This window comes from Rhineura floridana, chromosome 1, assembly GCF_030035675.1.
Source record: "Rhineura floridana isolate rRhiFlo1 chromosome 1, rRhiFlo1.hap2, whole genome shotgun sequence".
Lineage (NCBI taxonomy): Eukaryota > Metazoa > Chordata > Lepidosauria > Squamata > Rhineuridae > Rhineura > Rhineura floridana.
Window position 1 is genome coordinate 318384698 of NC_084480.1, and position 71455 is coordinate 318456152.

General features: G+C 45.0%; 2 protein-coding genes and 1 non-coding gene across 4 annotated transcripts; 1 reads left to right on the top strand and 2 right to left on the bottom strand.

Annotated features, from left to right (window-relative positions):
* Positions 1–5006: 5006 nt before the first annotated feature.
* LOC133376284 (ly6/PLAUR domain-containing protein 2-like) lies at positions 5007–38435 on the bottom strand. Of its 2 annotated transcripts, XM_061608112.1 has the most exons (4): positions 38381–38435; positions 35882–35983; positions 7679–7798; positions 5007–6332 (listed from the first exon to the last, which is right to left on the bottom strand). In XM_061608112.1, exons 1-4 carry the CDS (start codon positions 38430–38432, stop codon positions 6121–6123), a joined length of 486 nt encoding a protein of 161 aa, XP_061464096.1. In that variant the 5' UTR covers positions 38433–38435; the 3' UTR covers positions 5007–6120. The 2 variants fall into 2 exon arrangements, with proteins under 2 accessions (XP_061464096.1, XP_061464085.1); XM_061608101.1 differs by lacking the exons at positions 35882–35983; positions 38381–38435 and adding an exon at positions 19552–19761.
* Positions 29803–29921, top strand: LOC133375939 (5S ribosomal RNA). Its single transcript, XR_009760350.1, has one exon. It is a non-coding gene; the product is annotated as a 5S ribosomal RNA (ribosomal RNA).
* A 12051-nt stretch (positions 38436–50486) lies between the features above and the next one.
* On the bottom strand, positions 50487–63703 carry LOC133375456 (lymphocyte antigen 6E-like). Its single transcript, XM_061607064.1, has 3 exons — positions 63474–63703; positions 53631–53750; positions 50487–51359 (listed from the first exon to the last, which is right to left on the bottom strand). Exons 1-3 carry the CDS (start codon positions 63523–63525, stop codon positions 51151–51153), a joined length of 381 nt encoding a protein of 126 aa, XP_061463048.1. The 5' UTR covers positions 63526–63703; the 3' UTR covers positions 50487–51150.
* Positions 63704–71455: the final 7752 nt, after the last annotated feature.

Below are 71455 nucleotides of genomic sequence, written 5' to 3' on the forward strand. Positions count from 1 at the left end.
ATTCAGCATTTACGTGAACATTTCTCCTAATATACAGATTTTGTATGCAGTGCTGCCCAGTTTTCCCTATCATAATACGTTTTTGGCTGATGTGCACATTTTTACAAGCAATTTCTCCTGATATAATGCATTGTGGTATAATAATAATAGTATATTTGTATGCTGCCTTTCCATAACACTTTATGCACAAGGCAGCTCACAACATGAACAGGGAAAAAAAATTACACAGCTCACTGTAAGAAATAAATTCAAATGGTCAATAAGTTAACAAAAACATCATAAAAACATACAATAAAATGATGCATCCTTACAATTCCTGATAAAATCCAACAATACAGAAGCATAATCCCAATAACAGCAAACCAAAAAACCGACCATCAGAAATTAAAACTTTTACCCGAACAGAAGCCCCTCAACAACACCCCACAGTCAAGGTGGTCTCGGGCATCCTCAGGTAATGATACCTTTTACAGCTGCAGTCAGTCAAGGCTCCACCCTTCCAGGCCAGGTGGAAAGAGGCCAGCAAGCAGGGAGAGGGTCTTACGGCCAAGATGGCATGTTGTTTTCACAAATGCATTCATTTTCATGCACACCTTTCCCTAATATATGCATTTTTGTAACCCTTTGGCTGGAAATCTGCATCACAAAATTCAGACACATGCAAATTTCAAAGGACGGCAGTGTTTCGGTTTGATTGTTTTGGAAAGAGCAAATTTGATAGATTTGGCTTTCAGTGCAAACTGAATTGAATTTCTCACCTGTCCGTAAGTGTAGCAGTTTATGGCAGCAAGAGTGCCTCTAGACTGTCATTTGCAGAAGGGATTCAAGCACTTACCGGAAATTTAGGTTTGTGCAGGTGAAGTGGATTTGGGAAGTGTGGAATGAATTGATGATTAACTGGAAGATGTATAAAGCGCTAGCAAATCAGAATAAATGTTCATCGTCATATAACCTCCCCACAATGCCAAACAAATCAGAACGAATGCTCATTAAAGACTAGTCATATGGTCCACGTATGGATGCTCAATAAACAGGTCATCTGGCAGAGTCTTAATATACACATTGCATTTCCTCCAGATCTAGATCCATGTCAAAATGATGGCATCGAGTAGATCCATGCTCTCTATTGCCACGTTGCTGAGCCTTCTCCTGGCCCAGCAATTTCTTCTTGCTTGATCCCTTGCATGTGGAAGGTCTAACAAGGAAGCTTCTGTACAGTCACAGATGGTTGCTGTCATCATCTGAGTTCTTCTGGCAGGTGGGACAGTCAGATGAAGCAATGCAAACAACAGGTTGTTCCACAAAAGAATACAATCTGCCAATGCTCTTTCATGATGCTTAATCCTTCGTTTATTCAAGGTGAGTTGAATGCAGATATTTCTGTCATTAGATATCAAAGGAAGAGATGCCCCCTTCCAAAAGGATGGTTATTCAAAAAGGCTCAGCAGAGGGGGTGAGAATGGCAGCTTACTGCAGTATTAACCACAACATGCAAAAGCAGCCAAACACAAAGTGGGGTCCTTTCAGGGCTGAACCACAGTTTATGGGGAATTGACCTCGAGAGGCCTCCTTTGGGTTGGCTCAAGATACCCAAATGTTTCAGAGATCTGGCATCTCATGGGAGCAAACACAGGAAACTATTATACTGAGTCAAACCACTGGTTCATCTAGCTCAGTCTACACTGAATGGCAGTAGTTTCAGGCAGGAAACATCCCCAGCCCTACCTGGAGATGCTGGGGACTGAACCTGGGACCTTCTGCATGCAAGGCAGATATTCCATCACTGAGTTACAGGCCTTCCCCACATCCTTTGGAGCAAGGCCTGGCTTCAAACTAAACCTCTAGAAACAGAGTTTCACGTGGATCTAGCAGCCTGTCAAACTTCTAGGATTTTCCCCTCTGTGTGTATGTGTTTTCCCCCCTTTGAAATAGTCCCCCAAATGAAAATAAAATTGTCCATTTGAACAGAATTCCCTTAGGATAAGCATTTATTTTGCCCTGATTCCAGCCAGTGGATTCTATAGTCAAGTGTACTGTTTTCATAAAGTCCCATATTCTGAATGGACTTGCTTGTGTTATGCTGGGAGGAGGGATCCTGAAGACCTACCAAACTGTATTCTACAATATGTTCCATTGCCATCTGTCCAAAATCTCCTGAAGGGAACAGTTAGGCCCCTTCTTCGACAGATGCAGGTCTGACCATCTCATGAATGGGAACGACATTCACCTTAAGCTGCATTTGGGTTGTCTCTGGCTATGCACCTTCTGTCAGCTTGCTTGCTTTCAGCTGACCCAGGATCGAGCCAGAGTGGACTGAGGCAGCCCCGGATCACCCCGGGTCAGATCAGTGACCTGGGGCTGTTAAAAAGGGGGTGCAGTTGGATGGAAAGGGAGAAAGAAACATAGGCAGCCTGCCTGTATCTCCATCACTCTCCCCACCCCAACAATAAACAGGATTTAACCCCCTAATTAAACATTGCAAGGCCCTCAGTTCAGATCAGGATCTGGATTCAGGTTGGGTTGGCCCTGAATGGTCCCGGGTTGGATCAGGGCCACTCTGAAGTACGGGATCAGGGCCCAAATCAGATTGGGAGGGGCTGTGCACAGCCTTGGTACAAACGTTTCCTTCCTGAATTTCTGTAGCGACTGGATGAAATGGACAATGTGTGTGCCAAATTTCTGGGCTTAGAGAAATACCCAAACAATTCCAATACACTTTTCTGTGAGCAGGGCTAGCCCAAGACACTTAATTGCCATTGGCAAAGGACAAGATAGAGCCCTCCCATTCCTTGCACAGAAGCCAATCTCAGATGGACAGCCGAGTCTGACTTCAAAGCTGCTAGCTATGGCTGAGGATGGCAGCCTAGCTTGGAAGGTGCACAGAACTCGGTGTGGAAAGTGCATACAGGGGAGCGGTGAAGGAGAGCTTAGAATAGTCAGGGAGCGGCTGCCACTGCCCCTCCGCCACAGCCCACAGCATCTGCCGCCTGAGGCAGCTGCCTCACTGTGCCTAATGGTAGGGCCAGCCCTATCCATGAGTTGAGTGGGGCCTAAACATACATACTTATGTGTGTGTGTGTGTATATCTATGTATATGTGTGTGTGTGTGTGTGTATATATATAAAACACACACCAAACCTCAGCTTTCTCAGCAGTCTTGGAAGTACCTGGAATGTTCTAGGAGGCAATGCTGATGCAGAATACTGTGCATTAGGGATGGAAGGATCTGTCAGTTTCAGTTCTGTCCATTTCTCATTTTTCCAATCTTAAATTCGGTTCTCCACATTTCTGCAGCAACTTGCAAACTTGTTTTTGAACAAAAAAATAATCCTCATGAGAATTCTTCAGCATTTCAGCGTGACTCTCCTAATAAACACATTTTTGTATGCAGTTCTGATGAATGTGCACGTTTTTGCAAGCAATTTCTCCTAATATGATGCATTTTCTATGTCATTGGTTGGAGAACAGCACTGACAAATTTGGGTAAGTGCCAAGTTTGAAGAAAGGCTGTGTTTCAATTCTCATACTGTTTCGGAATGTGCCAATTTGATTTAATCGGCTTTAAATGAGAACTGAATCTGATTTCTCCCCCATTCCTCCTGTGAATAACCCAGTTTTGTTTTCTTACTGCAAACTTTGGGGATTCTCCAAGGGCAGGGCTGTGGCTTTAACAGTGATCAGAGCACTGGCACATGACAATCTTTTGTACTGAAAAGGTACATTGACAGAACACATCAGTATCATGACTTGAGGAGTTCATCTCAGCGGATTTCTTAAAGGTAATTTCAAAGTAATTTTACTATCACAAGATAATAATCTGAAGCAATCACCCATTGAAAACCACCCAAGACAGACACTTTCCCAATGTTACAGGGTGTGGCAGCGTTTGTTCAATATGTTGCCTGCAAAACACAGAGATTAAGCATTCCCTGGCAGTGATCTTTTGCAGACACCATGGGCATGCAGCTTTAGATGTGCTATAAATGAAAATAAAGACTGGAGACTGGGCTGGAAAAAGACCTTTCTAAACTTGGGTGCTGGGAGAACAGAATGCCAGACCAGATTCGATTTGGTGAGCTTCATTGGGACAAAAAGTCCTACCCTTCACATGTAAACTGATGACATCTGAAGCCACTCTGTAAAGAGTACTTGACGCCAAAGCAAAAAACTCACCGTGCAGTGTCCAAGCCATAAAGTTGTGAATGTCATGAAAAACCATGAATCTTTGGCACCTCCAGTCTGTAAGCATTTTGCAGGATGGATTAAACCGCACAGCAGAAATTTAGGTTTCTGCAATTAAAGTGGATTAAGCACTCAGGTTCAACAAATCCATGTATTTTAAATTGTATTTGTTTTTAGTTACTGTAAACCGCCCAGAGAGCTTCGGCTATGGGGCGGTATACAAGTATAATAAATAAATAAATAAATCCACCTTTTTTAAAAAAAAACAACCTGACTTTTGTGGTTAGGAAGGCAATGGGGAAATGCCCTAAAAAGTGGGGAGGTTGCTGCTTCATAGGGTCGCCATAAATCATAATCGACTTGAAGACACTTAACAACAAAACAACTGCTTGATGTAAGCAAATCAGGATGAATGCCCATTGTGGTATAACCTCCCTGGAAATAAATGAAAACAAATGCTCAATAAAGACCAGAAATTATTTAACCTCAGAATGTGCTTTGTGCAATCATTATCAGACTGAATGCTCAATAAGCAGGTACTGTTGGAGGAGCCCTTGGTACATACACATACAAGAGAATCACAGCCCTATTCTATTCAACATTTGCCCGAACCATGTAAGCTAAAAGTGGGTAGGGAGTAGAGGTGCACACACAATGCCCACCCCCAATGTCTGCATCTGGCAGCTCAGTTTGGGACATTCCCACATTGAGAGGGAAGGTCTGAAGGGAGATTCTAGGTGTGCTCAGGTGAATGTGACAGAGAATTTTGTGGTCCGTTGGACCGGGGGTCCTAAAGGAAAGCGAAGATACAAGCTTGCAGCAAAGGTAGGCCTTTATTGGTCACGAGCGTACGCACGGTCAGTCTCCCTTTGAGCTTGGTGGAGCGCTGCAACATGGCACTGTTCGCCTGGGGTTTATATATTTTCCAGGACAAAGACATTAGCATTTCCCAATCATGGAGTTACACATAAGCATTACATAGAGGTTACACTGTCTACATTATTTTCTAGCCAATCAGGTAATGTTAAGCAATTCTAATACCAGCACATTTCTGCTATGAGCTAATACATTCCAGTACGAATTCCTCTCATAGCTTTGGGGAGGACAGAGACTTTCAGTACCAATGTTCTGTTCCCCTTATCTTATCTTCTTGAGCCAGGCTGTACCTAGCATACGATGCATACCAGTTACCATGGACACATTCGTGTCACAGGCAGAAGTGTCAGTACCAAGGAGAGGATCACTTCTGCTGTTCCTTTATAAAATTATGATCCTTATAATTTCTAAAAGAATATATTTTGCCTACCTTATGTATATAAAAATTCCCCATTAAATGCACTTAGAATCCACCTCATGACTGGGAACCCTGATCAGGCGTGCTTAAAAGGAGATCTTCAAGACGAACCCACAGACTAAATGAGATAGTCAGTGAAAATGAGCGGAGCTCAAATGAAGCAAAGAACAAATGGGTGCCACCAAAATATCAAAAGGATCAGGTTTCTGATTCTCTTTGAAGCTCTGAGCAGAATGAGGTCACATCCACACAATGCATTTAAAGCACATTTGATGCACATTTTAGAGCACATGCCTTCCCCCAAAGAATCCAGGGAACTGGAGTTTGTTAAAAGTGTTGGGAATTGTAGCTCTGGGAAGGCTAAACTACAGTTCCTAGGATTGTTTGGGGAAAGCCAGGCACTTTGTGCATTAAACATGTTTTAAATGTATGGTGTGGACATGTCCAAGGCAGTGGTTTTCAGCACAAGTATTTTTGGCCCTGGTTTCTTTGCTTGAGGAAAACAGGAGTCTGTAATGATAGCAGAAGATGCACTTTTCAACACTTCTTTCTAGGAAGGAAGGGAGTCCCAGCTGAGAGAGCTAGGCCAACTGGGACTTGATCGAGTGGGCTTTCCCACCCCCCTCAAGATCTGCCTTCTGAAATCACAGTCCAGTCCTGAGGAGGATGAAGAAGGAAGCTGCCGAAGCTGCCACTGTGATGTAACTGATCTGCATACTGGCTGCACCATCGATGTTGCAGAGATCAGTGTTGCAGCAGGTAACTGGGCGTGTCAAGCCAATCCCGTCCACATCAGATGGAATGCAACTTGAGGAGCAAGACCGTGTGACAGTTGCATCGCCCAGGAAAGGAAACACTGCAAAAATAACCAGCAAGATAGGTCAGCCCTTGCTGACTGCCCACCCCCTAAAATCAACCACAGTATTGGGGGGTTTCCTTTGTGTCTCCTTGTGTACCACCTTAACACCATTTGAAATTTATCTGCAACTGGGCAAAGGGAGCTGTGGCTTGCTACCCAACACTGAGTAAGGGAATAGCATAATTCAGCACCTTAAAGTCATATACTCGGGGAAAGGCCTGGAGGTCAAAACCAAGTCTGCAACCAAAGATCTTGCACAGGTCAGCTTCTGTAGATCAAACTGCATCATCCCAAATGCTACCTGAATTTTTTGCGCTGAGATGTAGTTTTGGTGGACGGGACATTTCAGTGGAGGAATACAGGGAAGAAAGGGTTTTGCAAACTCCCCAGCAAAAAGGGCCACAGCTCAGTGACACAGCGCATGCTTTGCATGCAGAACATTTCTCGTTCAATCCCTGGCATCTCCACTGAAAAGGATCAGGTAGCCAGGAGATGCTTTGTTCTGTCTGACTTAGACACTGTCTCTGTCTCCCTCCCCCAAATAATTCATTTTTCCCCCAGTCAGGAGCCAACTGTTTGCATCCATGCCATCGACTATGTGAGAACATCCACACAACTTGCAAAGCACAGGTTGGCAATTTGAGCTCATGGCGACTTCACTTCTGGGGAAGAGATGCAGCCAAGAGGAAAGGCGTCTGCTTTGTATGCAGAAGGTCTCAGCTTCAGTTCCTGGTATCTCCAGGTAGGGCTTGTTCCCTGCCTGAAATCCTGGACGGTCTCTGCCAGTCAGTGTACTGAGCAAGATAAGACCAATGGTCTGACTTAGTATAAGGCAGCTTCCTGTGTTCCTATGTGTTCCACCCACCCACTCCCCCTGTTAAAAAAAGATGTTCCTTACAAACATTCTATTCATTCAGGGGAGGTCAAGGGCTGCTGCATAGGCCCTGAGTTACACAAAGTGGAACTTCTCTGTCTGTTTCTTTCCTTCCCAGAAAGAGCTTGTGGGCTTCCCCCAGGCACCTGGCTGGCCACTGTGAGAACAGGATGCTGGACTAGATGGGCCACTGGCCTGATCCAGCAGGCTGTTCTTATGTTCTTATGTTCTAAGAGAAAGCCGGCAAACCCCTGGCCCAGGTGGACAACAGCAAAAAGGTTGTCCCTTTGAAGAACATGAGAAGAGGCCTGCAGGATATCAGATCAACGGCCCATCTAGTCCAGCATCCTACACTTTCAGTAGCCAATCAGATGCCCACAAGCAGGACCTGAGCACAACAGCCTGCTTCCCCACTTGTGAACCCCAGCAACTGCCTGAGTGTGGAGGGAGAACACAGCCAATATCTCACCTTCTTCGCGGGAGTACATTGTCGTCTTGCACACGGTCTCATTCTGCGTGCAATTGGCCACCTTCATGCATTTTTCAGCAGTTGTGGGCTGCTCGCAAGAGTAACACTGCAAAGCTTGGGCTGCAAGAGAGAGAGGGAGGGAGGGAGAGGAAGAAGCCTTCATCAACACAGGCTACCTGTAGGAGTCCATTGGAGCCAAGGGCGCTGTAACGAAACCATTTCTTGGGAACTGTTAGTAAATGTGTTGCTGGTTTGAAGGAGTTAATGCAATGTTAACCAGGTAGGAGGGAGGGGTGAGTGAGAGTCTTAAGGAAAGTTTGAATAAAAGACAATTGGTTTTGACAGCTAGGAGCTTTTTTGTTGTTGGAATTTGGAGTGGAAGGAGGGGGTTGTGTTATGGGAATGAGCTGGGTGGGAAAAGGTGGATTACATAGTTAAAGGGGTAGGATAGGTACGGAAGATAGCGACTATACGTCAACATACTATTGTCTTGAGCCAGGCAGACAGGAGAGGGATAGTAGAAGGCGAGTCAGATGATGAGGGCTTGGACTGGGAGCCTGGGGTGGGGGCTGACAGCAGGGTGGACTCTCAGGGCGCCCCAGCCCCTCCTCTGAGAGCTCAGCCCCCACCACTCCCAACCTCCCTGTACAATCACCACCTGGCTCATCGGACGCTCTCCATTTGGACACGCCCCCGCCACCCACCTCTGAGGCACAGCCTGGCATGTCAGACATTCCCCAGCCAAGCGCTGCCCAGTTTCCCACGCCCAAATTGACTGTTGGAAGCCCTGCCTCCATTGGAGGGGGAGCTTGAGATCAAACCACCAGTCAGAGCTGAGGCAGAGCATTCGTGCGCACATGCAATCCAAGCCTACTTAAGTAGACTCAGGAGAGGGACCCCGTTGCTCAGCCAACATCTTAGAGTCACAAAGTCATGCTAGTCAGAACTAGAGCAGAGTTGATTTCTTAGAAAGAGTAGCTAGGCTAATGAGGCGAACTGCTCTGGATGCGCTGAGTCTGAATCCCTCGACTTCGGGCAGGACAACTATACAACACCTTGTATTTTAATAAAGTTATTTAGTGCATTGAAAATCCTGCATGCCTCCCTGGTCATGTGTGCTACCATATCAGGGTCCTATCCTACATCCTATTGTGCTAATGGGGCACACCAGTGGTCGCCTTTTGGGTGGGACAAAAGGTGGGAGGGCTGCAGCTTGTGGGGCAGAGAGCATATCTGACCCAGGCTGAGGCAAGCGTCCCACTGGGTGGTGTCAGGAGAAATAATCCTTGCGTGTTTTGGGTGGCGGATATCGCCGCTTTCATTTCTAGAGTAGGTTCCAGCTGGGAGGGGGCGGGTGTAAAAGCCACCACTTCTGAAATAGCCGGAGGCGTATTGTGCTGTGAAGACGCCTAATAGACCACGAGCTACAGGGAGCCCCAGCTGACGAAGCGTCAAGGCTCCAGCTGACAAAGCGGCAAGGCGAGTTAAGCAGCAGAGCGAAAAGAGGGTCAGTAGCTCCCGTTTATTCCATTATTTAATTGAAGTAAAACAGCTCAGAGAAATAAGCAATAAGGGCAGCCTAAGGTCACCCTGAGCTAGGAGCCAAATCCTGAAAGAACCTATATCTTAGGAGACAGATCCTAGGAGAAGAAAGCGTATAGAAAGCTAGTGTTCAACACCACCCTAGCAGGAAAGCTTCAGGGGACACCGTAAATAAGGCTAAATTCCAGTCAGAGAGAAGGGGGAAAAGGAAACTCCACCGACACATACAGGGAGAGAGTCAGCTCAGTCCTTGCTAAAAAGGGCAGCTTCAGCCTTCCTGAAACACAACCACAAGCTCTGTTTCCCTAGGTTAAAGAAAGGTCAGGCTGTTCTAGGTGGCAAAACAACAAACACAAAAGATTTGCCTGGAAGGCGCAGCCCCTTGCTTAGATTAAAAGCAGCCAAAAGCTTAAACAGCCCCGCCCCTCGCTCAGGAAGGAAGCCTGAGAGAATACTAAAGAGTTAAGCCCCAGCTGATAGCCATCAGCCTCAAGTAACACATCATTGGCTGGCAGCAGTAGCTGGGAGGAACCAGCCACACATATAAAGTCAGAGCACCCTAGCGAGGGAGCCTGCTCCACGAGCTAGAGGAAGCCCCAGCTGACGAAGCATCAAGGCCCCAGCTGACGAAGCATCAAGGCAAGTTAAGCAGCAGAGCGAAAAGAGGGTAAGTAGCTCCCATTTATTCCATTATTTAATTGAAGTAAAACAGCTCAGAGCAATAACTAATAAGGGCAGCCCAAGGTCACCCTGAGCTAGGAGCCAAATCCTGAAAGAACCTATATCTTAGGAGACAGATCCTAGGAGAAGGAAGCGTATAGAAAGCTAGTTTTCAACACCACCCTAGCAGGAAAGCTTCAGGGGACACTGTAAACAAGGCTAAATTCCAGTCGGAGAGAAGGGGGAAAAGGAAACTCCACCGATACATACAGGGAGAGAGTCAGCTCAGTCCTTGCTAAAAAGGGCAGCTTCAGCCTTCCTGAAACACAACCAAAAGCTCTGTTTCCCTAGGTTAAAGAAAGGTCAGGCTGTTCTAGGTGGGAAAACAACAAACACAAAAGACTTGCCTGGAAGGCGCAGCCCCTTGCTGAGATTAAAAGCAGCCAAAAGCTTAAACAGCCCCGCCCCTCGCTCAGGAAGGAAGCCAGAGAGAATACTAAAGAGTTAAGCCCCAGCTGATAGCCATCAGCCTCAAGTAACACATCATTGGCTGGCAGCAGTAGCTGGGAGGAACCAGCCACACATATAAAGTCAGAGCACCCTAGCGAGGGAGCCTGCTCCACGAGCTAGAGGAAGCCCCAGCTGATGAAGCATCAAGGCCCCAGCTGACGAAGCATCAAGGCAAGTTAAGCAGCAGAGCGAAAAGAGGGTAAGTAGCTCCCATTTATTCCATTATTTAATTGAAGTAAAACAGCTCAGAGCAATAACTAATAAGGGCAGCCCAAGGTCACCCTGAGCTAGGAGCCAAATCCTGAAAGAACCTATATCTTCGGAGACAGATCCTAGGAGAAGGAAGCGTATAGAAAGCTAGTTTTCAACACCACCCTAGCAGGAAAGCTTCAGGGGACACTGTAAACAAGGCTAAATTCCAGTCGGAGAGAAGGGGGAAAAGGAAACTCCACCGATACATACAGGGAGAGAGTCAGCTCAGTCCTTGCTAAAAAGGGCAGCTTCAGCCTTCCTGAAACACAACCAAATGCTCTGTTTCCCTAGGTTAAAGAAAGGTCAGGCTGTTCTAGGTGGGAAAACAACAAACACAAAAGACTTGCCTGGAAGGCGCAGCCCCTTGCTGAGATTAAAAGCAGCCAAAAGCTTAAACAGCCCCACCCCTCGCTCAGGAAGGAAGCCAGAGAGAATACTAAAGAGTTAAGCCCCAGCTGATAGCCATCAGCCTCAAGTAACACATCATTGGCTGGCAGCAGTAGCTGGGAGGAACCACCCACACATATGAGGTCAGAGCACCCTAGCGAGGGAGCCTGCTCCACGAGCTAGAGGGAGCCCCACCTGACAAAGTGTCAAGGCGAGTTAAGCAGCAGAGCGAGTTCGGCAGCAGGGCGAGGAGGCCAGGGCCCCCCACTCTGCCTGTCTGTTCCCTGACCTCAACTAAACCGCAGTCTCCAACCCATTGACGTAATAAACCTTAAACAAAACTATGCAGGTAAGAAGCCAGCAGGGGTGTGGGGGCTTTCCAGTGTTTTGCACCGCCTGCAGCATGTACGACTATCTGCCTGTTGGACAGAAGTCGTGGGTGTGCTCTCGGTGCAATGAGCTCCTGGCTCTCCGGGAGCGACTTCATTTCCTTGAGGCCAAGGTGGCGGACCTGGAAAAGCTGAGAGAGGCAGAGAGGTATGTGGAGGAGGCCTTCAGGGACGTTATAGCTGTGTCCCACTCCAACGATGATAGCTCTCCTGCTATCATGGACAACGATGGTCTCGGGGAAGGAGAGTATCCAGCTGAGGAAGAGGGAAACGATCCCTTAGAAGGGACCCATTCCTTGGGGGATGAGCAGCTATCCTCTCGTGCCGAGGATATATCTCCAGGGGGTGGAGGGATCCTTGTAGTGGGTGATTCGATCATTAGGAACATAGACAGTGGGGTGTGTGATGGGCGTGTAGACCGCAAGGTGTTTTGCCTGCCTGGTGCGAAGGTTGCGGATATCGCCCGTCGTTTAGATAGTTTGGTAGACAGTGCTGGGAAGGAGTCAGTGGTTGTGGTGCACGTTGGCACCAACGACATGGGGAAATGCAGCCGTGAGGTCCTGGAAGCAAAATTTAGGTTGCTAGGTAGGATGCTGAAAGCCAGGACCTCCAAGGTGGCTTTCTCTGAAATGCTACCGGTTCCACGCGCAGGACCAGCCAGACAGGACCAGCTTCGCAGTCTCAATGCGTGGATGAGACGATGGTGTCGGGTGGAAGGGTTTGGATTTGTTAGGCACTGGGGAACATTTTGGGACAAGCCGGGCCTGTACAAAAGGGATGGGCTCCACTTGAACCAGAATGGAACCAGACTGCTGGCACTTAAAATTAAAAAGGTGGCAGAGCAGCTTTTAAACTGACTGAGGGGGGAAACCCGACAGGAGCTGAGAAAGGTCCGGTTCGGAATAAACCTCCCCCCTGGGATAAAAACCAAAGAAATGATGAAATTTTAAAAGGGGTAGGCCTAGAAGTAGGCATTGTGAGAGCAGGGGCACAGGATATAAATTCAGAAGAGCAAAATTACCACAGGCCTAACCACAAGTGCCAAAGACACTTGAAGAGAGACACTGCTTACAAGTGCCTGTACGCTAATGCTAGGAGCCTGCGAACCAAGATGGGAGAACTGGAGTGCTTGGTCTTAGAGGAGAGCATTGATATAGTGAGCATAACGGAGACCTGGTGGAATGGAGAAAACCAGTGGGATACAGTTATCCCTGGATATAAACTATATCGGAAGGACAGGGAAGGACGTATTGGTGGCGGAGTCGCTCTATACGTGAAAGAAGGCATTGAATCCAGCAAGCTCGAAACCCCAAAAGAGGCAGACTCCTCCACAGAATCGTTGTGGGTGGTGATACCGTGCCCCAGGAGGGACTTAATACTGGGAACGATCTATCGTCCCCCTGATCAAAATGCTCAGGGAGACCTTGAGATGAGATATGAAATTGAGGAAGCATCCAAACTAGGAAATGTGGTAGTAATGGGTGGCTTCAACTACCCGGACATAGACTGGTTGCATATGTGTTCCAGTCATGACAAAGAAGCAAAGTTTCTAGATATTCTAAATGACTATTCCCTAGACCAGTTGGTCATGGAACCGACCAGAGGGACAGCAACCCTGGACTTAATCCTCAGTGGGGACCGGGACCTGGTGCAAGATGTAAGTGTTGTTGAACTGATTGGGAGCAGTGACCACAGTGCTATTAAATTAAACATACATGTAACTGGCCAATTGCCAAGAAAATCCAACATGGTCACATTTGACTTCAAAAGAGGAAACTTCACAAAAATGAGGGGATTGGTAAAAAGAAAGCTGAAAAACAAAGTCCAGAGGGTCACATCACTCGAAAATGCTTGGAAGTTGTTTAAAAACACTATATTAGAAGCTCAACTGGAGTGCATACCGCAGACCAGAAAAGGTACCGCCAGGGCCAAGAAGATGCCAGCATGGTTAACGAGCAAAGTCAAGGAAGCTCTTAGAGGCAAAAAGTCTTCCTTCAAAAAATGGAAGTCTTGTCCAAATGAAGAAAATAAAAAAGAACACAAACTCTGGCAAAAGAAATGCAAGAAGACAATAAGGGATGCTAAAAAAGAATTTGAGGAGCACGTTGCTAAGAACATAAAAACCAACAACAAAAAATTCTATAAATACATTCAAAGCAGGAGACCATCTAGGGAGACTATTGGACCCTTGGATGATAAGGGAGTCAAAGGTGTGCTAAAGAACGATAAGGAGATTGCAGAGAAGCTAAATGAATTCTTTGCATCTGTCTTCACAGTGGAAGATATAGGGCAGATCCCTGAACCTGAACTAACATTTGCAGGAAGGGATTCTGAGGAACTGAGACAAATAGTGGTAACGAGAGAGGAAGTTCTAAGCTTAATGGACAATATAAAAACTGACAATTCACCGGGCCCGGATGGCATCCACCCGAGAGTTCTCAAAGAACTCAAAGGTGAAATTGCTGATCTGCTAACTAAAATATGTAACTTGTCCATTGGGTCCTCCTCCGTGCCTGAGGACTGGAAAGTGGCAAATGTAACGCCAATCTTCAAAAAGGGATCCAGAGGGGATCCTGGAAATTACAGGCCAGTTAGCTTAACTTCTGTCCCTGGAAAACTGGTAGAAAGTATTATTAAAGCTAGATTAACTAAGCACATAGAAGAACAAGCCTTGCTGAAGCAGAGCCAGCATGGCTTCTGCAAGGGAAAGTCCTGTCTCAGTAACCTATTAGAATTCTTTGAGAGTGTCAACAAGCATATAGATAGAGGTGATCCAGTGGACATAGTGTACTTAGACTTTCAAAAAGCGTTTGACAAGGTACCTCACCAAAGGCTTCTGAGGAAGCTTAGCAGTCATGGAATAAGAGGAGAGGTCCTCTTGTGGATAAGAAATTGGTTAAGAAGCAGAAAGCAGAGAGTAGGAATAAACGGACAGTTCTCCCAATGGAGGGCTGTAGAAAGTGGAGTCCCTCAAGGATCGGTATTGGGACCTGTACTTTTCAACTTGTTCATTAATGACCTAGAACTAGGAGTGAGCAGTGAAGTGGCCAAGTTTGCAGATGACACTAAATTGTTCAGGGTTGTTAAAACAAAAAGGGATTGCGAAGAGCTCCAAAAAGACCTCTCCAAACTGAGTGAATGGGCAGAAAAATGGCAAATGCAATTCAATATAAACAAGTGTAAAATTATGCATATTGGAGCAAAAAATCTTAATTTCACATATACGCTCATGGGGTCTGAACTGGCGGTGACCGACCAGGAGAGAGACCTCGGGGTTGTAGTGGACAGCACGATGAAAATGTCGACCCAGTGTGCGGCAGCTGTGAAAAAGGCAAATTCCATGCTAGCGATAATTAGGAAAGGTATTGAAAATAAAACAGCTGATATCATAATGCCGTTGTATAAATCTATGGTGCGGCCGCGTTTGGAATACTGTGTACAGTTCTGGTCGCCTCATCTCAAAAAGGATATTATAGAGTTGGAAAAGGTTCCGAAGAGGGCAACCAGAATGATCAAGGGGATGGAGCGACTCCCTTACGAGGAAAGGTTGCAGCATTTGGGGCTTTTTAGTTTAGAGAAAAGGCGGGTCAGAGGAGACATGATAGAAGTGTATAAAATTATGCATGGCATTGAGAAAGTGGATAGAGAAAAGTTCTTCTCCCTCTCTCATAATACTAGAACTCGTGGACATTCAAAGAAGCTGAATGTTGGAAGATTCAGGACAGACAAAAGGAAGTACTTCTTTACTCAGCGCATAGTTAAACTATGGAATTTGCTCCCACAAGATGCAGTAATGGCCACCAGCTTGGATGGCTTTAAAAGAAGATTAGACAAATTCATGGAGGACAGGGCTATCAATGGCTACTAGCCATGATGGCTGTGCTCTGCCACCCTAGTCAGAGGCAGCATGCTTCTGAAAACCAGTTGCCGGAAGCCTCAGGAGGGGAGAGTGTTCTTGCACTCGGGTCCTGCTTGCGGGCTTCCCCCAGGCACCTGGTTGGCCACTGTGAGAACAGGATGCTGGACTAGATGGGCCACTGGCCTGATCCAGCAGGCTCTTCTTATGTTCTTATGTTCTTATGATATTAAAACAAAACATCTTTAAAAACATCTTTTTAAAAAAAGCTTTAAAAACATTTCCAACACAGATGCAGACTGCGATAAGGTCTCTACTTAAAAGGCTTGCTGAACGAGGAAGGTCTATAGTTGGAGCCAAAAAGATAGCAGAGATATACATTTAATAATAATAATAATACAAATTTAGGATAGGCTATCAATGTTTTTAAGATATTTTAAAACATCTTAAATCTTTAAAAACAAAACATGTTTTGTCCTTGAGATGCTTTATAGATTTTGTAATGTTTTTTAATGTTTTCTGAGAGGAAGAGTGGGATGATGATGATGATGATGAAGAGGAGGAGGAGGAGGAGGAGAAGAAGAAGCCATCTTAGGGGGAAAAGTCCCATTGGAGCCAATGGGAATCTCTATTTCAGGCTATGAGGCAGAGATGACACGACAGTCAACATATAATGTTGCCCTTTCAGAAAGACAAGAAGGAACATTGGGATTCTGGGTGTTGTTGTTGTTAGAATTAGAATTTATATCCCACCCTTCCTCCCAAAGGAGCCCAGGGCAGCAAAAAAAAATGTGTACAAATTTATATGCATTTTCTACAAGTTAATCCCTAGGAATGTAAGAACCGGCCTTATCCAGAGTAAGGCTATTAAGGGTCCAACTAACTTGGCATTGTCAACAGTCAGGGGTTGGGAACCTGTTGCCCACCAGATGTTGGACTACCAGCATCTCTGATCCTTGCGCTTATTGGCTGCAACTGATGGCAGTTGGAGTCCAACAACCTCTGAAGGACCCCAGTTGTTGCCCAGCCCTGGTCAACACCGACCAGCAGTGGCTCTCCAGGGTTTCAGAGAAAATATCTCCTGGGATATTGTTATCATGGAGAAATGTGTGATCTGATTGCAAGTTGCATTTGGAACCACAAGGAAGTTTTGGAGTGTCGGATCGGGCGTTGGCTGCAAAAATCAGACCAAATCAATCCCTCCCCCATTTCTACCCTCAACGCTCCATAAAGTTATGCAGATTAAACTTATTTTTCCTGGGGTCAAGTCCTGTTTGGATAGCATTAGAAGCAAACATTCTTTGAACGTTTCTAAACATCCAAAGGTAATGTGAGGTCCTGAGACCAGGTGTTCATTCTTTGTTGAGGATTTCCAGCTGACCATCAGAGTTCACAGCCATATATAACCCAACACTTCTTTGTAAATTTATATAACAGCTGATAAAAGCAGGAAATGTGTGTGCCGCCAAGCTACTTAATTTGCAGTTTGTTTGGACAGGATTTTATTACTCAGATGGTCTGCATTGTTGTTCTGTAAGCTGCCTTGAGCATAGGATGTGAGAGGATGTAAAAGTAAACTCCCATCCCAATAATGTCAAGGCAAAGGCCACACAATTCTTATATGAAATGCAGCATATACAGTTTAGCAGAGTGCAAAGTTTAGCTGGAAGGAGCCTGGCTCAAATGTTCTACTGTAGGGTTGTAATTGTCGTTGTGAATGTAATGTGTTGTAAGCCATTTCTAATAATGTATTTTATATTGTTGTGACCCGCCCTGGGACTTTCCTGTGAAGGGCAGGTAATAATATTTATTTATTTATTTATTTCCCACCTTTCCTCCCAGCAGCTCAAGGTAGCGTACACGATTCTCTCCTCTCCATTTAATCCTCACAACAACCTTGTGAGGTAGGTTAGGCTGAAAGGCAGCGACTGGCCTAAGGTCACTCAGTGAGCTTCATCACTGAGTGGAGATTTCAACCCTGGTCTCCCAGATCATAGTCCAACACCCTAACCATTACATTACACTGCCATTATTATTATTATTATTATTATTATTATTATTATTATTATTATTATTATTATTATTATTATTATTATTATTATTATTATTATTAAATAATAATAATAACAACAACAACAACAACAACACTACCGCTCTGGCTTCCTATCCTACTCTGGAATCTGAATAAGATTCCATAAATGCCCTACATAAATGTTTCCAGGGGTGCAGTCACCCAGGCTCACAGGGGGTCATAGACTCCTTACTTTTTTTGGAACAGGGTCCCAGACAGGTCTCTATGTCCAAGCCAGTCATCACGAAAGGGGAGCATGTTAGCCATTGAAAAGAGTCCTTGTCCTTTCATGCTGACTGGAGCCAATCAGAGTAAAAGGCGGAGAATCAGCCACTTAGAAGACTCTTCTCAGTAGCTAACACACAGCCTCCCCTTTCATGTTGGTTGCCTCCCTGAGACATCTGTTGTAGTGGAGTGTGGACCTGAAAGATGGATGAATCTGTCAGTTTGAATTCTCTAGATTTCTCATTTTTTCAATCGTAAATTCAGTTCTCCATGTTTATGCAGAAATTTGCAATTTTTTTTAAAAAAATCCTCATGAAAATTCACCAACATTTTAGGAACATAGGAAGCTGCCTTGTACTGAGTCAGACGATTGCTCCATCTAGTTCAGTATTGTCTACACTGACCGGCAGTGGCTCTCCAGGGTTCCAGGCAGAGACTCTTTCCCAGCCCCACGTGGCGATGCCGGGGATTGAACCTGGGTCCTTCAGCATGCAAGGTAAAGGCTCTGCCACTGAGCTACAGCCCTTCTGCAAACTGCTCCTAAACATATTTTGTACGCACTACTAATATGCACATTTTTTCCAAACAATTTCTCCTAATATAATGCATCTGTGTATGTTATTTTCATGAATATATGCATTTTTGTACATACTTTTTGGTTGGATAAGTGTATCTCAAAATTTAAAAAAAGGCAGATTTCAAAGGATGGCTGTGTTTTGATTTGCATAATGGTTCCAGAAGTGTGAATTAAGGAGTTTCTCATAAAAAGGCAAACAAAATTAAAATTATCTTCCATCCATATTGAGAGATAAGCAATTTGAGTGATACGTAGGTAAAATCAGCTTTAACACACAAATATCAATGCTGTTTGACTACTCAGCCTACTAAAACTACCTCAGTTGGGTAGATGCCATCTCCGTTCAGAGCAGTGTCAGCGAGATGCAGCCTTCCCCCTGTGATAAGGGAGAGGGCCTTCTCAGTGGTGGCCTCCAAATTATGGAATGATCTTCCTGACAAGATACTCCTGGTGCCAACACTGTTATCTTTTCAGCGCCAGGTCAAGACTTTCCTCTTCTCCCAGGCATTTTAGCATGTGTTTTTAAATGGCTTTTAAAAATGTGTTTTTTAAATTTGTATATCTGTTTTTAATGTTTTAATTGTTGTAAACTGCCCAGAGAGCTTCGGCTATGGGGTGGTATATAAATGCAATAAATAATAAAATAATAATAAGACTAAAGGTTCCCTGACCCAACTGCAAGTGTCATGGTGCGGCACCCAAATTTGCAACAGCAAACTTGTCTGCATCCTCTTGTGATCCAGCTGCTGCACAGGATGTCAGAGAGGGGAGATGGCCATACAGTCTGTGGCAAAATGCAGCGAGCTGTGAATAAAACCTTCCATCAAGCCACAGGTCTTACCTACTTGCTCCTGTTTATAACCTCTGCGGGCTCTTCCAGACTGTTGGTGATTTTCAGGAGGGATTCAATCACATACCGGCAAATCAAGCTTGTGCAATGAACATTTATTTGGAGCTCTTCCATAACAAACACACTCCCACCCCACCCCACCCCCACCCCAAAATCTGACTTTTTGCGATTAAAGAAAGTGATGGGGAAAGTGTGGATAACATTTGCTTGATTCAAACTCATCTAACCTCCCCACAAACAAATCAGAATGGATGCTCAATAAATTGCCCCAGTTCCATCTAAACTCCCTGCAAACTATGTGCAAACAAATCAGGAGGAATGCTCAGTAAACAGGTCATCTGGAAGTGAGCTGCCTTTTCCTTTTTAGGACTTTCTTTGCAAACATGTGGACTAGGAACTTGCTATTTAAAAGACAATAAATGCAGCACTTCTCCTGGAACTGATGAAAGCATTAGGTACTGCATTAACTGCCATGCATAAACCAGTGCCCCAAATTAATTTATCTCCCAATCAAAACGTTAAAAAAGGATCTATGTAAATAAAAAAGGCCTTACCAAACTCAGCATACCAAGCAGCCGCCAGCAATGCAGAAAGGAACACCTTCATCCTGCCTCTTCAGCAGTTCCTCACCGCCTGAGCATTCCAGTTTGCTGGTCAACAGCCCAGCTAATAAATAATCTGGGTTCTCTGCCTTTTTTGCTATATCAGAGGTGGGTTGGGTTTTTTTCCACCCATCATGTCCCTCCTCTCTGAAACAATCTCAAGCTGAAAAAACAAGTTTGCTTTCAATCTTGAGAGGATTAGATTACCAAGAAAAAAGAAAAATAGGCACACCTGACAGTTTTATTCCCCCCCCCAACACACCCACCCAAGCATTTCTTGGGATTTCCAAAGGGAAATGAATCCGTTCTCTCTCTCTCTCCTTCACTGGACCATAGCAGTCTTCATGTGCAAAATGTGGCTGCTCCCAGGTCTGCCAGGACAACAATGCAAATACTGTCTAATCCCAAAGGCCTCTCTGGGTTCCTGCTCTGCCTTGCAGCCTTGCTTTCTTTACCCCTCTGTGATCCACAGCAACATTTTTTTAAAGCTTTGAGAATCCAGTGGAAGTGGCCTTATTGATTACTTCGGTGTGTTGAATTGGTGGTCTGTCATCTGAGCTGAGCTGGTTGTAGCTCAGGGGCAGAGCATAAAGTACAATGCAGACAACACTGAGTTAGATAGGATAACAATCTAACTTAATATAAGGCACCTGCCTGTGTTTCTAAAATGCTTACTAGTTTGGAGGAGTTTTGTTAATGTTCCCAGCAGTGCAAAAACAAAACAGAAACCACCCATTTTTCCATGTTGGTGTTGGGTATTTTTGTAAAAACAAAAAAAAGTGAACTCGTTTGTTTAAATTGCCCTCACTTCTCATCACTTTCACTTGCCATCATTTGCTTATAGCAGTCACTATGTGGCCAAAATCTGACTGCATATGTCAACCCACATGCTTTATTTTTTGCGGCCCATGATGATATAATGAGAAAGGCAGCATCATGATGTCATGCAGTTCACTAGTAGCTTTCTGATTGGGTGGGATCACCCATGTGACTAATTCAGGAAAAAGGAGGCAGCAGCAGTTAGGGAAAACTATGGTGTTGCCACAATAAAAATGCTGAGTAGTTGTGCAATTGGTTGTTCCCCTGGGAAGTTTTATTCCTGCCCAAATGGCTGGTTTCAAGCTAAAAATCAAAACTCCCAAAAATATTCAGTATAGTCTTTGTTATGACTTACCTCAGCATGAAGAACCTCCCAAAGTGTTCTGAACCAAGGTGGACTGAGAATCCTGTTTTGAAGGGCAATAACACAGTACATACTTTGCATGCTGAAGCCTCAATCCTCAGCACCTCTGGCTGAAGGATCTCCGGTAACAGGGCTTGGAAAGACCTTTGCTTAGACCCTGGGGAGCTGCTACCAGCCAGAGTCACATCATCTCAGGTTGTGTAGACATTCTTGCTTACTCTGCACTCGGTGAGTTCACACCACTGGTTTGGGAAGCAGTATACAGGTGGCATTAGCCACAATCCACACCTATCCTGTATCTCTCCTGTCATTTTTGATGAAATGTTGCATTGTGACAGACTTTTCCCCAAACCAGCTTGGATCCGAATTGAGAAAAGAACGGCCATGTTGCGTTTTAAGCCACTAATGTGTACACAGCCTCACTCCGGATGGAACACGTTCAAACTGGTTTCATATGAACACATTTGAGGCGTAGTGTCATATTAAAAGGGTAAACTAGCAGTGCCCAACTGTTTTTTCATGCTTGCCAAAATTGTGGCGAATGTGTTAACATTTTCTCCACATGACCCAAAAACCCTCCTGTTTTTGAGGGAATCATAGAATCATAGAGTTGGAAGGGGCCTATAAGCCCATCATGTCCAACCCCCTGCTCAAAGCAGGAATCCGAATTAAAGCATACAGGTAGAAAAATAGACAATAATGTTTTGAATTATTTATTGATAGATAGAACTAGTGCAAAATCTGACATATCTTTTCATTAAGTAGCGCACAGAAATCGGGCATAAAATGAGTTAGACTACAGTCCAATATCTGCAACCTACATTTTTGATTTCACCATTTTTACGACAGAAAACAATGATTTGCAGAGCCATGTTGAACCAAAAACTGAAAACAGTTTTGGAATCATTGTATTTCGAACCACAGCCTCATCTTGATATAAAATACGAGTCCATAGCATAACAATAGAGTCATCTTTCAAATGTTGAGTGCTGTGAAGTAAAATCACATCCGTCTTGAAAAGGAGCATCTCCAAAGAAAGAAGTCTCATAAGGTCTTCAGATAGTTGGGAGCCATAAATGTCAAAGCACATGTTGCAGTTAGATGACCCAAGGACAAAGCTGTGATCATTAAGGGCAGGTGGTGGGCACTATTTTGAACTGGTATATGTACTGTATAAAAGAATTGTAATTAAAACTTATTTTTAAAAAATAGGTGGTAAAAGTAAAGCGCCAATTTGCCAAAGATCAATAGTCGTTTTGACCACCAAGGGGTTAAACACTTTTGTGAGCATCACAAGGGCGAAAATCAACAAATATCTACTGCTCTGATTGAGACAGCCTAAATCTCCCATTCCTTTACTGAAAATTTCCAAAGATTTGGTATTTCTTGTTTTGCAGCCATCCCAGGCAGCTTTCTCCTGCACTGCCGTTATGCTCTCAGAACATTTGGCCTAGAGCTGTAATCCTTTGCACACTTACTTGGGAATAGGATTGCACAGTAAATCTGCTTTGCTGGAGCTTGGGCCATATATACCTTCCTGGCCTTTGTCAATGGATCAGCCAAACCATTTTTAAAGAGGCGATTGGAAAAGATCAGAGGAAGCTGTGCAGAGCAGACAAATGGCTCCCCAGAGTTTCAAGCTAATTGATCATTTATCACATATTTGGGGCTCTGCTTCTTTTTCTGTTCCTTCAGGCTGTGCTTTTTGGCTGTTTTTATCATTGCTTTTATTGAAACTGTTGCTTATCTTTTTCCGCTGCCTTGAGTAACAACGGAGAATTAGTTAATTCTGGAAGGGATGGGGACTTTGCAGGTCTCCATCAGCTCCCATCAGCTCCAGCCAGCATGGCCACAGGTTGGGGGATGATGGTAGTCATAGCCTAAGGACATCTGGTGCGCCACTGGTTCCCCTGCCCTGCCCTAGGCAGAAAAGGAGATGATGCATCATCAAGTGTTATAGAGGGGCTACTTTGGCTGAGCAGATCTGGGTTCAAATCCTTGTTACTGGTGGCTACAAAACTCAGTTGCTCAGTGACACTGAGCCAGTCAGTATCTTTCAGCCCTAATCAACCTCATGTGGCTACTGAGAGGTTAAAAGAATGCTGCTGCCTTGAGGAAAGGTGGGGTTGGATTAGGGATGTGTGAATCTGTCAGTTTTGGTTTCTAATCTTAAATTCAGTTCTCCATGTTTCCAATCAGTTTGCAATTTTTTTAAAAAGTCATCATGAAAACTCATCAGCATTGTAGTGCAAATTTCTCTTAATAAAAATACTTTTGTATAACAACAACAACAACAAAACATTTATTTATAACACCCCTTCCACCAAAGGGCAGCACACCAAACATATACAATTAAAGTAACAACAATGCATAAATTAGCACAACTCCTAATATCGGTTGTCATCGTAAAAGGCATCTAATGCCATCACGAAAACCAGATCACGTATTCTTCTGCAAACCCCCACATCAAGCTCTCTCAACCACAATCAATTAGCCCATTCAGCAAATAAAAAAGGAAAGTTTTCAAACCCTTCCGAAAATGGGTAAAATCCTCCTCCGGCCAAAGCGCCACAGCAAGGCCACTCCACAGACACAGAACAAAATCCTGAAAGGTTCGCAACCTTAACAGGGCGGTTCGCTGGCCCTGGCCCACAGATCTTGTATGCTTGGTTGGAACATACCACGCCAGCCGGGATGCCAGATAACAGGGAAGATTGGAACGCATGCAGTTTTGACTAGCATACACTTATTTGCAAGCAAGTTCATGTAATATAATGCTTTTATGTATACTGTTTTGCTAATATTTATTTTTATGCACATTTTCCCATAATATATGCCTTTTTGCAAACATTGCTTAGTTGGAGAACCTTTCTGGAAATTCAGGCAAGTGCACATTTTGAAGGATGGCTGTGTTGCAGTTCTGGCATTGTTATGGAAAGTGCAAATGTGATAGTTTCAACTTTTAATGCAAATTGAATTGAATTTCTCTCTCATCTCTCCTGTGAACAGACCTTTCCACAAAGGGTGGAAGGCAAATTCACCAACAGAGAACTCTAGAAGGCCCGCAGAAATCGCTGTCATCTTCTTTTAGCACAGGTATGAACTGACATGTGCAGTTGGGTATTTTTTTTCATATCAAATTGCCTAGAACAATACAAGCTGGGCAGTTTCATGCAAGCTAACTGAAACTGGCTGAACTGTGAACTCTTCTAACCCCCCCCCTTCGGCCTGTGTGTGGTGCTGAACACTTGTGCGTTTTCTGCCCCTTTGATTGGCAGGAACTTTGCTCCTCTCTTGTGATTAAAAATAAAAAGCCAGGTGGGGCAGGGTTGGGTAAACACTTGAAGCTTCTAGCAATGGTCTTGGCCTGAACAGCACCTCCACCTGCTCCCAGATATTTTTTGTTTAAAGTATATGCACTGCCCATCAGCTGCATGCGAAGTCATCTGCAGGTCAGACCTGTCCTTAATACACTAAGAAACTGCAATGATTGTCAAGAACTCTACCTTAAAGGTATTATATAAAATATGTGTCAGTTACTTTGAGGCTTACACCAGGAGCTTCGGAGGTAGGGTTGAACCCAAGCAGGGGGCAAATGTTATGAACATTTTCATCGGCATGTGCTGGTGCTCCTTCACTTTCAAGATAAAGGTGTGAAAGTGCAGACTTGTTCAGGACGCACTGCTCTGAACAGGCTTCAACGGACCTCAGTTATGTCATCAGTATATTGTGATTCCTGATTGTCTACGAAATATTGGCATCACTTGGCTTCATTTGCCTGCAGTGACATCATCAGCGCATAGTGATATCTGATGGGCTAGTCACAATGTCATCACAATCACTATGGGATTCCTGATAGGCTGGGATTACTCTGGGGAGGATACAGATGCCTCATCTGGAAAAAAAAAACTATGTTGCTGAAGCAGCAGGAGATGGGAGAAATAAACGACAGAGGAGGAAGAGCTACCGCATTCAGGTCTCAGAATTCTCTTCAGGTGGTGAATAGAGGTGCATGGCACCAGCCTATGTGATTGGCTGGCAATATGGAGCTTCTGGATTGGCCTGGGCTTGTTGTAAAAATACTAGGAACCTGTTTTTCTGCCTTTGCCTATTCAACAGAGTGGGGCATTCTGTTTGCTGCCATACAAGATCCCAGCTCAGGCTATTGACTTCAGAAACCCTGAACAGGAGGAGAGTTAATCTGCCAGGCCTGAGTCTGGGTGCAACACCCATGGCCCACCCTGGCGCTGACAATATTGGTTGTAACTTGGGTAGGTTAGCCTGGATGATCTCACAGGATCTCTCCGAACTCTGGGATTCTTGACTGTAAAGGTTTACTTGAGTAGAGCCATCCATTTCGGTTGCCCTCTGGTTATGCCTCTTAAGACCCAACAAAAGATAGTTGGTAGTAAAGCCTGCCTGGTGCAGCCTCTTAACATTTTGGGGGGAGAAAAGTCAAGAGCTTCTTTTCCCAGGCATTTGGTGGATTGGGACCAGTTATCACAGCCCATATACCACTGATGTTTATACTGTTGCTGTGATCCTTGAGGTTCTTGCACCAGGGTGACAGAACACTTTAACCCACTTTAATCATGCAAACCTATATTTCCAGTATATGCTTAAACCAATCCTGACACTCTGGAAGCCATCAGTTTCTGTTGAAGTGGGATTATTAGAGTGGGTTTATGCTGTGCAACCTTCACCTACCAGTATATGAATGTAAAGGAACCATATACCACAAAATGCCGACCAGCCTCTGGTACTCTCATTCTAAGGCAACCAAATCCCTGGCTAAACATTTCCACGTCTGGAATTCTCACAATTCAGAGGGTGGGGTGCAAGCCCATAACAATATGGACCCCTGCAAAAAACTTGTTCTCCCAGGAATGCTTTTTTGTTCAATTTAACTCAATTTATTTTTTCAAGCATCCCTCTTGCTAAAGCTGTCACGGTCAGGAATATTTAACTCTGAGATCCCTGATAAGAGTCTTGTTAACAGTGGCACAAATGATGTGGGCAGGTGCTGGTGCAGAATCGCACAACTTCCATTTATATGGGAAAGGATATGGAAGTGTTTGAAGTGAGCAGGAACACACAAATTGACTGACTGAGTTTATAGGAGAAATGGCAGTTCCCAGAATGTTACCTTGGCCGAGATGGACATGTTCTGTTAGTCATTGCAAAGTAAATTATAGCGGTATAAAGCTCAACAGGAATTTATTTTCGGAAACAATGGTCTATTTTGCTGGGGAATTTCCAACTAAATTGTCCTGTCAGTGCAAGGATTGCCACTAGTGCAAGGGGACTTCCCCCTCCTCCCCCAGCATGCACCCCACACCCTCCTCAAATCTTCTCCAGAGTGTTAGGGAGCCCCTCAGTGGAAACTGGCGGCTCCATTGTCAGCAGGGCAGTGAATCATCTCTGGATTTTTGCCTGTGCTTTCAAGGAGCTGTCCAAGGTGCTTACGTTCAGACTAAAACCTGGAGGGGATTCACTGCCCCACTGACATCAGAGCCACCAGCCTCCACTGGAACCCCTAGAACAGTTTTAAGGGGAGCAGGGGGAGGAGGAGGAGAAAAGTCCCATTGCACTAGTGGTAATCCTTGCACCGATGGGACCCTAACTTAGCTCTGCATTGGATGTAACCCTTTGGCATTTTGTATAATAAGTAATAATAATTTTATTGACAATAAATATTGACACATAACTATATTGTGGAGGAGAAAGAGTGTTATACAGAACAGTGAATACACCCCCATCCTCAGGGAGCTGAAAAGGGTTTCTCTTACAGTCCTAAACCCTCCCCCTAAACCCACCAATGCCACTCCTTGCTGAGCCAGAGAATGTGAAAGTATTGAATTGCAAGGAGAGATTATAAGAGCTTAAATCGTATAAGTCTAAATCGAGAGCAGGCAAGAGGGAGGGCCAACCAGGATGGCTGGTGTGAAAACACAGGCCACGAACGAAGGGGAAGCTGAGTAGAAGCCAGCGAGCCATTTCAGCTCACCGTCAGGGGAAATCTCTGGACACCTTTTTCTACAAAAATGAATATTTTCGAAGGGACAGATGGAATGCAAGCCCCTATGAGGGAAGGTTACAACATTTGAGGCTTTTGACTTAGAAAACAAAGATGAGTAACAGGGGGCCACGATCAAGATGTATAAAATGATGCATGGTGCAGAGGAAATGGCAAGGGATAAACTTTTCTCCCTCTCTTGTAAGACCAGAGCCCAACGGGGTCTTCCGATGAAGGCAAATGTTGGAAAATTCAGGGCAGACAAAGGGGAGGTGCTTCTTCATACAGTGTATATTTAAACTGTGGAGTTCACTCTCACAAGATGTGATGATGGCCACCAACTTGGATAGTTTTTTGGGGGGAGGGGTTAGACAAATCCATGGAGGGCAAGGCTATCAATGACTACTAGCCGTGATGTCTCTATATGCTACCTGCAGGATCAAAGGCACATGTCTCTGAATTCATTCATTGGCGATCACTCGTGGCCGAGTAAGATTGTCTTCCAAGATAATTTGCTTGGAAGACGCCTGTGCGTGAATTTGTTTTATGTGGGGAGACTGGTGCACGACGATCAACACACAATCTTGACAGAAAAAGGCTTTGATCCAATAGCATGGGTACCATGACGATTGGAAGCCTTTTATCTGCTGCAGCCTTCATCCGCCTTCACAGCCGTTGAAACATACACATTGTTATCCTCCGCCTGTTCTGCCGTTGAGGACTTTCTTGGATCGTTCTTTGTCTGGTTCCTCTCCCTTGACCTTACCGCCGTGGGTGACCCTGCTGGGAATACATGACTCCCGACGGCATCGCTCACAGGGTTCATTGGAACATGCAAGCCCACTCACCACTACAAGGTGACGATCCAGCAAGGGGATGTCTCTGAATACCAGTTGCTGGGTGGGAGGACAAGAGGGCTATTGCTCTGATCGCCCTGCTTGTGGGCTTCCTAGCGGCCTTCTGATTGGCTACTGTTGGAAACAGGATGCAAGATGGTAGGCCTTTGATCATAACCAGTAGGGCTCTTCTCGGGCTAGCACACAGAGGAGCGCAAAGACAGCCATCTGCTGGAGATGCTAGGCTTTGCGGTGCGCTGAGCAGTGAGTTGCTGTGGAAAGCCCCCTTCAACTCCATGATTCTTTCAGTGGCAGCTGCAGCAGTGGAAAACACTGGACTAGACTTTGCCTCTCTCCCCACAAACACTATGCACACATCTCCCTAATCATTGATTTATTAATTTATTACATACCGCCCCATAGCCGAAGCTCTCTGGACGGTTTACAATGTTCTGTAATCATTCTGTTGTGGGGTGGTATTTTTTTTTTTTGCTAGATTGTTTATTTTTTGCACACACAAACACATGTACACCTTTTGTTTGCAAATGCCGAGATGTTTCATCCCTGTCCTCTCAGGCAAAGTGTAATTCCAGCCTGACATGTAGTCCCTACAGACAGTTGTGGTCCTTGCCTAGCGCAAGAATTGTGCCACAGTAACTGCATCTGTGCACATCATTCTTCACACCTCAGCAACTGTGCATGTCTCTGGGATTGCAATGCCTCACACAAGCACTTATGATATCCCTCCGAGGCCACACTCACACCATACGTTTATTCCACTGTTATTCCACTTTAAACAGTCATGGCTTCCTCCAGTGAATCCCAGGCAGAGTAGTTTGTGAAGGGTGCTGAGGAGACAAGGTTAGGTTGATAGTTTGCCGCCCTGGGCTCCTGCTGGGAGGAAGGGCAGGATATATATAAATACATACATACATACGAGACCCCTATTCTCCTCCCAGAGCTACAGTTCTCAGAGTGGTTTAACAATCAATCCCTCTTCCTTCTGGGAACTGTAGTTCTATTTATTTATTTATTTATTTATATCCCGCCCATCCTCCCAGCAGGAGCCCAGGGCGGCAAACAAAGCGCTAAAAACACTTTGAAACATCAGAGCTTGGAAAAGTTACTTTTTTAAACTACAACTCCCATCAGTCCCAGCCAGCATGGCCACTGGATTGGGCTGATGGGAGTTGTAGTTCAAAAAAAGTAACTTTTCCAAGCTCTGGCTTCTTGTTGTAACTTTGAAGGCCCTAAAAGATCTGGCTCCCCTTTATCTCTCAGCCCTTATTTCTTATTGTAGCCTTGCTTAGGAGCTTCGTTCATCAAATTCGATGCTTCTTCCCCATCCCAGGGATTTTTATTCCCTAGCTCAGCTTCGTCCATTTTCCCTTGCTGCTCTGCACTCCTGAAACTGTCTCCCAGACAGAGCTTGGAAATGTTACTTTTTTGAACTACAACTCCCATCAGCCCCAGTCAGCATGGCCACTGGATTGGGCTGATGGGAGTTGTAGTTCAAAAAAAGCAACTTTTCCAAGCTCTGATAAAAACAGATCTTAAAATACATTAAAACAAAACAGCGTTAAAAACATTTAAAAAAAAAAAAACAACTTTAAAAGAGGGTTAAAAACATTGTTCTGTGAGGGGAATAGGGGTCTTCTGACAACTCTCAGCACCCTTCATGAACTACACTTCCTAGGATTCTTTGGGGGAAGCCATGACTGTTTAAAGTGGAATAACAGTGGAATAAATGTTTGGTGTGAATGATGTGGCCTTAGTATGAACACCCAGTCTTGCTTTGTTCAGCATGGCGCAACAGACACATTGCCGCTTGGGCTTCAAATTCCCACATAACCATGAAACTCACTGGCTGGCTGAGAGCTCCTTACAGCTGGGGAGCCTGCACCCTTCCCAATGATGCTGGACTCCAAATCCCATTGCCCCCAGCCAACATGGTCAATGATCAGGGATGATAGACTTTATAGCCCACATCTGGAGGGCCAAAGGTCCCTCCACCCCCACCTTAAAGGTTGGGTTGTAAATGTGATGCATAAAATATTCCCGGGAAAAGGAGTGTGTCTAATCTGTAGGCTCTTCTTCCCTGTTCAAATTTTTGCCTATTGATACTTGTGTGGTGGCAGAGTTATGATATTTTGTTGTGTATATTGATGGTCTACGGCCATACTACCCTGAACGCGCCCGATCTCATCTGATCTCGGAAGCTAAGCAGGGTCAGGCCTGGTTAGTACTTGGAAGGGAGACCGCCTGGGAATACCGGGCACCGTAGGCTTAGAGGAAGGCAATGGTAAACCACCTCTGAATACCTCTTACCATGAAAACCCTATGTATATATCCAAAAAAGATTCATAGGGTTGCCATAAGTCGTAATCAACTTGAAGGCATATAACAACAAATATTGATGGTGCTGTGAAGATATAACAAATGGAGAGGGCTAATGCGCCCCCGTCCTGTATGTGGGCTTCCCAGAGATTGGTCACTATGGGGACTAGGATTCTCAACCAAATGAGCCTTTCTTCTGATCTAGCAGGTCACTTCTTATCTTCTAGGGTAGCTTCAATGAACGATGAGAATCCCAGAATCCATAATTCCTGTCATTCCAGCCTATCAGTGTGTTAATGCGGTCTATCCCTGTGACCCATACCACTACCTCTCAGGATCCATGCTGTGTTTTATTTATAACTTTCTTCATTTCAGCAGACCCAAAGCATGTCAACTGACATTTCCTATGGGCTTTCCTTTACACCCCATTGTTTCCATTGGACACCCTTGTCATTCATTTTAGTATGTCCCAGAAATTTTGTGGTGCAGTAGCAGGCAGTGCTAGGGTTGGCCATGGGAGATGTGACCTTAAATCCAGGAAGGGTGATAGCTCAGTGGTGGAGCATATGGTTTGCCAGCATTTCAGTGACACATTTTTGCAAGCAATTTTCCCTAATATATTGCATTTTATGCTATTTTCACAAAAATAAGCATTGCTATGAACACTTTCCCCTAATACATGCATTACTGTACACATTGTTTGGATGGAGACATGCACTGCAAAATTCAGAAAAGTTTGAGTTTTGAAGGATAATTGTATTTTGGTTTGCATATTGGTTTGAGCAGTGCAAATCAGTTTCTCCTTAAATTGAAAACAAGCTTGAATTTCTACCCCATCCCTAACGTAAGGGAACCTGCCCTGCATTCTTGCTCATTCTTGCAGTTGATAGCCTTGGGAAGGCGACTTCCCTTAAGCTAACCTTCCTGGCAGGGGGAATCAAAAAACACAAGGCATTTTTTTGAATACTGAGTGGGGAGAAAACAACTACAAATATTGTGTCCCAGTTTTCATTTTTTCTGGAGGGCGCAGCGGTTGTGAATCTATAATGGCAAGCATAGGCCAGCCTAAAGATTTACAATATACACCACAAAATTATCCTTAGATCAGTCTGGGTTAATACATCATTCAGAGCCTTGAACAGAGCCCAGATCCTAAGCCAGATAGCAATCAAGTGGTGATAAGCCATCAGAAGTGCCACAGACTTGTATGGCCACAGGCTGGCTCAAGCCACCAAACTATCCAGTTGGGCTGCACCATTCTGCGGTTGGTGGTGTTGGATATCCATCCCTGAAACAGGTGACTTCCGAAGGCAATCCAGAAATGAAAAAAAGATCAGGAGTCCTTTTAGCAGTGGGATTACTCTGGTTGCCATAGCTAAAACTGGCTCGGCAACATGGCAAAGGGGAAATCAGAGGACCTGGTATCTAAGCAAGCAAGGATTTCACAGTGGCTCCATTCTGCCTTCCGGGTCTCAGGTCCGTATCAAATCAAAGCTCCGATGAAGACAATTGTTGCCAGCACAGACAGGCATGCTCTGACATTTCCCGAGCTGTTGCACCTGTTCTCCTGACAGCAGGTAAAAGTATATAGCACTGGCCAAGCTGCTTTGGCGATCATACAACTATTCGAACAGCCTTGCTGAACTGAATAGCCAGTTTCTGAGGTAGTCACTAAAAGGGAAAAGAGAGAGGGTAGGAAAGGAATATGGTTAAAAAGTTGGTGTTTTATGGGTTAGTCAGGAGCTGCCTAACACTGAGTCAGACCGTCGGTCCACCTAGCTCAGTACTGTCTACTCTGACTGGCAGTAGTTCAAGCTGGAGCTGAGCCTGGAACCTTCTGCATGCAAAAGCAGGTGTGCTACAGCCCGTTTCAAGTCACAGTGTTCAAGCAAAGACTGGGACTAAAATATCTCTCCACCCCAGTTGGACAACAGCATCACATGATTCAAGAATTGCTGTGACTCTTCAGGGAGGGAAATATCTTGTTGTTATAGTGGACAAGTCATTGGGGTGGGAGAAATCACACAGTATGCCACAACCCCCACCCCCCAAAAAAACCATATTCCATGTTAAGAATTAATTATAAAAGAAAATGGCTGATGTCCTAACGGCTTTGTTTATGTTCACATGCTGCAGCCACATTCACAATGCTAGTATGCGCAATTGTACTCACTGCATTTCAGGCATGATCAGGCCTGGCGTCACCACTCGGATTCCTCAGGCAGTGCCAGGGTGCCACCGCCTTGGAAGGGCCCACCAATGAGGCCTGCCCTGAGGCCCCTTTACACGGTTATTCTTCCATGCTCAGCACTGGGCGGCCAGCCAGCAACCATTTCAATTTCCCACAATGCCTTGGAATGACACTGCATCAGGGAGATTTGCTGGAATGCGCACTGCTCGACTCTGCAGTAGTGTTCCACCAGCATTGCCCGGTGAGTATGTCGGGGGACCCCACTGTCTTGGCGGGAAGGGGGGGCACCAAAAGGGGCACTGTGCCTGGCCCCCCCTCAAGCCTGAAGCTGGTCATGGACCAGTCTGTGCCAGAAATAACCCGGAAGTGAAAATGATGAGAGAGGGGCAGTTTGTTGGTGTGGTGCCAGGGCTGCCCTTGATTGATTGATTGATTGATTTCCATCCTGCTCTTCCTCCCAAATGATATAAAGTGGATAAAAATGAAATCTTATTCTGTGGGAAAGGTAAACAGTAGCCAAAACAATGAAAGGGTTGAGCACATTCTGTATAAAGAAAGGCTCAAGCATTTGTGGAAGGCACAAGTGGGGAATATAAGATTATGCTTATTTTGGAATTAATGTATAGAGAGGGGAAATCTTTTTTCTCCTCCCTCATAACCCTTTATCCTTTATATGCCCAGTAGGTCACTGAGTTCCCCTGGAGAGTTTCTCCTCTAAGTCCTCAAAATATCAGAAGCTCGCTCTACAGCAAATTGGAGCAGGACTTTTAGTGAGGCTGCCCCTGTTTGTGGAACAGCATCTCTCTCTCGAGATACGCCAGGTGCCCACAATCTGCACTTTGAGGAAACAGAACATTTTTGTTCAGAGAAGCTTTCCCAACAGGATGAATGGGTCTCTGCCATGGGGGTCTACGTGTGTGGGGGGGGGACCAGGCAAAAGAAAGGCTTTCATCATCTTTCCACAAAGCATAATTAACTTAACCACTGGGACCTGCAACAGAATGCTGCAGCATAGAGTGGTCTTGTTCAGGTGCCAGCCAGGCATGCCCTCTTCTATGATACTCCTTTACACACACACACACACACACACAGAGAGAGAGAGAGAGAGAGAGAGAAGAGAGAGAGAGAGAGAGAGAGAGAGAGAGAGAGAGAGACTCCACATTCTATATCCACTGAGCATCCTTGTTCTTCATTGGACTGTTGGGTTAATGTTGTTTTTCCTTTGTTTTGCCCTCTTAAGGTTTATTTGTTTTTTTCCTAAAGAATCCTTTCGCAGACCCTGAGCCTACTGCTCCTTCTTATTTGACCCCATGTTGGCTATTGTCCTGTGGGCACTCACCAACCACGTTTGCTATTAGAGGGAGTGGTAATTGCCACAACCACACTGGCTTAGGAGGACCAAACTGGGTGTGCCTCTAAATGCACCACTTGCTGCTGCATCTTTTCATTTTTTCCCCTAACAATTAATAGCCAGTGGGAGGGATGTTATTTTTCCCTGGAGCCGCACTGGGCAGGAAGGAGAGGGGGGTTGACTGTTTCGCCTTGCACTGCCCAGCCCTGAGAAAGTCCCAGTCAATCATCAACATCATCATCATTTATTGCCCACCCTTCACTCAAAGGTCCCATGAAAATTCCCTCCTAGGGCTAATGGCAGCTGCAGGTGGAGGAAGTGGGATTTTAATCAGGATTGTGGCAGGAGAAGAAAGGATTAAAAAATCCCTGCCATATACTCCAGTCCCAGTGAAAATTGCCTCCTTCCACTTCTGCTACTAATTGTAAAAATGAATGAATAAACGAATGAGCATAAAGCACCGCCAGTTTAGCATCACTTTTGTAGCATGTTTTTTGTAAACCGCTTAGAGGCCTTAACATTCAAGAGGTATATACATTTTGCTGAATAAAGAAAAATTACTTGCTTTGGCCCATGGATACCTACAGAAGGGAACGATACAAATTCATGGAAGGTACTCGAGTTTCCCCTGAGCCTGATGGTCAGTAGTGTAGTGGCAAATTCAGAAGTGCAGGGTCCCTTCATCCTAATAACAACCATGGTCCCTCCCCATTCTTTTTATTTATTTCTTTGCTGCGGGGTTGAGAATGAGATCCTTGATCATGCCTAGGAACCCATAAGCATGAAAGAGGAGAGTGTTAGCTACTGAGAAGAGTCCTGAACTCATTTCACTCTGATTGGCTCAAGTCAGCAGGAAAGGACAAGGAAGCATGTTAGAAGACTCTTCTCAGTGGCTAACACACTTCCCTTTCATGCTGATTGGCTTGTAGGATGCTGTAGACATGGGGACCCTGCTCCCAAAACCATAACAGGTCTAAGACCCCCTGAGACGCTGCACGACTACACCCCTGCTGTCTCCCTTCTGTTTTGGCGGCAATCTCTGTCAGCATTCATAAACCAAGTTCAGTATTAGAAGGGTAACAAAACAGAGCTTCCATGTACAGAGGCAGGGGACCTCTAGAAAGCTTCCCTATACTGAGCCCATCTAACACAGTATTTTCTACAGTGACAGGCGGCAGCACTCCAGGGTTTCAGGCATGGAATCATTCCCAGCTCTACCTGGAGATGTCAGGGTTGAACCTGGGCAGCCATGGCTGATGGCTCCATGTCAGTGGGGCAGGGTTTTAGTCTGAACTTTCAAGGAGCAGTCCGAGGTTCAGGGTGCAAGAAGACAGCTCCTTCAAAGTTTGGACTAAAACCTGGAGTGGATTCCACTGCCCCATTGGCATGGAGCCACCAGCCGCCACTGAACCTGGGACCTTCTACGTGCAAAGCAGATGTCCTGCCACTGAGCTATACCCCACTTTAAACAGCAGAGGCTGGGCTGGGGGCAAATGACAGTGGGATTCCAGGAGGCACTTTTCTGGCTACACTTTGAATCAGAATGCTGGACCACATGGATCTCTCTGGTCAGCTCCAGCTGATCTCCCCAGATCCCACGGCAAAGGATGCACAAGACCACTCTCGAATCATGTGCACAGGCCCGTAATGACGCTTTTGCCAGAAAAAGTCCTGGTGAGCTGTGTCTGGTGTTAGCAAAGCAAATTAGGCTTGAATTTACAAGCAGAGTTTCCTTTTAAAAAGTAAAACCTTTCCCTCCGGTTGAAATGTTCACACAGCGTAGAGGCCTTAGTATCCCTCTTAGGACTGTCAGATCCAAATACGCATTAAGGATCCGCACACGGGAGCAGGGGTGAGTGAGTCTCTAATTTTAGGTGGAGGAGCTCAATCCCGCTCTCTGAGAGGATTTATTTATTTACTTACTTATTTAACACTTACATACCCCTTGATTGTAGAAACCTCTAAGCAGTTTACAAAAAAACATTAAAATTATCAGTAAAATAGTAATTAAAATCATTTTTAAACAATTAAAACAGCAACTAACTTAAAAGATTAAAACCTATCAGCATCCATGTGTCCAAGTTTTAAGTACGTGCCAAAAGAAATACTGCAAAGGCACCCACCTGATGTCAATAGGCAGGGAGTTCCAAAGAGCAGAGGCTGCCACACTAAAAGAACAATTTCTTCCAAGTGCAGAATGCATATTACGTGGCGCCTTTAACAGGGCCAGTTCCACAGAGGACAGTGCTCGGGTGAGCACATATGGCGTAAGGTGGTCCCGCAACCAAACTGGTCCCAACATGTTAGGCTGTTTTAGAACTTGGGTGCTACACTCTGGCACTCTGCCATGGCGCATACTCACGCTTACCAGTGTAACTCGTGCAGAAGCGATCCATTTTGGAACAGTTCACAATAATTTGGCAACCGGTGTATTTTGTCTCATTGCAGGCATAGCACTCCAGGGAACAAACTGCAGAGAAGAAAAACCATTTAAACACACACATACACAGAGGCAATTTGTCATGCCATGATAAGTAGGGATCTGTGAGAAATTTGGTTAGGATTTTAAAGCAAAACAACCTAATTCACACTTTCCAAAACAATTTACAAGCTGAAATGCAGCCAACCTTCAAAATTTGCCTCTTTCTGAATTTAATGATGAAGTTCTCCAGCCAAATAATGTGTACAAAAATGTGTATATGTGGAAAAAGTGTGCATAAAAATGCAAATATTGGTAAAAACAACATAAACGCATTACACAAATATCTGGCTGAAGCATTCTGAACCAACTGAAGTTTCTGGATTGTCTTCAAGGGCAGCCCCATACAGAACACATTACAGTAATCTAAAGAAAGAGAGATATGGGGTGGCTTTTCATTCTAGCCCTACTCACAGTAGACCCATTGAAATTAATAGATATTATTAACTTAAGATCATTAATTTTAATGGGTCTACTCTGAGTAGGACTTAGTTGAATGAAACCCATTATGCTGCAACCTCATGTTGGTGTAATGTTAATTTATTATTGTGCTATAGCAATACTGTAGTCACAAAAGTTTTGCTGGGAATGAAGGGCGTATGGCCACCTGCCCCACCAGCCTCAGCCTGCCCTTAGCCAATTCCCACCTGCCTGCCTGATTACATACAAGTAATGGAGGGAATGGTCCTGCATGTCACCTTCCTCCTGTTTAGTCACACTTTTGTCCCTTGTAGAACTCGTAGAAATGAATGCTGATGAAAGTTAAAGAGGAAAGCACAAAAGCAGGACTACAGCTGAATGTCAAAAAGACTAAAGTAATGTGGAAGGAAAACTTTCCAGGCAAAATTGAGGTGCTTCATGGAACAGAGTCTATTGAGACAATACACAAAACCAATAGCACAATTGGCAGAGCAGGTCCAAAGAACCACACTCTGAAGAATCAAAGACAATGCAGCTCTTTTTATAATAAAATATTTGCATCATACATCTAAACTATCTATGTCCATGTCCAGCCCTCTTCCTATCAAGTGATATTTTGCATATATCTTGGCCTGATCGCATCTAGCTTCATGGGATGCATTTAGGCCTTGCCGTCACCATGCTGACATCAAAGAATCAAAAGGTCACATAGACAATCTAAAATCAATATTTCTACATACTTTCCATTACTTTATGCTACATGAGCAATAATAACTGCTGGTCAGGCTTAACACAAACTCCAAGCAGCTGTTAGTTTCATTATTAATCTTTCACACAGTTCCTTGAAATTTATTCATAGCATTGCATTTTAGCAGTACAAACAATCTTTGCCTTTACTCATCTTAAAAATCCACGAGTTAATACATTTCTTTTAAAGTCAGAAGCCCTAAAATCATACACCAAATTATACATCAGAAATCTCCTTCCTCAGTAATGACAACAGAAGATTTACATAACTTTAAAGTCGGCAATGAGGACATTGAACTTGTCAAGGATTATCAATACCTTGGCACCGTCATTAACCAACATGGAGACAATAGTCCAGAAATCAGAAGAAGGCTAGGACTGGGGAGGGCAGCTGTGAGAGAACTAGAAAAAGGTCCTCATATGCAAAGATGTATCACTGAACCCTAAAGTCAGGATCATTCAGACCATGGTATTCCCCATCTCTATGTATGGATGTGAAAGTTGGACAGTAAAAAAAGGGGATAAGAGAAAAATCAACTCATTTGAAATGTGGTGTTGGAGGAGAGCTTTGTGCATACCATGGACAGCGAAAAAGACAAATAATTGGGTGTTAGAACCAATTAAACCAGAAGCTAAAATGATGAAACTGAAGTTATCATACTTTGGACACATAATGAGAAGACATGATTCACTAGAAAAGACATTAATGCTGGGAAAAACAGAAGGGAGTAGAAAAAGAGGAAGGCCAAACAAGGGATGGATTGATTCCATAAAGGAAGCCACAGACCTGAACTTACAAGATCTGAACAGGGTGGTTCATGACAGATGCTGTTGGAGGTCCCTGATTCATAGGGTCGCCATAAGTTGTAATCAACTTGAAGGCACATAACAACAACAACAGAACTCAGCAGGGAAGAGGGTGGGGACAAAACTATAACTGGTTGGCTCTGCCTCTCATTGGTTCTGACTCCACCTCCAGTTGGGCTCCCTGTCTTCCGCTCCACCAATCCCAATGAGCATCAGCCACCACTGAATACAGCGTGATCCCTGAGATCACCAGGTTCTCTCCTTAGTGACTGCAAGACCAGAGGGCATTTGAGCAACCCAGCAGCATGGCTTGCTGCTGAGCCAACTGTGCCACTGCCTTCCAACGTGTGGACCTTCCCCATGCCCCCACGAAGGCTGCTCCAGGAGCAAAGTGCTACCATGTCAAAGACTCACCAGTCTCAGCCCAGAAAACAACAGTCAACAACAGGACTGGAAGAACCTTCATATTTTCAAGTCCCTCTCAGCCGTTGGGATGAAACAGCCTGTCTTGAGGAGTTCCTGGTTCCCTTTGGTGCACAAAACCATCACGTCAATAATTCAGCCAAAAAATGCACAATTCCATATAATGCCCCCACCATCACACACCCCCAGCACATGTGATTCATGCAACCAGATGGTTGCAACGTGAAGGAAGGTGGTGCCATTTCAGTACACAAACATAACCTGTGAACAGGGTGCTGGACTAGATGAGACTTTGGTCAAATCCAGTGGGGTTCTTCTTATGGTCTCATGGTCAGGCCAAAGGGCATCTAGTCTACCATCCTGTTCTCACAGTGGCCAACCAGATGCCAATCAGAAACCCAGAAACAGGACATGAGCACAGTAGCCGTCTGGTATTCCGAGGCAAACTTCCTCCAATACAGGAGGCTGTGCACAGCCAACGCAGTTAATAGTTAATGATAACGCTGTCCTCCTAATACCTTTTTTAACACCATTCAGGTTAATGGACCTCAATCGCTACATCTTATGGGAGCAAATTCCACAGTTTTAACTATGCATTCTTCCTTCTGTCTCTCTTGATTATACAGATTCAGCTTCTCTGCAATCTGCTTTTCTTCCTTTAGCACACCTTTGACTCCCTTGTCATCCAAAGGTTCAGCTGTCTCCTAGCTGGTTTCTCGTTTTTCTACTGTATTTAAATAATTTTTATTGTTGGTCTTAATGTTTTTGCAACGTGCTTCTTTTCATCTGTAATTACTGGATCAGAATTAGCATGAAAGAAGTTCAGAAGGCTTTAAGTCAAGGGTGGGGAGCCTCTGTTTGGCCCTCAAGACTGTCCCCAAACCACCACCACCCTCCCAAGGCTACACCCCTGACCATCTTATTCGTTATTGAGGCTTTTTCCTGGCTGGAATGTGTCCTTCAACTGTAATAAAGTTTCTTGCTTGCCTGGGTGGAGGATAGGTAGGGTGAGTGAGTGTATATAGACATCTCTGACATTTGCGTGTCTGAAATAATAATAATAATAATAAATCAAATAATAATAAATAATAATAAATGGAGCATACTGTACAGACACAAGAAGAGCCTGGTTGCTGGATCAACCCAGTGGCCCTTCTAGTCCCCCAACCAGATGGTTGTGGAAAGCCACATAAGAGTCACATCTGTTCCTCTGCCTACTTTTGCCTTGCGCCCTGCTCACCACTGGAATGTGGCCCTCCGACTGAAAGGGTGCCCCTGCCACTGCTTTAAGTGAACCGAATGTGTCTGTTGTCAAGAAGAACGAAACACTCACATAATACGCAAGTCCAGTTCCAATGGGCTAGTACTGGACCTCACAAACTCTCTCCTTTAATGTGCATCTAGTTCAGAGTTTATTATTATTATTTATTTATTTATACATACATACATACATACCCCACCTTTCGGCCCAAGGCCCTCAAGGCAGCCTACAGAAGACACAAATATCAAAATACAATATAAGAATGCAACAATAAAACAATAGATCAATACAATAAAGTAATACAGTTTACAAAACACAATTTACGAGAGTCAAATAACAATAACCATCACAATCTACATTTCCAACCTAACACTTGCAGTACTAAAATTGGCCCCAAGATACCGTCTAAAAGCACAGAAGTCCATGAGTTGCCCTCCAACCCAACCAGCCTCTGTGTGTGGCACTGCTGTTGCCACGTGGCACAACCCCAAATTCTTTCCATCCAACAGACACGAGTTCCACTTCAGTGAAACCTGAGAGAGAGAGAGACTTTTCAGAGTGGTTTAATAGCCAGTCCCTCTTCCCAGAGAACTCTGGGAATTGTAGCTCTGTGAGGGGAATAGGAGTCTTCTGACAACTCTCAATGCCCTTCACAAACTACACTTCCCATGATGCTTCGGAGGAAGCCATGACTGTTTAAAGTGGAATAATAGTGGAATAACTGTATGGTGTGAATGTGGCCTATATCAGGGGCGGGGAATCTGTGACATACATGCCCAGACGAGGTTGGACTACACCTCCCATCATTCCTGATCACTGGCTATACTGGCTGGGGCTGATGGGAGTTGAGGTCCAACAGCATCTGGAGAGCCACAGGTCAGTCACCCCTGCATTCAGAGGATGCCTGGTCAGCACTGACTGGCTGCACCAGGTTTGAGACAGAGGCCTTACCTCGTCTTACCTGGAGATGCCAGGGACTGCCCCTCAGTCCTTCTGCATGAAAAGCAGGGGCTCAACCACTGAGCTACGGCCATTTCATTAAAGAATGGCAATCCGGCGCTATAGCTATCCGGCATATAAACAAAAGCTCCTCTGCAAACTGAAAGTGCATCATGTATTTAAGCTGCACCATCTCAGCTTGGGGGGCAGTATTCAGATTCCCTTCCCTCCCCTCCCCCCCAGTTTTTGTTTAATACTGCATATGTATGATTGCTGTAGGGCTGCCAGCGGGGAGAAACTTACCACCCACAGAACACCGGAAAGTGTTTTTCCCCTGCGGCTGCTTCGCCTCCGGTTTCTCCCTGCAAACGAAGCAACGTCAATCCAGCCTCTGCAAACCTTCTTCTTGCCCTGTGGGGATATCAGCCTCTGCGTGGTGGTGGACCAGAATAAGCGCAATGTAAAATTAAATGGGTGGGAAAGAGAGAAGATTACAGAGGGTTGTAAATGACTAAAGGCATTGTTCCCAGGATTGCATGCGCTCATTCCACTATTGCCTCCAATATGCAGGTACGGCAGGTTTTGGGTGTGCCTCAAAAACCAGCAAATCATGTTTGACCGGAGACTATGGGGCAACTAGGACTGGGCCTCAGGGCTGAAGTTCAGGGCTCTGCAGCTCAAGGGCCCCCCAAATGACCTCCCGGAGAGCAGCAGATGATGAAGGCAGCTGTAAACTGCTCCAGTGTCAGCCCCTAGACTGGCATACGAACAGCATGGGGCTCACTGGTGTCCACACTGGTCACTGCAGCATTCCTCTCGTTCTTATTTTTAAAAGCATGTTATAGTCAAGGGGATGAGAGCCAATGTGGTGTAGTGGGACCTGGGAGACCAGGGTTCGAATCCCCACACAGCCATGAAGCTCACTGGGTGACCTTGGGGCAGTCACTGTCTCTCAGCCTCAGAGGAAGGCAGTGGTAAACCCCCTCTGAATACTGCTTACCATGAAAACCCTATTCACAGGGTCACCATAAGTCGGGACCGACTTAAAGGCAGTCCATTTCCTTTTTTTTTTTTTATAGTCAAGGGGTAGCCAGGCAGCCAACAGAAGCAAACACTATTTTACTGGGGCGGCACCTCCTCTTTGGAACTCCCCCCCATTGCATATCAGGCAGGCACCACCTTGTATTATTTTTGGGGGCCTAGTGAAGACCTTCCACTTCCCGCAAGACTTTTAAGTGGAAATTTTCTATCACAGTCTGTCTCCGTATTGGACTAGAAATGGGTTTAATGTTCTTGTTCAATCAATCAATCAAATTTTATTATGCGGTCATAGACCCGGTATACAATTGATTTAACAAAGGGTAAAAAAGAGAAAAGGAAGATAGGTTATAAAATAGAGCTAACAGAGCTCATATTGGTACTACGTCAAAATACGCATTACCGACTAAAAGAGATCTTCTTACATATGCTTTGGGCGGCAGAGATAAATTTAGCAACAGATAGAGTGGTTAACTTGTCAGTGTCGGCCAGCATATGTTTCAGTAATCGGTCTGCTGGCCTGCCTGGGAAATTTTTTATAATAGGATTTAGGTACCTAAGGCGTTCAGCGTTATAGTAGGAACAAAGAAAGAAAATGTGGGACAGTGATTCGACGTCTACATTCCTACAAGGGCATAGACGGGATTCAAAAGGTATACCCTAGAAACGGCCTTCTAAGAGTGAGGAAAAGAGACAATTAAAACGAGCCCTAGAGAAGGCTAAACGATATTTAGGAATGATCGAAGTGTCCAGGTAGGTGGCCGGGTTTGGGAATGTGAAATTTAAATCGGAGTGGGTCGGGGAGCAGGTTCTAGCAGCATCTGACATTGGACTTTGGAAATTGACGGCCTTGATCCGAGTCTCAATGGTCCGTTTGGCTAGTCTAGGCTCTAGCGAGGATAGAAAGTCCACTGAGAAGCCTAGTGTGGCCAATTTGGAGAGTAACGTTTTTGACCATGAGCTGGAAAAGATGTCCTTCCAGAGAAGATGTAAATGTCCTGAGGCATGGTTTGCATAAGCTAACTTGGTCCAATATCTGAAGGATAAGGACCAGGCAAGGGATTCAAGTGAAGGCAGTCCAGTCTCTAGGCGGCGGGGACACATCGAGGTACACCAAAAATTGATCTTAAAAAGGTTGATAAGATTGATTCAACCTTAGGATCAAAACTCTGGGCCCAAAGTGGAACACCATAGAGAAGTTGAGGAAAGATCTTAGATTTAAGAATCTGGATGGCAGCGTGTATGTACTGCCCGCCCCTAGTGTAAAAAAAACAGAGAATGGCTTTTAGTGTGTTTGGGGCAGTTTGAACAGCAGAGCATATGTGAGCAGACCAAGAAAAAGTGAAACAAGACCCTGAGATATTTATATTGCCTGACCTGGGATATCTTCCTACCATTGATTGTCCAAACGGGCATTGACGGTCGTCGGGAGAAGACCAGGATTTTGGTCTTATTAAAGTTTATAGTTAGGGTTTGTAGTACAATAGGACATAAAAGCACGGAAGAGCCGTTTCAGACCAATTTTGGAAAGGGACAGGACATCTGCGTACAGCAGCAGAGGGCATTTCAGCTCGGCCACCTTAGGGGGATGGAAAGCGGGAGAATGGCAACATAAACTCAGGTCATTTAAGAAGAGGTTAAATAGTACTGGAGTTAGTACACAGCCCTGTTTGACCCCTTTAGTAACGGGGATGGAGTTTGTTAAAGTTCCATCAATACCGCATTGGACTCGAAGAGAAGTGGTTTGGTAGAGGCGATAGATAAGATAAAGGAGTCTCCTATCTATGTTAGTTCGAAAAAATTTAGCCCATAGTTTGTCTCTGGGGATGGTATCAAAAGCTGCTTTAAGATCGAGAAAGGCAACAAATAGGCCGTTTCCTAGGGGGCTCATATATCTTTCAGCCACGTGATTTAGTAGAATACAGTGGTCAAGGGTGGAACTACCTTTTCTAAAGCCTGCCTGCTCCCAGCCCAGAACATTCTCCTCCTCAAACCAGCAGACCAGTTTTGTATTTAGATAGCTGGCATACAGCTTGCCCACCACCGATAATAGGCTGATGGGTCTGTAGTTTGAGGGGTCATCTCTGGCTCTGTTCTTGAAGATTGGTATGACAATTGCCTTGAGCCAGGACGTGGGGAGGTGGCCAGAGTTATTGATCTTGGTAAATAGGCTAGCCAAGACGGGGGCCCACCAGGCGTGATGTGATTTCAGCAGTTCCGGAGGGATAGCGTCCTGACCCGGAGCCTTGCCGGGTTTCAGGGCGCTAATCAGATATTTTATCTCATTCTGCGTAACAGACGGCCGGGGTAGAAGGGCAGCAGGGTCCACAATAGAAGCACAGTGCGAAAAGTGGTTACTTGAGGCTTCAAACAGCTCTGCAAAATACTGTTCCCAGATGTTCGAGGAAATGTTGCAGAGAGTAGGATTAGGAGATGTTAAGGCATCAGTAACTAAGGACCAAAAGATTTTAGAGTTTTTAATTCTGGAAGCATTTATCAAGGCCTTCCATCTATCCTGGATTGCCTGTCTCTTTTTGGCAGTTATCAAAAGTTTGTATTGGTTTTAGATGATATAATATTCTGGAGGGAGGGAATTGGAGTTATCCTTCCTGTATTGATGGTATACCTTTCTCAAATTTTGCTTAGCTTCGAGACAGCCTTTGTCGAACCACCTGGGAAGGCCCAGTGCCCAGCTTAATTTTCTCTCCTGGAATATAGCAGGATGGGCAACCAAGGAAAAAAAATCCCTAGACATTTGATTTTTTGAAAGACTTTGAGGTAATTCTTCTGCAGGAAACATGGTCTACTAAAAAACTGTACCTGGACGGCTTTTTGTCAATTGATCTACCGGCTGAGCCCCCTGTCGGGAAAGGCAGACCTAAAGCAGGTTTGGGGATATTGTTCTCAACCTCCCTCCTTGCAAACACCAAAAAACTTAACCCATGCAGGAACCTGGCAATAGCTGCCCTAATGGACTTTACATCTACTATTGATCCTACTGATCAATGTCTACATTCCTCCCTTTCCTTCCAAGAAAGATACGCACTCGGCCTGGGAGACTCTGGAACAATATATAATGGACCTTGAGTCTCTATATCCCAGAGCCCATTTTATAATAATGGGGGATTTCAATGCAAGGAGAGGCCCCAACAATACCACACTCTTTTCGTCGGGCCTTTGGGAGGCAACTGACACTGAAAATCTCACCTTTAAGCACGATTGGTCTTCTAAAGACCCTACGGTGAATTACGGAGGAATCTGTCTGACCCAAATGGTGGGCTGCTTTAACTTAATAATTTTGAATGGCCTTACCCCGATAGATAATAGAGCGGAATTTACTTATGTATCGGGCCGAGGAAGCAGTGCCGTGGATTACGTCCTGATCCCTCAATATTTATGTTCTTGTTGTTAAATCACATTGTGAAGTTCTTTGGGAAGTAGGGATGGAAAGATCTGTCAATTTCAATATGCTCAGTTTCTCATTTTTCAAATATTAAATTTGATTCTCCACGTTTCTGCAACAATTTGAGAAGGTTTTTTTTAAAAAAAACTCTTGAAAATTCACCATTTTAGTGCAGATTTCTCCTAGTAAATACACTGTATGCAGTTTGACTAATTTACACATTTTTGCAAGCAATTTATCTTAATATAATACATTATGTTATTTTTACCAATATACTCATTCTGTGCACACCTTCTCCCAATATATGCACCTTTTTAAAAACATTGATTGGAGAACTGCGTGGCAAAATTTGGATAAGTGCAAATTTCAAAGGATGGCTGTGTTTCAGTTCTCATGTTGTTTCAGAAAGTGCAAATCTGATAAATTCGGCTTTAAATGTGAATTAAATTGAAATCCTCCCCCATCCCTAATGGGAAGCAATTCATGAATGATATAATATTAATAATAAATATTATAATTATAATAAATAAATAAAGATTCATATGGTTACAATGGTGCTATGCTTTAAGAGAGTTTAATATATATATATATTTAAATTAGGTTTGGCAAGCTGTTTTTTGTTATGCTCTAACATACAAGGAACACAGAAGCATAGAATAGCTTGGACATCCGGTAGACAAGAGGGATGTTAATTGTACGTGTCCCCAGGGCCAGCACCAGCAGGAAGCCAGCCTGGGCTCTGGCCAAGGGCCCCTGAGGCCCAGAGGGGACCCTGATGGGTCCCTCCGTAGGGTGAGATGGTGAAGCTCCTGCTCAGTGATCCACAGCAGTGTCAGGTTACAGGACTCAGTGACCTGATGCTGCTATGGATCACAAAGCACTAACTCCCATAGGCCCCACCCCTGATACAGGTGGTGCAGGGCTTATAAAAGCCCACCCATGCCTGTCACATCAGCTCGTTAGCACGAACCCCCCACGCACTGCAACTGCAGCTGTGCCATCACCCAAGCATGCTGCCTTTGATGCTGGAGGTAATATTCACGGATAACAAGGCTATTGATGGCTACTAGCCACAGTTTCTAAGTTCTACCTCCAATGTCGGAGACTGTATGCCACCCAATGCCTCTTGCTGGGGGACATAAGTGGGAGAGCTGCTGTTGCACTCAGGTCCCGCTTGTGGGCTTCCCAGGAGAGGCATCTGGCTGGCCACCTTTGGCCTGATACAGCAGGACTGATGTCCTTTACTCAAGGCCTATGAGAGGGAAGTGTCATTGTTCAGTATGGGCTATAAATCATTTGTGAAACATTCGAGCACTTTCAGCTGGGAACTGTTAAGCGACAAGAGAAATGGAGTCCTTTCTCCGCTATCTCACAACAGCTCCATTGGAGTGTTGTTGTTGTTGCTGTTGCTGCTGTTATTGGGGGGGGGCATTTTGGGGGGGGGCTTCTGCACAAGGAAGAAATGCAGTAGGTGTAGTGCTAAGAAACAATGCATTAATTTGTTGTGCATCATGCTGGTGAGGTTTGGTGTTAGTTCCCACTTGCAAATGTGGAGGACACCTCAACATGGTCTGCAACTGGAGATTAATGGAGCCCAAGAGGATTCCTGGGTGCTCTGGGGGATTTTCAGTTGACAGAGCTGTCAGTTCTGTTGAGATCCTGATCTCGCTGCAGAACAGTGAGATGAAAAGGGCCATGATCACTCCTGAGTGACACTATGGAGGCTAGATTGCTCCTTGGTTTGCAGGCTAGTTAAGACTAAGGATGGGCAAATCTGTCAATTTGAGTTTCTCATTTTTCAACTCTCCACATTTTTTTAAAGTCCTGATGGCTTTAAATTCATCAGTATTTTAATGTGAATTCCTCCCAAAATACCCATTTTTGCAAAGCAGGTATGCACACGTAGCACCATGCATGCCATCAACCAAGATGGCGGCAGAGGCTTCAGCCTCTTAGGGAAACCTCAGTTGCCGTCTTGGTTAATGGTAGGCCAGCGCGCACACCTGCAAAAGACAGGACAGGTAGGTGGCACGTGTGTCGGCGTGTGTGTCTGTGCCGGGGCCCAGGGCAGGCTGGTGCCCAAAGGCCCCAGCATGCCTGGTGCCAGCCCTGTATATACCGACTGACAGTGGCTCTCCAGAGTTTAAAGCAGGGTTGTCTCCCAGCCCTACCTGGAGATGCCAGGGGTTGAACTTGGGATCTCCTGCATGCAAAGCTGATGCTACCACTGAGCTACTGCCTTTCCCCAAGCCCAGAGGGCTGGGTAGAGGCCCCTCACCCCTAAGTCTGGCCACTTGCAGTAGTCCTTAACCCATTAATTAATAGCACACTGCAGTGTTTCTCCCCAACCACTAAACAACTTCTCTGCTTGGAACGTAAATCGCTTCAAGTATGTATTCCGCCACAGCAATGGGACAGTCATGTTCACCATCTCGCCCTCGTCCCCAACAGGATTGTCGCAGATTCCACTTCTTTACTCTGGCCCTCTTACCTGCATTCGGCATTCTTTTCCAGCTCACAGCCTTCCAACCGCCACAGAACAGAACTCTGGGGCCAACATTCTGTTGGAATTAGAGAACTACAGGAAAAGCCAAAGTTCAGCTGGTTCCAACTGGTGACAACCAGTGTGCGGGAGAAGGAAGAGGAGGGGTGCCCACAGTTCCAAGTATCCCAAGCCTGCCTCTGAGCAAGGGAAGAGCGGAATGACTGCTAGGTCTGAGGAACCAGCAATTAAGAACGTAAGAAGAGCTTGGCTGCTGGATCAAGTCCAGCGCTCTCTTCTCACAGTGGCCAACCAGACGTCCTGATGTGAGGCCACCAAGCAGGACCTGAGTGTAACAGCACTCTGCCCACTTGTGATTCCCAGCAACTGGCATTCAGAGACATATTGCCTCCGCCATAGCCATCATGGCTAGTAGCCACTGATAACCTTATGTTCCAAGTATTTGTCCACTCCTCTTTTAAAAGGCATCCAGCGCAGATGCTCTATCGCTGAGTTATGGCTTTTCCCCAGAGTGGACAACTGGATGCCTACAGAAGTCTGTGATGTTCCTATATTAATGTATATATGGTAAGTGTTGGTTGTTTAGAAGATACATGGTAAGTGGAGTGAAAGAGGGGGAGTGAATGGGCAGTAGAATGCGAGATGATTGGCTGAGTGTTTAAAATGGCTGAATGTATAAAAGGAAGAGTGAGAGTGGAATCTGGGGGGGAGAAGAGAACTGAGTGGGTTGCTTGGTGGGGTTTAGAGCGTTGTTTACCAGGAGGGAGGTGGAGTTCGGATTAGTATTGAGTAAAACCGTATGCTTATGTGCCTTAAGAAGAAATCTTGTTAATTTTGTTAGCTTTGTTATCTGTAATAAATACTTAATTTGGTTTACCAAAGGCCTGATCCTTGGCTGGGGTTTCACAGACCAGAAGGGAGGGTAAGGTAATGACCAAGGCTGAAGGGGAACTGTAACAAATGGTGGCAGCGGTGAAGAGAATAACAATACCAGTATTCAGAGTCTCTGGGAATACTAGTATTGGGACGTTACTGGTGGTTGCCTAGCAGGGGGATCTGTTGAGATCTGTGCTAGAGCGGGGAGAGAAACCATAAGAGAGAGCGGTCCGGACTGGTGGAGTCCCTGGTGGTGCCTAGTGACAGGCAGTAACCACGAGCAGGTAGGAACCTGACAGGGAGAGCCAGGGAAGGACGCATCACAAAGTCCACCAGCAGGACCTCAGCACAACATCAACCAGTATTCAGAGGCATACTTCCTCCAACAGTGAAGGGAGAACGTGGCCATCATAACCGGTAGCCACTGATAAGTGTATTCCATAAATTTGTCTACTTGTTTTTTTAAACCATTCCAAGTTGGTGGCCATCATCACCGATAACTGGACCATTTAGCTATGCACTGTGTTAAATACTTTTTTTTTACATCTCCGCAAACAGCAAAGCAGCCACAATGGACCAAAATAGGTAGCAATACTGACTCTGTGCTACTTTTATGGTTACTTGGAACTTTTTGTCGACTCTCAAATCCTATGGGGCTTTGACATCTTGGATCATCAACACCTAATAGTATAAGGTTAAAGAAAAGCTCCTAGCATGAACATCAGTAAGTTGCTGAAGAAGATGAAGGGCAAAGGCAGCGTCACAATGGATGTGGAATTGTAAACATTGATGGAATGTTGGAATGTGCACATGACCCAGGGGTGAAGAGATGCAGGGGACCCATTTCCTTTCCCATGGTAGTTTATGGATAGTGATAGGCTACAACAGCTAGATCCACCTATGTAATAAAACTGAAATAAAAGAGAGCAAATTCCATCTTCCTGGTAGAGTTCTTGATCAATATAAAAAATGTCCAAAGAGCCATTTCCTTCTCAATTTATATATTCTTCGCATGCTCTCACCCAGCTGAAGGCCACAGGATTCTGACTAGGTAACTATGAAATTTTATTTCAAAAAGCCTACCATACCATAATTCATTACTGAATTCTCTTCTATGATCTAACTTCTGTTTAGCAACTGGAGGAGGCGGCGGCAAAAGGTTCAGTTTGGATGGATAGCATACTTTGAATGAAGCATTGTTCCTCATTTCAGTTCCAGTCTTAGGTCTGTGGTCTTTATCACTGGTTTTGCATTACTCCCTAACCCACTGGGTTCACCAATGAGCAAATTTGTTAAGTGTATGTGCATGTATGCTCGTGCATGCCAGAGATGGTTTGATGTTGCAGTCACATTCCTAAAATAGAGATAGATGACCTAATTTATTTATTTTTCAATTTATATCCCACCCTTCCTCCCAGCAGAAGCCCAGGTCAGAACTGGATGATGATGATAGTAATTATTATTTATTACCTGCCCTTCACTCAAAGGTCACAGGGTAGGTTATAACCATTTTAAATACAATTAAAAAGTTAAACGCAACCTAAACACCATAGGCTGGGTCCTAAAAATACACATCTCAAGTGTCAAAGGCCAGGGTAGAGGTGTGTCTTCAGCATTTGCCAAAAGCTGTACAATGAAGTCACCAGACACATCTCGGTCTGTATTATCACAAAGCATAATACAGATTTTGATGTGTGTATAAAGGCATTAATCAACTATACTTGTGCTAACGCAAGGATGAGAGCTAGCGCAATGGGATTTTCCCTCTTCCTCCCCAAATCTGCTCCAGAGGGTTGGCAGTAACCCCAGAACAGATTTAGAGGGTACGCAGGGGGAGGAAAGGAGAAATCCTTGTGCTGATGTAATGTTCACCTTAGCGCTATGTTGAAGACACCAAATACAACGCTATGTGATTGACTGTAGAGCAGATTTAAAAAATAAAAATACGTGTTTTTTGAAACCTGCATGTTAGGTAGGAATAATGCAACAAAGGAACAGGGCTAGGTTGTGCTTCCCAGAGGCTTTTAAAGGTTCTTTTTCTGCATTAATTCAAGGATCAAAGATAAAAGAAAGAAGGTAAGAACCAATCCATGTTTATTCAAGTTCAGAAAGCAAAAGAAAAGAAAATGTTGAAGCATACATACATTGCCAAATCATGTACAGGGTTAACTTTTTATGTAAAATGTAACACACAAAAAGCTGGATTCATATCCCACACATGGCAAACCGTGCACATAGTATTACTTTTTATGTAAAATGTAACTAGCAAAATACTGGATTCAAATCAACAGTTTACAAAAAAAAGATCTTGTCAGGTGTTATTCCCCCCCCCATCTTGTCCAGATTTTTCCTACTGATGACCCAACATGCAGAACACTGCTTAAAGTCCCTGGAATGATTTAAATCCTGCCATAGGGATTAGGAAGATTTTGTTCTGGGGACCGCTGTCTTTATTTGGTGCAAGATTCTCTTCAACAACCTGCAGTTTCTGATTGAGATATGCATGAATCTCTGCAGCCTCAAGAGGGCAGTGTTGTCATACAAAACATCCCCACCCCACCCCCCAAAAAAGACCCTCTCCTCTAAGCCCAATACAAAACGCAGAGACAAAGATTTGTTGAGTTAAAAGCAATGGAGTTAAATGCCATTGAAAATATACAATTTTTGCAATCACTTTTTGGCTTCTCGCCAGAGAAGGGCGAGGCAATTCATTTCTTGAACTGAAATCATATTTCTTGAAATCACAGCCTGGGGCCAAACAGATAGAAGAAGCTGGCCAGCATAGAAACAGCCAAGACCAGGTGGTTAGTTGCGACACTGGTGGCTCCGCTGATATTGCATAAGAAAGACGAACAGCAGCTCACAGATGTCGCTGCAACACCAATGTTGATCCCCATATGCGGGCAGATGGGAGCACACCCTTTGCTGATTGACTGTGTAGAATATTCACCTGGCAGGACGGAAAAAAGGGAAAGCATGTTTGGCAAATTATCATGTAGTTCCCCAACATCAACGCCACCTAGAAATTCTCTCACATTCCCTCTTACTCCCCTCGCCTCTCCCACTGTTCTCTCTTTACTACTGCCAAACTTTTAAACCAAGCTTTGCCAACCTGGTGCCCTCCAGACAACTCCACTAGCCCTGGAGTTGTACCCAAAAGCTATATGTACTATAAAATAGAATTGTCAAAGACATAGTTATAAAATCCAAAAAACAAAACAAACAAGGTGGCTAAAGTATTTTATAGTATTGTGTTTTAACAATTTCATCTGATTACCTTATGCCGGTCGTTGACCGTAACAATAGAGATTATTATTAAAATTTAAGAAATTTAAATTTAATTTAAAATTACTGTTGCTGCCCCAGGCTGCTGCTGGGAGGGAGGGCAGGATATAAATCAAATAATAAATAAATAAAATGTGCATAAACAAAGCACAAGTCTTAGGATACAATTTGGGGGCATTCGTAAGAGTGTAAGCAACCTTTAGTCTAGCTAGCTCAGGGGTCACCAACATTTTAAGGCCTGTGAGCACATTTCATTTTCTGAGGGCATGCCATGGGGGTTTATCCTCCTGCTCTCCCTAAGAGACAAAAAAACCATATGCACACCTCAGTGAACCAGAGTTTGGAAAGGCCTGGAACAGCAAAGATTCCTGGGAGACAGCCCCTCTGTGACCCCTGAGTACATATCTTGAAAGCCTGAAGGTACAGACTTCCTGATTCCTATGGAAATTTGGGGAATGTTGCCCAGTAAGAATCCGGCCCTGCTTTCAAACAAAGCAACAAACCAATGGTTTTACATAAGGATTATGATAAGCTTAACCTTTAGGAATCATCAGGAATCTACAGCAGGGAGATCACAACTATTATCTGGGAACTTATCAGGAAATGGGTTGGTTCACATCTTCCTGGTCACATTTACATTGGAGTCAGTTTAGTTAGAAAAAGGTATAAAACATGAGGGGTTGGGAGGGGTCAGCAGTTCCTCCTTCTGGAGGGCTCAACAGCTGCCAACGCACCCTAGCATCTTTGGGACAATTTCAGAGCTAAGGATTTTGAGTGAGACCTTTCAAATCTGGCGCTGGTTACAAAGGGCGGAGCTTTTGCTCACTGGGCTAGATACGAAAGTCTCTCTCTCTCAGCCTTAGTCTTGCAGCAACTCTCCAGGAAAGGTATATGCAACTTCTGGGCCTTTTCTTTCCTTTTTCTTCCTGTGTGGGTGAGCTTAATGTGAAAGTGTCCATAGGTTTAGTCTTTTTGCTTTAGTCTATCCAGTGTTGCTGAATGAATGAATAATAGTTAGAAAACTACTCATTGTTAACTGCAATTGTAAATTGCAATATTTTTCCTTGTTCCTTCTCTTAATAAAACCACTCTTTATTTTACTTTCAGTGTATGTGTTACTGGGTTAAGGGTAAAATTACACATGCTCTGGGGGTGACGTGCGGGTAACTCCAGCAAAAGATCCTGCTGCACTCTCAATAGGGGAACTTGCATTTCTAGGGAGCTATGCTCATGAGGAAGCTCAAGGTCCTGTTGTAACAGCACTCCGTGCCACCGAGGCTACCTGAGCCTCAAGTGACAGAGATGGCTCTAGGAGAACCCCCAAGCTACGAACCTGCTCCTTCAGGGGGAGTGCAACCCCATCCAGAACAGGTTGGACATCCACCATCCGGTCAGAAGAACCACCTACTAACAGCATCTCAGTCTTGTCTGGATTGAGCCTCAGTTTATTAGGCCTCATCCAGTCCATTGTCGCAGCCAGGCACCAGTTCAGCACATTGACAGCCTCACCTGAAGAACATGTATGTGTTATTGGGTTAAGGGTAAAATTACACATGCTCTGGGGGTGACGTGTATCTCCAGCAAAAGATCCTGCTGCTCTCTTTTGGGGACTTGCATTTCTAGGGAGCTCTGCTCATGAGGAAGCTCAAGGTCCATTCGTAACACTATGTACTTTTTGAGAGAGGAAAGACATGAAAGGAGCCAATCAGACCTGTCAGAGTTTTCTACAAAAATTCAGAACAGTGGCCGCTGGTGGCTCCATGCAGTCGGGCAGTAGAATCCGCTGTGGGTTTTAGTCCAAGCTTCCAAGGAGCTGTATTAGATTGTAATCATAGACATGCAACAAAACCCACACAATCCATCAGCCTGGGGAGTACCTTGCCTAGTAAAGGAACCTTTATGACTCCAGAGAAGCAAGAGTATGAAATATACATACCAATTCCTGCACCAACATAGGTTGTTACACAATAATTGTCTGAATCTGAACAAATTTGCCACCTCCAGCAGCCCCAGTTGGATTCCGCTCCATCACATGACCAGCATACCAGCGAGAAAGCTGCAAAACATTTAAACAGTCCGCTTCCATCAATATGCGGACAATACCCAACTTTATTTTTCTTTTCCTCCCGATCTTAAAGAGGCTATTCAACCTTTAAATTCTTGTTTGTCCGAAGTGATGTCCTGGATGCGTCTCAATAAATTGAAATTAAATCCGAATAAAACTGAAGTACTTTTAGTTAGTCGTAAACCTGATTTAGCAAATGAAAATCACCCAATTTTGGACGGAATTACTTTGCCACTAAAGTCTCAAGTCCGGAGCTTGGGTGTTCTGCTGGACTCCGACTTGACTTTGGAAGCACAGGTCTTGGCAGTCTCTAGAAGTGCCTTCGCCCAATTAAAACTGGTTCGTCAACTCCGTCCATTCCTGGAGACTGCTGATTTAGACCCATGCATTGGTCACTTCTCGACTTGATTATTGTAATTCTCTTTATACTGGGCTCCCCCAAAGAATACTGCAACAACTTAAATTGGTGCAAAGAGCAGCGGCTCTAATGATAACAGGAGCAAACTGGCAAGCACACACCACTCTGCTCCTCCAACAACTTCACTGGCTGCCTGTTTTATATCGAATACATTTTAAAATATACTAACTTTAACTTTTAAAGCACTACATGGTCTGGGCCCTTCCTATTTATCCAATCGGATCTCTTTGTATGAACCCCCTCGGCCTTTGAGATCTGCCTTAGATCCGGCCCTTACTATTCCTCCTTTTTCCCGAATTCATTTGTCCACTGTTAGAAATAAGACATTTTCTGTAATTGCCCCTACTCTATGGAACAATTTACCGCAAGAAATACGTCTGTCTTCTTCCCTCTTAATTTTTCGTCGGCAGCTTAAAACCTTTTTATTCTCTCTAGCTTTTAAATTGTGAGATACTGTTTTACTTTGTTATTGGATATTAATTGTTTATAACTACTCTGTCATGCCGCTCTGAATTTCTTTGGAAAGAGAGCAGGATAGAATTTTTTTAATTAAATAAATAAATAAAAGTTAGATGCCCAATGCAACTGTTACCTTGATCTAGTTAAAAAATATATATCCCTGCATAGAAATACGGATGATGAGCTTGGTAGCCCCACCGAGAGCATTTGGATTAAAATAAATGGGGCAAGGAATACAAGGGATGTGGTGGTTGGACTCTACTGACCACCCAATCAAGGAGAAGCCAAGGATAAAACCTCTGAAAAGCAAATTGCCAATGTTTCGAGGAGGCATGATGTAGTAGTAATGGGGGACTTCAATTATCCCGATATCTGTTGGGAGTAGGGTTGCCAGGTTCAGGGCCTGAGACTGATCCTGTATCTTTAGGAGAAGAGAAAGTCAGCCAAGTGCAGGTGTTCTTGCAACTCTGTAATGGGAAAAACCACAAGGTGGCATTCTCCCTTCCCCCTGCACAACTTTTAAAGATACAGAAGACCTCTTGGTTGCCAAGCCCAGCCTCCAAGCCTTTTAAGTTGAGACCTATCCCAGTCTGCGTCTGTGTTGGAATTGCTTTTTAATATGGGGTTTTTTTAACAATATATTTTTAACCCTTTTTAAAAGATGTTTTTAAAGCTTTTTAAAAAAACTGTTTTTAAAGTTGTTTTGTTTTAATCCATTTTAAGGACTGTTTTTATGATATTTAAAGTGTTTTTAGTGCCTTTGTTTGCCGCCCTGGGCTCCTGCTGGGAGGAAGGACGGGATATAAATCAAATTATAAATAAAAATAAACTAACACTTGTACTTTTTGAGCAATTGCACGTGAAGGACAGCAAAGGATAGAAAGCAGAAGCTCCTTCAAATGAGCAGAAATCTTCAGCACATATACATACCTTATTGCACTACACAGGCGTGCATAGTCATCAATCATAAAGAGACAGTTGCTTCCTTTGACAAAGATCTGCTCAGCAGATATCCCTTTACTCTGTCCTTCAACTCATTAGAAGACATCCTGCCAGATGTTACATGTAACACTGGCCTTCAACTTAACACTGGCCTTCAACTTAACTAAGAATATCCCATTATATTATACATTTAATCCTGAAACTCCCATCATCCCTGGCCACTGGTCATGCTTGCTGGGGCTGATGGGAGGAGTTGTTCACAGGGCTGTGGAGTCGGTATGCCAAACCTTCAACTCCGACTCCTCTATTTTTCTACTGTCCGACTCCGACTCCACCCAAAATTGCTTCCAACTCCACAGCCCTGTAAATGTCTTTTTAAATTGGAAGCTCTCGTAGGAGCATTTTTATCGCTGCCTGAATATGTGTTGATCTTGGCATCACAGCATTTGCCTTCATCTGAGTCCTGTGTCATACACTGACACACAAAATGTTTTCCATCTTGAGTTATGGTGAAATGCTCAAATACAGCTGACTTCACGGGAAGCTTCTCTGACACTGCAAATTTATGTTTTAAAAAACTTGTCAATCAAAATTTATTTTGAAGCCGGAGTCTGTACATTCCTACCGACTCCACCCAAAATTGCTTCCGACTCTAACTGCAGGACTCCGACTCCACAGCCCTGGTTGTTCAGCAACTTCTGGAGGGTCATGTTCCCCACACCTGAGAAGATGTCCTCATCCCAGAGGTAGCTTATGTCATACCTAACTCATTACTTGTCCCTGCTCTTCCTGAGTGCCAAAAACATCATGAGCCGCAAGGCTCCACGATCAAACACTCCATTACTAGAGTGATACAAAGTGCTGAATACCTTTTACAACTTAAAACATTTCCCCTCCTATTTTTCTGATAATGTTTAAGCAAACTTTTTAGCCACGCCTCAATTAGGAGTTGGTAGAGCCTTCAAGGAAATTGGTGGAGGGGGCCCCAGTCCATGGACTGCCAGATGGCCACCTCCATGTTAGATCAATGGCTCATCTAGCTTTCTGCATCAATCGCCAGCAAGTTATGCTCCAGTGGAGCTCAGGGTTAGAGAGCAAAGATACGTCCCCAATTCCCCTCTTCCTCTGTTGCCGTCACCAGTATCCTCATTACTGCCCCATCTCAGAGAGTCTCAGACCCTTTCAGTGCCCCTCTTGGTGAGCAAGGAGGAGGGGAAAAAACTGAACACGCACAAATTGCTCAGGCTGCACATTTGGTGCAATTTCCACATCTAAATGTGGTGAGGTTACTGGGCACCTTTCGGCCACTAGAAGATCACAGGTAAGTTTGACTCCGCTGGGAATTGGCCAACTTGGCCCAAGAGTCTTCAGTTGCATTCCACTGGCCCACAACAGGGACAGCAGCAGTTCACCAAGATTCAAACCTTTTTCTTTTTTGTCTTGAAAACTATTATTCTTCCTCTTTCTCGCCTCCCACTTCTGCTACACCATCTCATGTGCACAGTATGTGACTGGGGTTCAAATTACACATCACACTTAGTCAAGTGCAACATTTTCTTTTCACAATGGTGCTTTGTTTCCTGTCTCCTGTAGTTTCAAAAGAACTGTGGGTGGGGAGGGAGAGAGAAGGGTTGCGTGCAACCTTGAGCCAGAGTGTCCAAGCCACAAGTTTCACTTTCCCCTTCACATCACAAGAAGAGCGCTTATACATCAGGCCAAAGGCCTAATGTCAGCAAGACTAGCCCCCTTGCCAGTGAATGCACAGGGAGAGTCGAGGGTTCTTGCTTCCTCTCTTCTCCAGTGTCTACATAGTGTCCTTGAATGTCGAACGTTAGTTCACCTAAGCTTGGTTTTCAACAGTTGTCGTCTAGCGTACTATAAAACCTGGCCTTTTATACTCTTTCTTTTCAAGGAGAAGACTTGTTCCATGGCCTTATCAACCATGCTGCTCACTGGAAACAGCATTTGCTCCCCCCCCCCCGGAAGCACTCCGTATCTTCCTCTCACTTCGTACTGACAGTTAACACATCGGCTGTCTGCCCAGACATGTTACCTTGTACTGTACTCTGCTTTATAAGAAAACAATGCTTTGTCTAGAAGGGAGGGTTGAAGACGCCCCTTTTTAAAAGAGATCTTATTCCTTCTATACACTACTAAGCTACAAGGTAAGCCATTATAAGCTTATACGAATGATTTCAGTACATTATATGCATTAATTAAGCCATTAGCTGGGCTATCCCATTACACCCCCACTTGGTGAAATCATCAACACATAAAATTGAAAGGCATATAATCATTGATTCTTGGTCAATTATAACAAGACTTGTCGCGCTTTGAGGTACAGGGGTATCTATGCTCCCTCCTTCCCAACACTCTCTGCTTGAGGTCACTCGAGTTTTACAGTTGGTTCTAAAGTTCTGTCAGCACTTTAGACCAATTTTCAGAATATTTGGTTTTCTGCAGTTTCAGATTTCCTCTTCAGGGCACTACTGCTGCTTTCCCATCTTCCCACGTTGGGCGCCATCTGATATTGGCAAGACTAGCCCCCTTGTCAGTGAATGCACAAGGTAGAGGGTTCTTGCTTTCGCCCTTCCCCCATGTCTATGTCCTTGTATGTCCAGTTGCTTACCGGGCCCAATTCAAGGTGTTGGTTTTAACCTTTAAATCCCTATACGGTTTCGGCCCAGTCTATCTGAAAGATCGACTCCAGCATCATCAGCTATGCTGCCCAGCAAGATCAGCCTCAAAAGACCTTCTCTCTGTCCCATCAGTCAAAACAGCCAAACTGGTGAGGACTAGAGAGAGGGCTTTTTCAGTTGTGGCCCCCACCCTGTGGAAGTCCCTCCCAAATGATCTCCGCCATGCCCCTTCTATGATGAGCTTCCGCTGGGCTGTGAAGACCTGGCTCTTCAGGCAGGCTTTTGGGGTGGGCTAGATTTTATTGTGTCCAGATCTTTAATGTTTATTTTATCTGTATGCTTATTTTGTACGTCGCCCAGAGTGACTGGATAGCCAGCCAGATGGGCAACTATGAAATTCAATAAATAAATAAATAAATGTCAAACGTTAGTTCACCTAAGCTCACAGGTTATCAACAGCCGTCGTCTAGTATAGGTGGAGAATAGAGGAGACTCCACTCAAGAATTCTTGAGACTTGGGAGGTATCAGAAATTTTCTATTTGGGAGTCAGACTTCAAACAGCTGAAGAGACTTTATATGCTATTTATATGCTATTTCCACACTACAACGAATAAAATGCATTCTAGGTGGCCTTAGGCATCACTACAGAAACAGAAAAATAGAAATATATATAATCAGCATGAAAGAAGTTGCTGGATATCCACTTAACATCCAAGTATAAGACTCTGAAGGCACATCTTACTTAATCCATTAGTAGAAGCCAACATGGATTTATGAAGAACAAATCCTGCCAAACTAACATCATCTCATTTTTTGATCGGGTAACCTCCCTTGTCAACTGTGGGGATGCTGTGGACATAATATATCTTGACTTCAGCAAAGTTTTTGACAAAGTGCCCCATGATATTCTGATTAGCAAATGTGGGCTGGATGGAACAACTATCAGGTGGATCCAGTTGGCTCCAGAATCGTACTCAAAGAGCACTTATCAATGGTTCCTTCTCAAACTGGGCAGAAGTAACAAGTGGAGTACCACAGGACTCGGTCCTGGGCCCAGTGCTCTTCAACATTTTTATTAACGACTTGGATGAGAAGCTACAGAGCATGCTTATCAAATTTGCAGATGATACAAAATTGGAGGGCACAGCTAATACCATGGAAGACAGAAACAAAATTCAAAGGGACCTTGATAGGCTGAAGCATTGGGCTGAAAACAACTGAGGAGGATTCTGGCCGTCATTCCTTCTAGGCAGGGGAGTCACGTAGACAATAGTGAACAGAACTGCTGTAGCAGACTGAACATGTGCCAAAGATACTGATATCGCAGGAATGCATAGAGGAGGGTAGCTAGTATGGGGGCAGAACATCACAGTAGCATAGAATAACTGGATGAGACCGTTGCTATAGCTATGACGAATGTAGGGGTATATAGGTGTACCCAACCACCATTTTAGTCAAGTTATGTACTTTGCTCCAGTAAAGCGCTTTGCTGAATAAATAACCTTAAAACAGGCTTTGGCTTCATTATTGAGTCTCCTCCAAAACGAACCTAGTCATAAATTCCACAACACAACAGAATGAAATTCAACAGGGATAAATGCAAAGTTCTACACTTAGGAAAAAGAAACCAAATGCACAGTTATAAGATGGAGGATACTTGGCTCAGCAATACCACATGTAAGAAGGATCTTGGAATTGTCACTGATCACAAGCTGAATATGAGCCAACGGTGTGATGTGGCTGCAAAAAAGGCAAATGCTCTTTTAGGCTGCATTAACAGAAGTATAGGTTTCAAATCGCATGAAATATTAGTTTCCCTCTATTTGGCAATGGTTAGGCCTCATCTTGAGTACTGTGTCCAGTTCTGGTCTCCGCAATTCAACAAGGATGCAGACAACTGGAACAGGTTCAGAGGAGGGCAACAAGGATGATCAGGGGACAGGAAACAAAGCCCTGTGAGGAGAGACTCAAAGAATTGGGCATTTTTAGCCTGGAGAAAACTCAGAGGAGATACGATAGCACTCTTCAAGTACATGAAAGGTTGTCACACAGAGGAGGGCCGGGGTCTCTTCTCGATTGTCCCAGAATGCAGGACACAGAATAATGGACTCAAGTTGCAGGAAGCCAGATTTCGACTGGACATCAGGAAAAACTTCCTACCTGTTACGAGCCATACAACAATAGAACTAATTACCTAGAGAGGTAGTGGGCTCTCCGACACTGGAGGCATTGAAGAGGCAGCTGGACAGCCATCTGTTGGGAATGCTTTGATTTGGATTCCTGCATTGAGCAGGGGGTTGGACTTGATGGCCTTATAGGCCCCTTCCAACTCTACTATTCTATGATTCTATCTTAGTTAAAACAAGTTAAAATAGATGAAGGACTTCCAAGAGCATCTGTCATGAACCACCGTGTTCAGATCTTGTAAGTTCAGGTCTGTGGCTTCCTTTATGGAATCAATCCATCCCCTTGTTTGGCCTTCCTCTTTTTCTACTCCCGTCTGTTTTTCCCAACAGCGGGTATAGCACAGTGGGGAGGAGAGCCTGGCTGGGAGTCCAGAGTTTGTGAGTTCAAATCCCCGCTCGTGTCTCCTGGGTGTCAAGACCAGCTAAAGATCACACCCACAGTGAGGTGCTCAGGGGTTACATGCCCTGCCACCTGTGCAGCCGGGGGCAAGATGCACAGTCCCAAGGAGCCCAGTTGCCCCCCAGCTGGCAGTTGTGGATGAGGAAGGGGCTGGCTTCATAGAATCATAGAGTTGGAAGGGGCCTATAAGGCCATCAAGTCCAACCCCTTGCTCAATACAGGAATTGTGCTGCTGTGGCAAGCTGAGCAGGCCCTGGCCAGCTGGGGAGGACTAGCCTCAGATGGAGGCAATGGTAAACCCCCTCTGAATACCACTTACCATGACATCCCTATTCATAGGGTCTCCATAAGTCGGGATCGACTTGAAGGCAGTCCATTTCCATTTCACGGAGTATCCCACTAGCCTATTCTATCAACCCAAGGACTTCTGCATCAGCAACAAGACTTCTCCCCCCTCTCCTGTCCCTACGCTCCCCCTAAATCTGTTCTGGGGGCTCCTCCAACCCTCCAGAGCATATCTGGGGAGGGAGTGGAGCACATGCAAGGAGAGGAGCGGGCAGTTCCATTGTGCAAGCAGAAATCCTTCCACTGACGGAACAAGTTAGTTCTTATTGTTTTTTCATTTTTAATTGTATTGGTTTGGTGCTTTGTTTTTGGACACCCTGGGCTCCTTTGGTAGGAGGGGGGGGGTAGAAATTTATATTATTATTTAGTTTGGGGAAACTTCCTCAATGAAAAGGAAAGGGATGCTAGCCAATCTCCCCCAAGAGAGCACAAAAACACTCGTTTTCCTCTGCGTAGGAAAGCTTCCCAACAGGCCTCTCAGCATTCAACAAGAACCAGAAAGAGACTTCCTTTGGCTGCCGTATTTTTCCCCTCCTTAGGATAAATAAAATTCCTCCCGCTCTGCAGGGGAGTCTGCTTCCTGCTGGGCTAGAAATTTGGGGTTTCATTCCATTTAAGTGCTACTTGTAGCACATATTAAAACACAAAGCTTTTTAATAGCAAAAAAGAAGAAAAAAGGAACTTGGGGCTTTTAGGAAGTAGCAGCTTGGTTCCAGCGCATCCTGAGTTTTACAAGGGTTTGTTTTGAAAAGATTATAAACTGCCTTTTTGGGGGGGGAGGGGGGAGTTGGATAACTATCCAAAGCAACCAATTTCATTGGAACGGATGGGAATGATGCCATACCTAGGTTAAAAAAAATTATGAGCATCACAGAATAGTAGAGTTGGAAGGGGCCTGCCTATAAGACCATCAAATCTGTGCAATGCAGGAATCTAAATCAAAGCATTCCCGACAGATGGCTGTCCAGCTGCCTCTTGAACGCCTCCAGTGTTGGAGAGCCCACTACCTCTCTAGGTAATTGATTCCACTGTCCTATGGCTGTAACACTTAGGAAGTTTTTCCAGGTGAATCTTTTCCAGGCAATGAACAGCAACCTGGAATAACGACTTAGAAGGCCCAACTTCTGAGATACAGCGAAACTCATCACAACCATCTAGATGGGGCTGATGCACTGAGCCCCAAAGCTATGGAACAGATCCTCATTCCAGGCACCATTCTGGGCAATAAATGGTATTCCAGAAAAACAAGGGGGGAAAACCGCCCAGGAGGATTTTAGTTCTAAAATATAGTTCCCTAGTGTCTCGCCCTGATTTGGGCATCCATTTTATTCACAAACATTGCTTCCTGGTCTGTATTCATTCCAGCTTTTACAGCATCCCTCTAAATTCCACACCAGCGCGAGTGGAGCCATCATAAAATCCAGAGTTTTCTTCCAACGCTGGAAGAGGCCCTGACAAAATCCTAAACTCCAGACCCTCAAACAAAGAGCACACAAAAAAATTAGGCCCCATGGACTGCTTTCCCTTTGATTTTTTTTCACACTGATATGTTGGGTACCCTTTCCTTTCCAGCCCTGCTCCCACGCCTTGAAGGGCAGCCCAACTTTAGTAAGTGAAGCAATCCTTACAACGGCCATGTTATGAGGAAGGTACTCTGTACGCACGTGTGTAGTAAACTACCATTAAAGGCACCAAAGCAGACCAGTTTTTAAAAGTTTTTTTTTTTTAGTAGCCCCATTCCTTCTCGACTTCCATACAAAAAAAGGCACCCAATTTTTTTAGCAGTAGCCTCTGCCCTGGGTCTTTGCAATGCCTCTGAACACGTGCAGAGCGCCTTCCTGGTCACCACCAAATCACCCCAGGTAGCCTCATCTGCAGTTAGCGACAATGGGGTTGCCTGTCACGTCTTGAGCCTCAAGACATCTTTTTCTTCGGCCCAATCCTACGCACCGTTACTCAGAAGCAAATCCACGCGGGCCGCTTTGCATTTAAAATGTGCCCAGGCCTGGATGCGAGGGGGCTTCCTCCCAACTCAAGGGAGGAAGTTAGGATTGCAGCCTGCGATGCACCCTTGTAACGGGGCGCAAGCCCAGCGGCCACATGCGGCTTCCTCCTGCCCACCTCTGCAAGCCAGACTTGGAACTGCCACAAAAGCAACAAAGAAAAACCCTTAGCAGAGGAAGAAATAGACCCGCCAGCTAACACTGTGACCATCCCTGGTATCCTTAAGGAGAGGAGGGGGGAGCCTCTTTGAGAGGAAGGGCTCCGAAGGCGCAGGCCGGCGCGCCCTGGAGAGGGCCAGCTAGCCAAGGGCGAGGCCTCACCTCTTTCCACACAGAGGCAGGCGGCCAGCAGCACGGCAAAAGATGCCCTCATCTCGGATGGCGGCGCCTGGTCGGTTTGCAAAGCGGGGCTCGCGGGCAGACCGAAGGATCCCACCTCCGCGGGGGCTCCCGATGCTCTGCTTCTGCTTCGCGGCGTCCAACGCGGAGAGGGGGCGGCCCCTGCAACTGCTGCCGCTCTGCAATTTAGCCGACGCGAGCCTGTAACGGGGGAGGGGGCGGGCGAGCCTTACCAGGGGAGGGGGGACAGGGCCCCGCCCATGCGCTGCTCTCCTCAAATCCAAGGCAGCCAGCGCGAGGCTGCAGAGAGCGGCTGGGATTCGCGCCACCGCCCCTTCCTCCTCGGGTGCGGGGGGCTTGCTTTTCTGTTTCGTTTCTTCCTTCAGGCTCACTTTCTTCGCAAATCGAAAGCTTCCAGGGTTCGGGCAGGAGCCAAGTTGAGCAAGCCAGGCCCGGCTGGGGTGCCAAAACCAGGTTCAGGGATTCTTCGGCTGGAGAATGCTGCTTTTCCTGCAGCTATTAAGCCTTTGCCGTGCGCCGCCCTGTTTCTGTGCGCTGCTTGTAGACGCCTCTGTATTTATTTATTTATTACATTTATATACCGCCCCGTAGCCGAAGCTCTCTGTAGGCCTGCCTCTGTTGGAAACAGGGTGCTGGTGGTGCAGGTGGTTTTGGGGTGATCTAAGAGGGGATGTGCTTAGTATCCATGGGCAAGAATGGTGACCCACGGAAAAGTTTTGTCGGTTGGTTGGTTGGGGAGAGCAAAAGCCACAGCGAGGCGGTCCATAAGAACCAGTGGCTGCCTGTGGCCCCATGTCAGTAGGGCAGTGAAGCACCCTGGACAGCTCCTTGAAAGATTGGACTAAAGCCCGGAGCAGATTCCACCGCCCCGCTGACATGGAGCCGCCACTGAAGCGCCTGCTGGATCCAGTTAAGGCCCGTCAGATCCAGCACCCTGTTCTCACAGTTGCCACCCAGATGCCTACAAAAAGCGCACATGTAACAGCAGCCCTCTTCCCATTTATGTTTGCTCCCCACTGACTAGTAATTCAGTGACATACATCTTCCAACAGTGGAGGCAGAACACAGCCATCATGAATAGTAGCCACTGATAGCTTTATCTTCCATGAATTTGCCTAATCCTCTTTTGAAGCCATCCAAGTTGTTGGACATCTTTGCAACATCCCGAGAAACCAAAATACCTTTATTAGGACTGACAGAAGTCCACTGCCTGCCCTTTCTGGAAACAGCTGAAGACATTTCTGTTCAGACAAGCATTCCCAGTTGGATCAATAGCTCTCTGCTATGGGTGCCCAGTGTGGTGTAGTGGTTAAGGTGCTGGACTACGACCAGGGTTCGAATCCCCACATAGCCATGAAGCTCACTGGGTGACCTTGGGCCAGTCACTGCCTCTCAGCCTCATGAAATCCCTATTCATAGGTCATCATAAGTTGGAATTGACTTGAAGGCAGTACATTTACACAGTTTTTTTTAAATTTGCCTGATGCTATTTTCAGTATTTTTAACTGTTTTTATTGAATTGTGCATATCGCCTTGGAAAGCAATAACATATTGATAATAGTAAATAAATAAATGTCCCAGGAACAGGCAAGCTTTTGAGTTCAACAGAACTCCTTTTCAAGTTGGATGTTGAGCAAAACACCAGTGAGGTCAAGTGGAAAAGGCTGAACTGAAGCCCCCAAAAGTGAAACTTGTAACAATAGTAGTACAGGAGATGAGGAGGGCAGACTTATAGCATAATCCTAGGCATGTCTACCAGTAGTAAGCCCCACTGGATTCAATGGGGCTTCCTTCCATTTTCCCAGGTAAATGTTTAAATTTCTGCTTGGCCCCCTTCCTTCCTCCTGCCTACCTTCAGGGGTAAAGAAACAATAGTTGCCATTTCCCCACTGTCTGCAAATAAAAAAATCTAGCAGTTACTCAACATTAAGAGGAACAGAAAACAGATAGTTGGAGGAGGGGAGTTAAGTGGTATCCTTTTTACTCAAAAAGCTAGAGGTTAATTTTAGGTGATGCAGTGGGTAAATAATAATCAGGACCAAATTAGGGAGTAATTTAAATTAGGGAGTAACTGCTCAAATTTGTGAAAGAAATGTTTGTATCGTGACAGCAGTGTGGGGAGAGAAGAGGCAGTGATCTAAGTGGATGTTGCTTGCTTTGGGGGGAGGCAAGAGATGCAACATTGCAAACCTGTTTATCTGTTTATGCCTCTTGCCTGCCTGCTGCCTTCCCACCCCCTGCTCAATGTGTATATTTGTCGATAAAACAGATACCACAAAAACACCAGATAACAGAAGGAGAGGACACGAGGGAAATGGAGACCCAAGAGCAGATAATGTTTATTTTAGTCACAGTAACCCAGACTTCCCCAATCTGGTGCCTTCCACATGTTGTGGATTACAACAGCACTGTGCTGGCTGAGGCTGAAGGGAGCTGGGGAAGGCTGCAGCAGAGTGTGGGGACAGAGGGGAGATGCGTACAAACGGCTTGGAGAAAAGCCGGGCCGACATCTGATGCCCCTCCCCCCCAACACACAGACACTTAATACACTTGGTTGGACTACTCTTCCTGCATTGCCGTGTCAGTGTGCATGCCTGCCGTCATCCAAGATGGCAGCGGAGGTGTCAACACACCCCCTGCTGCTATCCTGGGTAATGGCAGGCATGTGACGACGCAAAAGGTGGTATGACTAGGCATATATAAGCGCTCATTGGCTGCTTGTGCATGGGGGGGTAGTGTTCCCTGGGTGAGTGGAGCTCCCGCTCCACAACCTGTGCCACCATCCAGTCACATCCCATGACCTGACACTGGCAGGGATCACGGAGTGGAAGCTCCACCCTCCCAGCTGCAGGGCCCCTTGGCCAGTGCCCGACCTGGCCACCTGCTGGCGCCAAGCCTGGAGAAGAGAAACAGCACAAAAGAAGCTGCTGCATCTGCATAACTGATCGTGCTTGTTTTCCCTCCCCCCTCCCAGCTTGTCTTCCTTGTGTGCCACGTCTTTCAGATTGTAAACCTAAGGGCAGGACCTGCTTTATGATTTATTTTTCTAAACCAGTCTGGGAGCCTTTTTGACTGACTAGCGGGCTTAAACTTCCTTTACATAAGCACATAAATGCTTCAGGGAGAAGTGAGCTGGAGAAAAGAAGCTTTGCCAACTCTTTAACCACCCTGCCTTGCCACCATATCACTGAACATGCTGGTGCAGGTCAGGCCATAATGAAACAACCATCCTGCCCACAACGTCTCCATGGATGAGGCCGCCAACCTGGCACACAGCCCTGTGACTCTGGCAAATACGCTGGGAGGAGTTGGTCTGTACCAGCTGTGGCCACCTGGGTTCTCCGCAGAGTGGGTGGGTGCAAAAGAGGACAAGGGGTCCTGCACCTTTAATGGCTGGGTAGAAGATGGAATGTCAGCAGTTTTAGCTTGCATGACAAGCAGCACCTGCTTAAATTCCCCCTTCTACCCAGCTGTTAAAGGTGCAGGAGCCTCCTGTCCTCCAAGAAAGACAAGATGCTATCTTATACTGAGCCACCCCAACAGTCTGTCTAGGGCTAGGCTTAGCGTTCGTCTGCACTAGGGTTGCCAGACTCTTGGCCTGAGACTGATCCTGTATCTTTAGGAGAAGAGAAAGTCAGCCAAGTGCAGGTGTTCTTGCAACTCTGTAATGGGAAAAACCACGGGGTGGAATTCTCCCTTCCCCCTGCACAACTTTTAAAGATACAGAAGACCTCTTGGTTGCCAGGCTAGTTGGCAGAGAGGTAGGAGTGCAACCCTGCCTCATTCTTCTGGATTCTGGAGCCCGTTCTCCGGGCTCCTGCTGGGAAGAAGGGCGGGATATAAATCAAATAATAAATAAATAAAATCTCTCAGTGACTTTTGATACTGTTGATCACGGGATCCTTCTGGAACATCTCGAGGACGTGGGGGTTGGGGTCACTATGCTTCAGTGGTTCTGCTCATATCTCCAGAGCCGCTTCCAAAAAGTAGTTATGGGAGACTACAATTCAGCACCATGGGAATTATCCTGTGGTGTTCTGCAAGGTTCCATCTTGTCCCTCATGCTATTTAACATCTTATGAAGCCACTGGGAGCTGTCACCAGGAGATATGGAGTGAGGTGCCATCAATATGCAGATGATGCCCAGCTCTACCTCTCTACTCCATCTGAATCAGGTAAATGAGGTGCTGAACTGGTGCCTGGTGGAAGTGATGGACTGGAAGTGGGCCAATAAATTGAGGCTGAATCCTGAAAAGACAGAGGTATTATGCATTTGGAGTTCTCATGTCCAGGAGGTGGGAAGATGGCCTGTTCTTCGTGGGGTTGCTCTTTCCTTGAAGGAGCAGGTCCGCAGCCTGGGGGTACTCCTTGATCCAACACTGTCACTAGAGGTTCTGGTGGCCTCAGTGGCTAGGCGGGCCTTTTTCCAGCTCCAGATGGTTCACCAACTTTGGCCCCTTCTGTACCGGGAAGATTTGGCCACAGTGCTCCTACTCTGGCAACTTCCTGACTGGATTATTACAGTGTTTTCTATGTGGGGCTGCCTTTGAAGACGACTCGGAAACTTCAACTGGTCCAAACTGCAGCTGCCAGATTAATGGTGGGGGTTCCTTTTAGAATTCATATAACCCATTTTAAAACAGCTGCATTGGATGCCAGTTCATTTCCAGGCTCTTTAAGGTGCTCACATTAGTGTTTAAAGCCCTACATGACTTGGGTCCCAAATATCTGAAAGACTGCCTCCTTCCTTACAGGCCATCTCAGATGTTAAGATCAGCAGAGGGGGTCCTTTTGGTAGTTCTGCCACCCTCGGAAGTTTGGGGGGGTGGCCCAGGAGAGGGCCTTCTCTGTGGTAGCCCCTAAGTTGTGGAACTCCCTCCCCACCAAGGTGCGTCTGGCAACTTCGCTGTACAACGTTCGGCAAATGGTGAGGATGCACCTCGTTACCCTGGCCTTTGACACCTGACATATATATTTTCAGGACCCACCCTCTTTTCTGTGATGTTGTTTAGGTTGTTTTTAACTATTTTTCATTATGTGTTTTAAAATTGTTGTAACCCGTCCTGGGACCTTTGGGTGAAGGGCGGGTAATAAATTCTAATAATAATAATAATTGCTCTCCAGCAACTGATGTTCAGAGGAAGAGTAGTGCTGGACATGAACACTCTATAGGGTGATGGTGATTAATAGCTATCAGTAGTGTTACGAGGCAGGGCCATGGAGCCTGCTAAACTACAATTCCCACCCCACACCCCACACCTAATGGTATGGCTGGTGATGCTTTCCCATGAGGTTTTGTGCGAAGAGTAACAAGGGCAGAAATTAAGATACAAAACTAAAGCTACAGCATAAATGTTCTGCATAATTGTTAATTTGTCCTTTGGCAACTTTCCCTCACCCACAATGAATCCCATTGTTTGTTAGGAGCCTTAGTTTTCAGGGTCAGTTAGAGATACACACACACATACACAACATCACCAGACTTTCATACCCTCCTTGGCAGGAGGGGGAGAGAGGAAAAAAAGTATTTTAAAACCGAGGCTTGAAGGTAGAAAAGGAGGGAGGAGAGGAAGAAAGAGAAAAGGGGGGCTGAGGAACATCAGAGCTCCGACACAGGTGTACTACGTTCTCAAGGAACGCATCAAGGACTGCAGGGACAGAACCGGGGAGATTCTGGGTCTCGGTGCAAAACCTTGAGACCAGGAGATTCCTTCCTGGTTTTGGATCAGAGCTCTTCCACATAGCTTCAGCTGTATTCAACCGCCCATTCCGGGCATAGGATAGGTAATCTTTCCCACCTTTCACCTCTTATAGTAATAGGGTCCTCTGATTTCTTTAGTTTAAAGTTATGAATGGGTTAGGATATTAATGATTAACGCTGCCATGCACCCAAGTAATTCTGTAATGCTTTCCTACTCTTTCTCTCAATAAAATCAAGCTTTGCTTTATTTTGGGTTTGGACCTGCATTTCTTGGGTTAAATATATACACCATTTAAGCACATTTCAGGGCAAAGCGCTTGTTTTATCCCTAGCAAAAGATCCCCTCCTCTCAAGGAGATGTGTTTCATGGGACATGAGGGTGGCAAATGGACACACTCAGGTTCCCAACAGCACATGTCATAACAGACTGGTGGAGAATGCGGGCAGCAAGGGTTGCAGGAACAAATTAACATGTGAACAGTCCTGCAATCCAGGGAAACAGATAGCCAAGTTTTGAATGTGTCTGGAATGAGTGTAATTTCCTTTTCTTTGCTGTCTCTTATTTTAAAGTGAGTGGGGAAATGTCCTTTAAATGCTGTGGTACAACAGCTTTACTCATGAGTGACTTAATTTGGGGAATGTGGCATTTGAAGGTGGCTCATGCCTGAACTTATTCTTTCTTATTCTTTGCATTTGGCTTTTGGTGTTGGAGATTTCTAAAGTGGTAGCCATGGAGGGAATAAAACGCTTTATGAGTCCAGTAGAGTGCCTATCGAAAATAGAGAAATGGTTGATTAAGAAAGGAAGGTGTGTGTGGGATGATGATTGTTTTAAGACAGATGACCCTATGAAAACCTTGGCTGAGGCCTATGCAGAATATTGCAAAGAGTGCAGGCCTTCCAAATCAAAGAAAAGTGCTGCAGCTGCTTGGGGCCTTTATAATGCATTTCAGGATTTGTCAGATTTGTTAGAGGAAGAATGCAAGAAAAGTCAGGAGGCAAGATGGAAGATGGAATTAATATTGATAATGGAAGAATGGCTATTGAAATTATTGGATCTAACAGGTTTGACGAGATGGATTAATCTATATGTTTATTTGGACTATGGCTATGATAATAAGATTATTATGGGATACTGATAATGGAAGAATGGCTACTGAAATTATTGGACTTAACAGGATTATTGATAATGGAAGAATGGTTACTGAATTTATTGGACTTAACAGGATTATTGAAGATGGAAGATGGAATTAACATTGATAATGGAACAATGGCTATTGAAATTATTGGACCTAACAGATTTGAATGAGATGGATTAATCGACATGTTTATTTGGAGAAAAATTGAAAGATATATCTCTCAAGGAACTGAAACCTCTCTTTGACTTTTTGTGGAAAGAATAAAGTAATGTTTATGAGATTTGATTTATTTATTTATTTATTTATTTAATTACGCTTTTAAACCGCCCTATAGCAACAAGCTCTCAGGGCGGTGTACAGCAAAATAAAACCACATTTAAAAACAAACAAGTGTGGATTAAAACATACAGTATAAAACATATTTAAAAACAAAATTAAAATACGAATAAAATAAAAATACAGTTACAGTTAAGTTTAAAATAAAATTAAATTTAAGTTTAAAATGCCTGGGCGAAGAGGTAGGTTTTTACCTGGCGCCGAAAAGATAACAAAGAAGGCGCCAGGCATATCTCATCTGGGAGGGCATTCCATAATTCGGGGGCCACCACTGAAAAGGCCCTAGATCTAATTGTTGTTCTCCGGGCCTCCCTATGGGTTGGGACCCGGAGAAGGCCCTTAGATGTCGAGCGCAGTGAACGGGTAGGTATATAGCAAGAGAGGCGTTCCATCAGATATTGCGGTCCGATGCCGTTAAGGGCTTTATAGGTAAGAACCAACACTTTGAATCTGGCCCGGAAACATATAGGTAGCCAGTGCAGTTGGGCCAGAATAGGTGTTATATGGTCGAATTTCTTCGTCCCAGTAAGAACTCTGGCCGCAGCATTCTGCACTAGCTGAAGTTTCCGAATCGTCTTCAAAGGTAACCCTACGTAGAGTGCATTACAGTAATCCAATCTAGAGGTTACCAGAGCGTGAATAACTGAGGCGAGGTTCTCCCTGTCCAGATAGGGTCGTAGTTGGGCTACCAGCCTAAGCTGGTAGAACGCATTCCGTGCCACCAAGGCTACCTGAGCCTCAAGTGACAGGAGCGGATCTAATAAGACC

Coding starts and splice junctions, on each gene's coding strand:
- LOC133376284 (XM_061608112.1), bottom strand. CDS start 38,432: ATGAAGGTTCTTCCAGTCCTGTTGTTGACTGTTGTTTTCTGGGCTGAG. Junction 35,984..38,380: donor TGTTTTCTGGGCTGAGACTG/GTGAGTCTTTGA, acceptor TCTTCTCTGCAG/TTTGTTCCCTGGAGTGCTAT. Junction 7,799..35,881: donor CTTCTGCACGAGTTACACTG/GTAAGCGTGAGT, acceptor TCTCTCTTGCAG/CCCAAGCTTTGCAGTGTTAC.
- LOC133375456 (XM_061607064.1), bottom strand. CDS start 63,525: ATGAGGGCATCTTTTGCCGTGCTGCTGGCCGCCTGCCTCTGTGTGGAA. Junction 53,751..63,473: donor CTGCCTCTGTGTGGAAAGAG/GTGAGGCCTCGC, acceptor AATGTTTTGCAG/CTTTCTCGCTGGTATGCTGG. Junction 51,360..53,630: donor CTATGTTGGTGCAGGAATTG/GTATGTATATTT, acceptor CCGTCCTGCCAG/GTGAATATTCTACACAGTCA.